We start from the raw sequence: 72089 nt of genomic DNA, 5'->3' as shown, positions 1-72089 counted from the left end.
GTGATAAGCCAGCCTAGACAAGCCAACCAAAAGCACATGAACTGTACTTTTCAAAACTGGTCTTGATTTGTCAAATTGGTCAGCCAGGAAGGCAATTTGTTGTTTCATGCAAGTCAGCGGAGCACCAATTCCATCAGGAAAGCTGTGGATGGCAGAAAGTGTTTAGCATATCGGTTGATCTCCTCATTCCATTCCTTCCTTTGGTAGAAACGGTTGAAATTTGCTTTTCCTCACAATTGCTGTTCTATGAACCAAGAACCACCACTAAAATGGCATAGACACAATGGAGAAATACAACATGCAAACAGCCTAGGTGGTGATATATGGTGACTTGACAAGCAAAATAACCAAAACTGGTATACGATTACACTCACTCAGATGACAGACATACAGATAATATAGAATACCAACTGCTGGAAAATTCCTGTTCCTGGGATTTAAACTGTCTTTTATATATATCTGAGTTAAAATAACATGCATTTGCTTGCCTAAGGCCATGTCTACACTACCATGTATATGGGCAAAACCTATGTCGCTCACCGGTGTGAAAAACCCACATCCCTGAGCGACATAAATTTCACTGGCATAAGTGGTAGTGTGCACACTGCTATGTTGGCAGGAGAGCTTCTCCCACCAACATAGCTACCGCTGCTCATTGGAGGTGATTTAATTATGTCGATGGGAGCACTCTCTCCATTTGGCATAGAGCAGCTACAGGAGAAATTTTACAGTGGTGCACCTGCATCAGTACAGCTGTGCCGCTGTAAGGTCTCTAGTGTAGACATAGCCTGAAATAAAATCAAATGGATATTACAAAGATTGTAACTGAAACGACTGCTAGAGAAGGAGAACGGTGGAAAGGGATCTGGTTGTTACAGTGGATCACAAACTAAATGAGTCAACAGCATAACATTGTTGCGCAAAAACCAAACAAAACACACACTGAACATAATTCTGGGATGTATTAGCAGGAGTGTGGTAAGCAAGACAGGTGAAGTGATTCTTCCACTCTACTCCATGCTGATAAGGAGTGAGCTGGAGCATTGTGTTCAGTTCTGCATTCCACATTTCAGGAAAACTGTGGACAAATTGGAGAAAGTCCGGGGCAGAGCAACAAAAATGATTAAAGGTTGTTACAAGGAGGAGGGTGAAAAATTGTTCTCCTTCACCTCTGAGAATAGGAGCAATGGGCTTAAATTGCCGCAAGGGAGGTTTAGGCTGGACATTAGGAAAAACTTCCTAACTGTCAGTGTGGTTAAGCATTGGAACAAATTGCCTACAGAGATTGTGAAATCTCCATCATTGGAGGTTTTAAGAACAGGTTAGAGAAATACCTGTGAGGAATGGTCTAATTATTACTTAGTCCTGCCGTGAGCACAGGGGACTGGAACAGATGACCTATTGAGGTCCCTTCCAGTCCAACACTTCTATGATTAGGTCCCTACCAAATTCATGGTTGATTTTGGTCATTTTCACTGTCACAGGATTTTTAAAATGTAAGTTTCATGATTTCAGATACAACACAGTGAAATTTCAGACTTAAGTAACTGCGGGGGGTCCCAACCCAAAAGGGGTCGCAGGGGGTCATGGTATTGCCACCCTTACTTCTGCGCTGTTGCTGGCAGCAACGCTGCCTTCAGAGCTGGGCAGCTGTAGAGAAGTGTCTTCTGGCGAGGCACCCAGCTCTGAGGGCAGCACCATCACCACCAGCAGCACAGATCATTATTAATGATCTGGACGATGGTGTGGACTGCACTCTCAGCAAGTTTGCAGATGACACTAAACTGGGAGGCGTGGTAGATACACTGGAGAGTAGGATCGTATACAGAGGGACCTAGACAAATTAGAGGATTGGGCCAAAAAAAACCTGATGAGGTTCAACAAGGACAAGTGCAGAGTCCTGCACTTACACGGAAGAATCCTATGCACTGCTACAGACTAGGAACCGAATGGCTAGGTAGCAGTTCTGCAGAAAAGGACCTAGGGGTCACAGTGGACGAGAAGCTGGATATGAGTCAATAGTGTGCTCTTGTTGCCAAGAAGGCTAACGGCATTTTGGGCTGTATAAGTAGGGGCATTGCCAGCAGATCGAGGAACATGATCGTTCCCCTTTATTCGACATTGGTGAGGCCTCATCTGGAGTACTGTGCCAGTTTTGGGCCCCACACTACAAGAAGGATGTGGAAAAATTGGAAAGAGTCCAGCGCAGGGCAACAAAAATGATTAGGGGTCTGGAGCACATGACTTATGAGGAGAGGCTGAGGGAACTGGGATTGTTTAGTCTCCAGAAGAGAAGAATGAAGGGGGATTTGATAGCTGCTTTCAACTACCTGAAGGGGGGTTCCAAAGAGAATGGAGCTCGGCTGTTCTCAGGGGTGGCAGATGACAGAACAAGGAGCAATGGTCTCAAGTTGCAGTGGGGGAGGTCTAGGTTGGGTATTAGGAAACACTATTTCACTAGGAGGGTGGTGAAGCACTAGAATGCGTTACCTAGGCAGGTGGTGGAATCTCCTTCCTTGGAGGTTTTTAAGGCCCGGCTTGACAAAGCCCTGGCTGGGATGATTTAGTTGGTGTTGGTCCTGCTTTGAGCAGGGGGTTGGACTAGATGACCTCCTGAGGTCCCTTCCAACCCTGATATTCTATGATTCTATGAGAAGTGAGGGTGTCATGGTATGGGAAGGTCCTCACTATTGGAGGGGGACAGGGCCAGCCTTATGGGTGGGCAATGTGCACAACTACCCAGAGCGCCGTGATTAGTTTTTTTTCTCCCCGTGGTCACCCCCTCCCCAGCCATCGCAAGACCTCTTTAACCCCTGAGCACTGGGGTGCTGGGCCCAGAGCTGGAGAGAGGCAGGGCTGATGGCGGCCTGGCTGAGGGCTCCTACTGTACACTGGGCTCCAGCTGCTGGTCCTGGTTGGGCTGGTGAGGAACGGGACTTCCTCTTCCCCATCAGGGGCTGCTCCTGGGGCCAGGTCAGACCCACCTCTAGGAACCTCCCCCAGCTGCAAGAGATTCTGCAGCTGTTGGCTGGGAGCCCAGCTCTGAGGGCAGCACCACTGCCAGCAGCAGTAGAGAAATAAGGGTGTCATGGCATGGTATTGCCACCTTTACTTCTGCACTGCTGCTGGCTGTGGCGCTGGCTTCAGAGCTGGGTGGTTGGCCAGCATCTGCTGCTCTCCAGCTACCAGCTCTGAAGGCAGCACAGAAGTAAAGGTGGCAATACCAGAACCCCTCTCCCCCCTTGCCACCTCCCTCCACAGCCCTCTTTTGGGTTGGGACCCCCAATTTGAGAAAGACTGGTTTCCCCCATGAAATCTGTATAGTATAGGGTAAAAGTACACAAAAGTCCAGATTTCATGGACCATGATACATTTTTCATGGCTGTGAATTTGGTAGGGCCTGATTTATGATTCTATGAAACATATACACTTTGCTGGTCTAAGCAGCTAGCTTATCGCAGTGCTTACCAATTTTAATAGCTAAAATGTTTTCAGTATACTCCTGTGACCTTTGAAGAATGTCATTTGCAGTGTTATTTGTTTATAGTTTACTGCTTCTCACCTACTTGAAAAAATATGTATATACACACAGTGTTTTATTGTAGGGAAGAAATTACAGTACATTTAAAGTAAGAAATACAGCCTGAATGAATTGCTACATTACTGCACTGTCTACTTTGCCAATGAGTGGAAGTGTGAGAGTCTGTTATTGGTTTAGTATGAATGTGTGTAGTGTAGACACAGGGCCTTGTCCTGCAGTTCTTACTTAGGTAAAAGTCCCATAGAAGCTCAGGAGAGCTTTGCTGGAGGAGAAATTGCAGGATGTGTAAGTACAGCGGTACCTTTTCAAGTATCACTAGTGTTCCATTTTAGAATGAAAAATGACCATGAGCAATTTCTCATGGCAAGTGACTTTTCTAAATGACAGACAATAGCTTTCCACTTAGATCCTAGAGAGAATGTGGTGTTACTTTCATTTGATCCCACAAAGTGGTATGACAGCCTGACTAGGTATTGCTTGCCAAAAAAAGCTTGGCCTAGTTTTTTCATAGCAAGGTTTACACAGAAGGGGGCTTATCCATTTCAACTCAAAGATCGAACAGGTAGGAGAAACCAAGTACAGTTTAGCTTATTAGAGGCTTGTCATTTTGAGAAGATATACATTAGAACTGTTAAGATGGAAGGCATAAGTCATGAAAAGAAGGGGTGGCAAGTGAGCAACAGTTTTTAGGAGCATTGACCACTTATTGGGTATCAGAACAAACCTTTTTGACCATTGTCTGAACCAATCAGTCTATGGAACACAAACGTAACCCACAAAATGGCACATTCTTGTAGAATTTCTTCATGCTACTTATTATGGTATGCAACATTAACTCTGCCTATTGCTGGTTCCAGGGAGCAGAGTTAAGGTTGCTTTGTGAGAGTGGCCATGGATTTCCTGGTTGGCAGAGGTCCAAGTGTAGCTGAAATTCACATTTTGAAAGGGCACGGAGGCAACCTTAACACCACATTAATGAAGTTTTGGGGTATTTAATAGAGAAGGTAACAAGCTCAAAGACAAGAGTTATCATAACTGGAACTGAGAAAGAAATGAACTACAAGGGAATTAGGTAAAATAACTTTACAACACAGACAACAAACTCACCAAAAGTAGTAATAGAAATTGATGTTGTGCATGCACACACACTACACGTTGCCTTCTTTTTTGTTACCGATTATACTATTGTTTTATACTGTACAATGGAAACCTGTTTTTACCCAAAAAATCAGTTACTCCAAATAAGATGCTTTCCTAAAGGGGTGAGTGAAATGATTCCTATATATAGTTTGTAGCTCTGTCTATACAAGTTTTTATTCAATTCTTCATCTTTCAGAAGCGGATGTACTGAGTACTGTATGGTATTCAGTTTACATTGTATTCTTTCCACAAGACCTTCAGTTCTGTCTGCTCTGAGTGAACATTCAGATTCAGCACAAACCTCCATTTTTGTGGCTAAAAACCTACAACAAAAAGGTGGGGCGGGGGGGAGAGAAAAGAAAAGAGCAGCTAAGTCAAGACCATTTTAAAAATCAGGTCTTAATATAGCACCTTTCATGTAGTTGACATTTCCCTTCTAAGGGTCAAAACCTCCTTCCACAGAGGCATGAGGTTTTCATTCAATTCAATGCCCATCCAAGGTCACAATTTATTTTAATGCTATTGGCTCCAGCTGTTCCTTATCCTGCTGTCCCTTATCCTTTCCTTTTTCTTGGACCATAGTATAAGCTGCCAGAGTTCTGACATTTTTACTCTATATTTGATTCCCTCTCCTCTGAATACTAAGCTATATGAGGCATTTCACTCACCTCTTTAAGAAAGCAGCCTGTTTAGAGTAAATTATTTTTGAATAAAAGAGGTCTCCTTTACACAGTCTAAAATGGTACTGCAGGGGTCGGCAACCTCTGGCAATTTCTCTCTCTACAGCCCCCTTCCACTCTCAGCTACTGGGCTTTACACAGGCCCCTTGTATTCCTGTTCAGCTGAGCATCATCTCTAATTAGTCCTTGCTTCCTGGCTCCTCCTCCAGGCACAGCCTAGTCAGTTAATTGGCCCACCTGGCCACCTTAACCCCTTCAGGCTTTGTGTGGGGTGGACATTTCATCACACTAAATCTCTCTTGTGCAATTTAAGCCCATTACTTCCTGTCCTGTTCTCAGTGAATAAGAACAATTGATCATCCTCCTCTTTATAACAACCTTTTACATACTTGAAGACCGTTATCGTGACCCTCCTCAGTCTTCTCCAGACTAAACAAGCCAGTTTTTCTCCATCTTTCCACAGAGGTTGTGTTTTCTAGACCTTTAGTCATTTTTGTTGCTCTCCTTTGGACTTTCTCCAATTTGTCCACATCTTTTCTGAAGTGTGGTGCCCAGAACTGGACACAGTACCCCAGCTGAGGCCTTATCAGTACTGAGCAGACTAGAAGAATTACTTCTTGTGTCTTGCTTACAACACTCCTTCTAATACATCCTAAAATGATGTTCACTTTTTTTGCAACAGTATGACATTGTTGATCCATATTTACTTTGTGATCCACTATAACCTCCAGATCCTTTTCCACAGAACACCTTCCTAGGCAGTCATTTCCCATTTTGCTTTTGTGCAATTGATTGTTCTTCCGAAGTGGAGTACTTTGCATGTGTCCTTCCTGAATTTCACCCTATTTATGTCAGACCATTTCTCCAGTTTGTTAAGATTATTTTGAATTCTAATTCTGCCCTCCAAAGTGCTTACAACTCTTCCCAGCTTGGCATCATCTGCAAACTTTATGCCATTATCAAAATCCTTTATGAAGATATTGAATAGAATCGGACCCAGGACAGACCCCCTGTTCGATATGCCCTTCCAGCTTGACTGTGAACTATTGATAAATATTCTCTGAGTATGTTTTTCCAACAAGTTGTGTACCCATCCTACAGTAGGTAGGACTCCAGTTGTTCCTTATCCTGCTGTCCCTTAACCTTGTCCTCACTTCTAGGCTCTGCACAATAACTACACCTCTGCTTCTCCCCCCCACAACTCCTGCTGCCCATTCTCATTCCAAGCCTTCCACTTGGCTGCCTCTTTTGTCTCCCCCTCATTCCCATCTATGTGCATTCTCACCCTCTGTTTGGCATTTCTAGTTTATATCGGTTCTGTAATACTCACTGATAGAATCACAAGGGTTTACTGGAACACTGCAAGTTATAACTCCAGCACACCCTGGAAGAACTGAATTTCCTGCTACTGTCCTACCCCCAGATCAGATAGAACAACATAAGAGCATACAAGACAACAATTTAACACTAATATATAGTAGCATCCTTTGGCGGAGGTGCGGTCTGACTGAACATTATGCTCCTTATACCAGCCAAAGCACTGTTGTATCTGAAATCCCTCTCCTCCTTTGTTTGACAAATGACTGCTCTCTCTCATCTCACTTGAGTCCCTCCTCCAAACACACTTCTATCACACCTCAGCCTGTAAAACCAAAGGTAGGAAAGAAAACCTGGAAGTCAAAATAAAACTACATGCCTGAAGATCTGAGCCTTAACCAGTGTATCCTGGATGTTAAAGTGACTGTATGCATCCATTTTTATTCAGCATTATATGGAGCTTCTTCCCTCATGAAATCTGCATTCTTCCTTTTCCCAGCTTAATTTCAAGAGTTTATTTGTCCTTAGAGAGGCATCACCTAAGCACATATCTCTGATCTGAATTTTCTCTGGGCTCTGAATGAAGTTTTGTTGCATCTCTCTCAAACCTGCTAAAACTAAGATTCTGTCCATCACCACCTTTCCTGGCTGAAATTCTTTTGAATGCTAATTAATCTTCTATTGATTAGGCTAAAGGTATTGCTTGAAGTACTTTCTTATTCTTTCTGGGCCACCAATCTAAATACTTTAATTCTTCTTCCTCTTGCATTATTTCTAATTATAAAAAAAATTTCAAGTGGTATACAAAACAATTCCTGGCCAGATGGTATCCAAGGTATCACTAAGTCTTCCACTAGAAGCAAGGAGGCGGAGCTGGGGAGCTATTGGGAAAAATAGAAGGAGCTGACAGAGTGAAGAAGGAGGTCAGTAGTTCTCTTTTATAGTGGGTGTATAAATGGGAAGATAGGAGTCTATCAGAGTACAAGGATACTAGCTAGGGGAGATGAAATGGAGACCATAGTAATAATAATTTAAGAGTACTCTCTGTTTACTTGATAATGACCAAGAAGCTACAGGAGGGAAAAAACATTATCTGGAATAGCAAAGGATACAAGAGTTATTCCCTGATCTTTTTGAAAAGTGCCATGGAATCTTTCATTTCTACCTGCACAGGCAACATGGAGACAAAACGTAATTGAAAGAAGGACAGCACTTTCTTGTAACATTAACTTTGGATATCAGCTTCTGCTTAGAAGTTAGAGATGATGCTAAGAGTATGATACTAAAAGAATACTGTCAAAATAAAAGTTCCTTAGGGAAAAATTGCACTGCTTTAAATCTAAAGGATCTCAAAAGGGCGTAAGAATGGATACTCATATTTGGTACATATTAATCATTGATATCATGCAGAGAGACAGCAGAACTGCATGAGAAAGAGAGCAAATCAAAGAGAAGAAATTAAAATACCAGTGGGCTTACTGTGTCACAAAAAGAATAGGCCTTTGCGTATAACAGAATGGAGTCCGATGGGTAGAATGGAAAGCAAGAGATACCAACAGTTGGCTTTGTGTGATCTATATTGTCACATTTTGACTATGTCAGGGATGTTGATTACACTGTGGTCCAACAGTCTTTGTGTAGTGGACTGAATAAGACCGAAGAGAAGGATTTGTCATTCCAGTGTTGTGTTTTTTACCTTCCTCCCTTTATCTTTCTGTTTGGTTCTAATCCTAAACCCATGGTTGGTGTTTACCAGATTCTCCCCTGCATTTAAATCTTTAATGCTGTCCCTTTTGTTAGTTACAGTCAGGCTCTTTGGCTGCTGCACATGATGGATTAGAATTCAATCCCATCCCATTTATACCAATAGTCGACATTGTCACCTCTACTTGAAATAATCCATCCTGCGTCCAAATAATTAGTTAACTATAATTAGTATTTTGGCCTTCCTAGACTATGTGTCTTTTACATCTGTACAGTGATTTATAATCCTGTTGTCTTTCTCTTCTCAGAAAATCTATAATATTGTCCTTCTTCCTCAACCCATAATAATTTCCCACCAATCCAGTTTCTGCTAAATGTCCTCTTTAAAGATATTCAATAGTCTATCACAAATAATGTCACACTCTCATATGAACCAGCTCTCTACCATGGAATAATTTGACTCAGTAGGGTTTCTTTGCATATACAAAACCATGTAGTATGCATTTATTGTGGTTGAAAGACAACAAGAATAGAAGTTTTAATGGAATACACCTTTATGGTTTAAGTGCAGCTAGTTGCTTTAAGTTGCTTTCTTGTTTCATGCAATGTGAAATCTGCTTTCTGTACTCTGCTCACCATCAAAGTTGCTAGTCAGACTCTGGAGTAGATTGTTTAGTTCACTTCACTGGTCTGGAGTCAATTAAAAGTAGAAAGATGTTTTACTCTTTTGTTATAGTTGTGTGGATAATCTATTTTCTAACCAAATTTCACTTGTACCCAGATGTACTTTCCTGCATATGCGAATGTTTCCAGCTTCCATATTTTCCTTGCTTTGCATATTACATTTGTATATAAGGTCAAGGACCTTTAGTAATCTTTGGATATGACAAGTTTCCCACTAAATTTGTGTATGTAGCTGATTTATACAGCATTCCATGTCCAGTTCGCTTCTCCCAATATTCTCTAACAATTTGATTAGGCAAATGCGAACTAGGAACGCCTGACCTCTAATCCTAACTCTGATCAGTGGTGCTGGAACTAAGGGTGCTGCCACACGGCCTGGCTTGAAGTAATAATAACAAACACTAAATACATGGTTTCCATAGTTTCCATCAGCAGCACTGCCACTGTAAAAACTGTTCCAGCACCTCTGACTCTGATACTCACTCATAGTGCAGCCTGGGGAAGTCACTAACCTCTCTCTTTCTCTGTTTCTCCATCTGTAAAATGAGGGTAACAATATTTACTTATTAATATCAAACAACTGGTGTGAGGATTAGCTAGTTAATGTCTGAAGGTGTAAAGTATTCTACAAAAAGAAGAACAGGAGGACTTGTGGCACCTTAGAGACTAACAAATTTATTAGAGCATAAGCTTTTGTGGACTACAGCATCCGAAGAAGTGGGCTGTAGTCCACGAAAGCTTATGCTCTAATAAATTTGTTAGTCTCTAAGGTGCCACAAGTACGCCTGTTCTTCTTTTTGCGGATACAGACTAACACGGCTGCTACTCTGAAACTTTTAAAGTATTCTAGGCAGCATTGCCAGCTGGTGCAATTTTTATCATAAGTCTCACAACATAGCAGGTTTTGGTTTTTTTTAAAAATGTCCAGCTTCTTGAGTAATAATACTGCATGATAATCACAGCTTCTTTTATATATAATTTTCTAGCCAACATGGTTGCAGAGAATGACTTGAAAACATGACTGCAAATGGCTCAAAATCCAGAAGGCAAACAAAAAGAACCTCAATTTTATGATTTTTTAAAAAATATCACCTGATTTCTAAGGCAGTCTCAAGGATTTTGAAGGACCTGACTCATGATTTTTGAATGCTTGGGGGGTAGCAATGCTTTATAAGGGACCTTTGATTGGCTAGACAAACACATAATGGAGCCCGGCAGAAAGGGGTTAATGGGTTGTCCTGAAGACAGGGAACGAAGCTGGCCTTTCCCTGTAACATCGGACAGCAATATCAAGCCTGGAATGAGGCCTCTCTTCTGCAGGATGAAATAAAAAGTGAGAGCTGGGCTGCCCTGACAGTCTTTGTTTTGAGGCAGAGATAATGTCTGAGCAGCACTCAACTAGTATATGCAGGAGTTGCCAAGCCTGGGGACACGATGTAGACAGGACTCTGTAAACTCAAACCCCAAGAAAGAGATGAATTTTGACCTTACGCAGATTAGGTGGAGCATGTGTTTGGAAAGGTGGGAAAGTCACCAGCTCACAGGAAAATTAGGTCACAGAAGGTAGTGATGCCCCATTTTGAAGATCTCCAAATTGTATGTCACTCACTACTATCAGCAGGGCTCGACCACTGCAGAGCCCATTCATGTTGTGGAGCTGTCTTACCTTGCATTGATGCATTACATTCTCCAATATATGCTTCAAGGATTATAACTGATTAGAAACATGGAGTGGGGAGGAAACCTACTATTGCTACTGTAGTCTACATATAGGTGTGATGCCAGCACTTGATGAAAGATTGTCATCCAGAGAAGGCAAGTGAGGTTTGTGGCACTCTAAAGGCCTAGTAGCATGCAATCTGATCTGGCAATATCATCCTCTTTTAGGACTAATGTTTGTTCTCAAATTACATTCCGTTTGATCTGCTATAACTTCAAATGACATTTTCCACAAATTGACTCCTGGCCAGTGCAGACGTCTCTCATTCTTTTCAAATGGGAAAGCGGACAAATAGTTCATATGAAATGACCGTTTTATAGAGACATTTATGCATATTTAGTAACCCATCATATGAAGTGAGAAGAATTCATAATGAATAAAATCAAAGGATCAGAAAATAAGTATTACCTGAGAGCAGACAGCAGGGAAACTGTGGCTCTGACAGCAGCACGGGACACCTTGCTACAGCCAAGGCTATGGCTTCTTCTGTTTGGGCTAGTGGACTTAGCTGGCTTTGGATGGAGACCCTGTTACAGAGAGTAGTTGAGGCATTCTGCCCAAGTCTCTCCTTCATAGACACCATTGTCCTGAGAATGCTCCTCCACATGTATCCTCTTCCCGATGCAGGGCTTTACAGCTCCAAAAGAGCCCTAACTAATTGATCAGTCAAGCCCACATTCTGCCTGGTTGCTTCACAAGGGCTAGGAACCTCCCCACCTCTTACATGTCTGCACAGCAACCAGGTGCAAATGCAATCTCTGTGCTCCCGGAATTGGCTAGACACATGGAGAGAAGTATGATGCGCTCCACACATTATCTCTACAGGCTGGTGAAATCTTGAACGAATTTTGCCTTCCTGACACAGTTTCCCCAAAAATTGTAAGAGGAAATTAGCAGCAATGGATAATTAACACCCGGTCAGTGTTTAAAAAAGCAACATGTGACTGGCCATACAGAAATTTAAAAATTGTGGTAAGCTCAGTGTATTGCTTTTCTGGTCAGCAACATGAGACTGATCTTATTTGGATGAAGGTTAAAGAGGCAGGCAGACAGCAACAATGCCTTAGTGGCCTAATGATTACGTAGGCCAAAAGATGAGGAGGGCCGAGTTTTTGTTTCAAAGACAAAAGCATCAGCTAGTCTTAGCCTCCAGATTTAAACCCCAAAATCGGGACTGTCCCTATAAAATCGGGACATCTGGTCACCCTAGTTTCACATGATGCAGACACTCAGGGTCTGCGTGCTCAGGGTCTGAAGCAGCCATCTTTTTAGGTGTTAGGTATCTGATAAAGAGAATTGTGGTTTAAACTGTATATCCCAGGTGTCACTCTGGTTCCTGGGGTGCTGAGGCTGCACACACTCACAAGACAAGGACGACAATCTTAGCTGTCCGATGGTGTTAGAAAACAGCACAGTTTCAACTATTTATTCAGCAGAGAATGTGGCCCATTATATTAGGCTTTTGCCATATTAGTTTACAATCTTTTAAATAAAAATATATTTTTAAAAAATGTTTAAAATGTTTTAACATTTCCATGAGCTCAAACAAGCCACTTAAGAAGGGACTTTATATCAATAACCTATACAGCACCTAGCAGATGGTTGGCGCTTAACAAGAAATAATAGTTTAAAAAATTGCACTTGGGAACATAACTGAGGGAACAGAACTGAGTAGGAGCTCACTCTATACAAAATACACTGGGGGGAAATGGCATCTGTACAAACAGAAGTTGAGCACAAAGTGCTGGGATCCCGGTCTCTAAGGAGTGGTTCTACTGCACCAAATGGACAGGATTTGGGGAGCTAGCACCAGGGCTGCAAAAAGCCCATGCGTTAGAGCCAGTTGAAAAATTTGAAATGAAAAGTTAATTCTGTTCTTTGACCAGCTCTCCCTTGAATGTCACAGCACCCCCAAAGAAGGTCCTTTTTCCAAGTCCAGCTAGTCAGGCTTGGTGGAGTGAACAACTTTTAAAAATCGTAAGATTCATATTCGGCTGTTTTTACTCTTTCCTCAACCCCCTGTTAATAGCAATGAGTGCTTAGATACCAAAATGCTAGACACCTTAAAAATACAGTACTGTAAAAAGATTAGCTAAATAGCAGGAAGTGTTGAATAGGGCCTTTAAAGTGATCAGAGGCAAAAGTATTTTGGCAGGGATCTCTGGGAAAAGCCAGCCAGAGGTTTTCAGTTTCTGGAATTTGTAGTACCGCAAAGCTCAAAAGTGCAACATCCTTCTTTTGATTTATTAAGACTGTGCTGGCTGTACAGAATAGTACTATTGACTATGCCAGACATCTCCATCACATGTTTGTTAATGCTTTTGTGGTTGGCTACAGAGTGCTGTTTTAGCTTTGCCCATTAAAGCCTTTCCAGTATGAAACTAAAGACTTCTGAACTGTCAGCCAGCTACCTCATTTGTTCACATAAATACTGGTCAAGCAGATGAGCCGTTTTTTGAAAATACTCCACATTTTTCTCTAGAACCTTATACCCAAGGATATCAAAGCACTTTATAAACATTAGTGAATTAAGCCTGTGAAACATTCTTATAACGGGCAAAGTACAGCATAGTGAGCTGAAATCATTTACCAAGGTCACACAGGAAAACTTTGACTTAGCTAGGAATAGAAGACAGCTCTCCTGATGCTTAGTCCTGTGCTTGAACCACAAGACCATACAAAGGAATGCAGGCAGCAGTCGGACCTGAAAATAGAAGATTTCCAGTTAAGATTATTAATAAGGATTTTAATTAGTTGAGTAACCCAATGGCAGTGCAATATATGAACCAAACTCCATGACCCTGCAACCTAATTCTTTGCAAAGGAAGCTGTACTATGTACATGCTGGCAGTAGAACTGTCTGAACTAGATTTGGGTTTTTGAGTTTTGTTTTTGGGGGTTTTATTTGTTTCTTACAATTCTTGTTCCATTATTTTTAAGTATTTTTGGCACACAGTAATTTACAGTGGACACAAATCCTTTCTGAATGCCCTCACCTGGAATAACACGATCTCCAAGTTGTACCCAAGAATGGAATGTCAACATATTGTTCACTCCTGGGAATTTGTTATCCCTATGCCTGCGTGTGTTTGGTTTTGAACTTTTTCCAGCCAGCTCTCTGCCAACAGTTGCCTTTCATCTTTTCCCAGTAGTTAACCTATCATCTATTACAATGGGAACTTTCAGCACTTTTGCCAATGTTTATGGGAGAAATTTCACCAGAGCTACTGAGGGTTACTGATTCCCGTACTTAGGCTGCTACTTTGATAACAACAGCTAAAATAACCTTTTCAGCAGACCTCATGCTCCAGTATCTTATTTTTATTATTTTAGTACTATGTCCATTGTGAGATGTTTGACATTGGCTATAGTATTACTATGCTAAGTTTATCTAGCCATAACATACTGTGTATCACAGCAGGGTCTCTTTGTTCTTTTAAATGACATAATCACAAAAAGAAACAGTTATTCTGTTGCAGCTCAGCTGTGGTCATTGGTTAGTTCCAGCGTAAGCAGTCGTAGCTATGGTAATGATCAGAAATGTTTTCTAATAGAAAATTAATTAATATGCAAAATAAAAGAAATAATACATTTAAAAAGAGTATATTGTAGCTCATACACATTAGCAGAAGTAGTATTATAGTTGTGACTAGAGACCCTAACCAAAGGAGAAAGCACCTGGGCCACATAAAGTATCAGCGAATACAGTGAAATTATTGGGAAGGGAAGGCATCCAGTATCTTACAGATTTGTTCCATGATATTCAAAAGCAAGAGAAAATGCCGGATGAATGGCATAAAAAATTTGTGGTGCCTGTTTTTAAACATAAAGGAGCTATTACAATGTGTGCTAATTATTGCTCAATTAAGTGATGTCACAGTCTAAGACCATATGGGAGAAGAAAAGTATCTGCATGGAATGATTGAAATTTTGAAGTGTCAGTATGGATTCATGCCGGAAAGGAGTACAATTAATGTCATATTTGTGCCCCAAATCCTCATGGAAAAGTAGTTCAGAGAAAATAGATGGCAACTGGGGATGGCTTTATGGATCTGGAGAAGGCATACAATCGTGCACCAAGAGAACAAGTTTGACGGAGTTTTCAATGGAGTTGTGTGCCAGAAATATCCAGGAAATGTATGATGAAATGACTGCTGTAGTCAAAACTAAATGGGGCCACTATAGTGAATTTCCAATAAACATTAGCCTGGATCAGGGGTCAGTGTTGTGCCCCTTTTTGTTTACAGGTGTCGTGGACGTGATAAGTGAGAGCATACAAAGAGCACCTCCTTGGTGCTGATGACTTAATGATATATGTGGAAGATTTGGAGACCCTGCAAGCCAATTCTGAAAAGTGGCAATATAGTTTTGAGGGAGTTGGACTTAGAGTGAAGGGTGGTAAGACTGAGGCTATGATAACTAAGGGAGGAGGACTCACCATCAAGAATATCACAGGCAGAGAGCTTAGAAGAGTGAAAGAATTTAAATATGTAGGATCAGTTGTTGCTGACAAGGGGGCCTGCAATCATGCTAAAGCTGGATGCAAATGTTGGGAGCTGATCCTAGTTATCTGTGACAAAAATATGCCTATAAAGTTAAAAGTTAGAGTGTATAAAACTGTAATTTGACTCATCTTAATGTACAGAAGAGAACCTTGGCCAGACACAAGAAAGGAAATTGTGTTATGCTCTCCATAATAGACATGAAGATGCTGAGATGGTCAAATGGTTAGACAATCTCTAACCAATGGTTAGATAGGACACAAAATAAGGTTGTAAGGGACCTAATGCAAGTTGCTTCAATTGAAGACAAGTTGAGATAGGCTAAGCTACGTTGGTATGGACATATCCAGCGGAGACCTAAGAGTTATATTGTTAGGATGCCTCTCACATTGATAGTGGATGGAAGACCAAAGTCTTGGTAGACGGACCAGATATCAGTGGACCTCAGAGAGACCAATCTGTATGACAACCTCGATATGATCACAAGTTTTGGAAAAAGGCTATAAAAGTCACCTATCCTGAATAGGGAAGTGGCAAGAAAGAAGAAGAGATCAAATAAAGGAAGAATTAACCATCAAAACTTGAACTGAGGCTTTTTTTGAGGTTACAAAAAGTTGGCTAACTTTATTTTATCATGTTTTCAGCCTTTTACACTAGTATGATTTGCATACTGAAGCCAGAAGCAGATGTGTTGACATTTTTTTGGCTGCTGTTATGGTGTCTGGAGCCCAGTTTTGAAATCTTGGGATTATATGAGAATTTCAGTTTTCATTAAAAAAAAAAAGTTTCTATCCCTTTTCTTTTGCCGAGGAAAGCTTGAAAATGTGACCCAAATGTGACCTAAAGACCTAGAAACCAAAAGACAAATAAAATGAACTCAAACATTGTTTTCTAAAAATGTTCTGATTTTTAAGTCAGTCTTATATTTTTCTGATGCCAGACCCATGATAATTAATGCTTGGGGTTGGCAGAATGTCTTTGATGCAGCTGAATATAAGTTAGAGCAGCCTGAGGATTTCTCTAAATTACAGCAGGAGTTGGGCAGGCCCTCTAATAAAATGATACCTTAAATTACCTTAAAATTCCTGCTGGTGTTGGAGACTGAAATCAGCTTTCTGTCTAGTGGGAACATCAGAGGCAATGGCAGCACAGATTTCATTGTATCTCTCCTCCAACCTGCCTGAGCCCTCCTATGAAGGAATCACTTCTAGGAGGTAGTTCAATCTCCAAGAGTGTTTTGATCCCTAGCCTCTCTCAAGTGCCACTTAGTGCCTGTGATATCTGCCCTCCAGGAATTGTGCTGGTGCCACCCACCCACTTGTATGATATGGACAACTTTGGACAGTTTACTACACTTCACACAATGCCTCATAAACATTAAGACCAACAGCACAAGCCAGCCTTCACTATGGCAAATGGGGCTGTATTTGCCTGCAGATCTCTCCATTAAGGAATGCTAAAGGATGGAAGGGAATGTACGATACAGTGTATTGGTGCTTTAGTTAGTACATATTCCTTCAGTGCAAAATGAAAGAGTGCTTGGCTCCCTCTTGTGGTAGATTGATTACACTATGATTCAGGACATTATCATATGAACTGCTTTCAGTTTACATATTGCACCATTAACAGTAGTTATCCTTCTTTATTAGGCGTCTATATAGTATATATGTAATAAACGTGTCAATAAATAAATAATCTGAACATAAGTTTGAAGAGCATAGTATTTTAACAGTTAATTATTTAGTTTTTCCAGTGGCTGAAAAAGTAACAGTAGCCCTCTCTCTCTCTCTCTCTCTCTTGTGTGTTTTGTGGGAGGGAGGCATTTGTTTTTAATCCATCAGTAGAAATGGGCTGAAGCAGACATTCAGATCCAAATACCATTGGGATTTGGGGAAGTTTGGCTCTAGAACTGATCCTTAAGTGCTGGTGCCCCTTTTCTAGTAAGTAATTTTCATACCTTACAAATATTGAGATGCTGTGTACTTATTCTGCACAAAATCTACATACACTGCAATGTACTCTCGATCAACTGGCTTAAAGACAGAAAGGACCAAACTTTCAAAAGGGCGCATGCCAAATTACACATGCATTACAAGCAGCCAAGAACTCATGCACCTTTTTGAATCATTCTAGAGAACTCAATAGGGATAAGGCCAATAGGTTTTTATAGAAGTTACTCTAAAACATTTGGAACTAAACAAAAATTGATAACTTTTCTGTAAAATTATTCAGCCACACTGTGGAATGTAATAAAAATTATATCCTTACTATAGACTTGTATAGGCAGGTTTAGAATGGGCTATTATTATTATTAGTTGTATCACAGTAGAATCTAGAGGCCAGGGCACCAGTGTGTTAGGGGGTGTACAAATCTAGCTAATGTACTTAAATGGCTTCCATTACAGAAGTATCTGAGCTCTTCACAAAATCTTTATTGCATTTATCTTCACAACTCCCCATGACATATGGAAGTGCCTCTATGTCCATTTTACAGATTAGGGAAATGGAGGCACAGAAAGATTTGATGACTTGCCCAAGGTTACACAGTGGTGGAGCAAGGTACTGAACCTAGCACTCGCAAGTCCCAGCTAGGTTAGCACCTAGCCACTGAACCATCCTTCTACTCTAGAACAAGCATAACAAAAGAATGACCTATGCCCTGAAGAAGTAAAGTTTAAGACTAGACACCAGGTGGATACAGACAGACTTGTGGTGGAGGTAAAGGGGGCAGGAGAGAGGGAGAATGGACAAGAAAACAATGACATTTTCCCTGTAGCAGTCTGTCTTTAAGAGTACTATTAGTGACCCACATCGGAAAGTACAACTGGCTGGATCCAATCAGTGTGCATACAGAGGAATCTCCAGGTAAGATGCAATTAAGGTCTTTGTTGGAACCTCCTTGATAGTGTCTCTCCATTAGCTGCCCATCGGGTCCCAATACCAAAACCAGGGACATTATATTCTCTTTCTCTGTTAAATCAAATGTGACCTAATGTGTGTATTTCTGGGCAAGGCATTTCCTGCTGGCCCAAATATAATAATGTTTTACTTTCCCTGCTCTAGCCTGGCAATCAGTGCAACATACTGCTGTTCAGACATCTGAGTTTAGGTGTTGAGCTCTCAGGTCAGCCATGGCTGTACATGAAGCAGAGATGGTATGATCAAACCCTATTAGTGAAAAAGTGGCATACTTTGTATTGTTCTTGTGATGCAGGGGTATCCCTTGAAATAATTTAAGTCCTCTTGAGCGCTCACTGTGTTAGATATTTGAGAAGCTGCTAGAACCTAGTCAAATCAGCAGTATGTACAGCTAGACTTTTCATGTTTGTATACAGCCAGTAAACAGGGTTATTTTGGATCCAGCTGTGCCCCTCTGGTTTCCTGATGGTGTTACTATTATATAAAGAGCAAAAGACAACAAGACAAAAGACCACAATACAAGTAATTCCCTCTTAACAACAAAAGCAACAGAGGGTCCTGTGGCACCTTTGAGACTAACAGAAGTATTGGGAGCATAAGCTTTCGTGGGTAAGAACCTCACTTCTTACCCACGAAAGCTTATGCTCCCAATACTTCTGTTAGGCTCAAAGGTGCCACAGGACCCTCTGTTGCTTTTTACAGATTCAGACTAACACGGCTACCCCTCTGATACTCTTATCAATAGTTAAGATTAGGGCTGATGGGCTTCACAGGGTGATATATTCAGTCCATCTTCACTGGATCAGGCATATTACAAGGTGTGGCCTGGAGGAGAGTAGAAAGAAGAAAAGGGAGCCTTGAAGATCACCTTAAAAAAATCTCCACTAAATAAACTCAGTCTGCTTCTTTGAATGGTGTCTCGTTTCAGAAAACAGCAGAACTTGTCATTGCTGGCAAGTCATAATCCAGGGCACAGTCGTCACAGCCTGGTACAGATTAGAAGATCACTGCCTCTTTAAAAAAAGAACACGTCCTGTGAGAGTGCAGTAGCTCAGCTTGTAGTTCTTGTTCCACCATTGTGCCCTAGAAAGTAAGAATAGAGTGAGCAGAGGCTAAAAAGAGGACAAATACTTAACCAGGACAAATACATAAAGAAGAGCATGACCAGATTCTCAGATGCCGTAAATCTCAGTGGCTTTATTGACTATGATGGAGCTATACACATTTACACCAGCTGAGGAGCTGGAGACTGCATCTCGTAGAGTTGGTACATGAGGAGCAGCAGCTACATTACTAAAAGTAATCTGCAGAGCCAACAAAGTGTTACTTTTGAGGGTACATAGTTCCAATAAACTCAGGAGCGTTGTTAGCAGCTTGCATACCAGAATTTAAGATGCTCTGGAAATATGGAAGAGGAATCCAGCTGCTGGGTGGCGGCTCTCTCAAAGCATTCTTAGTTCCTTGCAATGACCTGTTGAACAGAATACTTCACAGTCTTTGACAATTAAATGTCTTGAGTCCAACAAAATGAAAAGAACTAGCTGAAGTGTCTAATAAAAGTAATGGGAACAACTTCTTCCTCAAATGAAACAGCTTAAAAAAAAAGAAGAAATTGGAAAAAGCTGAGTCAGGCACATACAAGCAGGGAGTTTTGAGAAAATTGCACAAGGGGTGTGTTACCATTACACCAAGTCATGTCTGAACTTTGGTCAAGATCCTTCTAATGCTTTTGGGAGTAATTTCTATTCTCATGAGAAGTGATCCCATTCCCTCCAGTGGGACTTGGGTATAGGCTATGCACATGGGTCCTTTAGATCCCTTGTTTATAAAGTTACAAGTGATTGAAAAATGCATACAGTTACAAGGGTGAGGCACTGTTCATGGCCATTACCTCCCTTCCCCTTGTTTTTTAAGATGGTCTTGTAGAGTTATCATTTGGGTGGGAGTTAATAAGAGTTAGCTAAAGGGAAGACAGTGTGATCCATGGTTGCTCTGCTTTCTTCCAGGAGTTCCCTAGCAGCTCTGTTTGAAAAGGGCCTAGCATAATGGTGCCTCAGCCTTGGCTGTAGCCTCTAGACATTACAGTGTATAAAGATACTATTATTAGGTTGTCAAGGATCCCTTTGGGGTGTTTTCTGGGGAGTTGGAGAGGGGAAAACTAGCCGGGTAAAGTAAGTGAACTTGCTCTTCTAGTTCTGTAGTGCAACTTCGCTGAGTCAGCAAGTGAAGTACTGAATTCAGCACCCTTGGAAGGTGAAAAGCTGCTATCCTTCATTCAGTTACTGGCCTACAGTACTAAAGGCCACATATGAACACTGTTTGGAAATTGAACACTATTTTTGGATTTTTCATTAAGTATACTTACGGTGTGAAACTGTCACCCAAGAGAGCCCATTGTACCAGGAATCATGTCGCCTCCAAGCAAAACCAGTCTTGGGCAGAATATGGAATATTTAATTCTTCACACAACCTTCCTAACAATTTAGGAGAGAAAGTGAAATGCTTTGGTTGTTGAAACTGCAGGGGGATACAGTAGGCAGAATACAGTTGCTTGTGTTACCTTCCTCCAAATCCAAGTTATTGGCCTGGTGGCAAGGTCCCCTCAAAGTAATAAGACTGGTTAGAACTGTAGATTATGACAGCGGTTCTCAAACTTTAGCAACCCAAGGACCCCTATTTTGATTTTAAAATGTTCAGGTATTTCCCCCCGCCCAGTCTTTGCCCTTTCCCGTTCCCTGAAGCCACACCCCTTCCCTACCCCTTTTCTGAGGCCCCGCCCCTGCTCACTCCATCCCCCCCTCCATCGCTCACTCTCCCCCACCCTCACTCACTTTCACCAGGCTGGGGCAGGGGGCTGGGGTGCAGGACGGGGTGCGGGCTTTGAGAGGGAGTTTGGATGCAGGAGGGAGTGAGGGGTACAGGCTCTGGAAAGGAGTTTGGGTGCGGAGTGTGGGCTCTGGGCTGGGGGTTGCGGTGCAGGAGGGGGTGAGGGGTGAGCTCTGGCTGGGCGGCATTTACCTCGAGTGGCTCCCAAAAGCGACTGGCACATCCCTCTGGCAGTGGCTCTGAGGCAGGGAAGGGCCAGGGAGTTCCATGTGGTGGCCCTGCCTGCAGGCACCGCCCCCGCAGCTCCCATTGGTCACAGTTTCTGGTCAATGGGAGCTGTGGACTTGGCCCTCAGCGCAGGGGCAGTGTGGAGACCCGCTGACCACCCCAGGTGCCGCAGGGACATGCTGGACGCTTCTGGGAGCGGTGCGGAGCCAGGGGAGGTAGGAAGCCTGCCTTAGCCCTTCTGCACCAGTGGACTTTTAGTGTTCAGGAGGTGCTGGGAGGGAGGGGGAGGAGTTGAGGAAGGGTGTGGGAGGAGTTGATTAGCAGGGCCCACGGACCCCAGTTTCAGAAACACTAGATTACAAAATTGCCAGCCAGGGAAGAGAAAGACTACTTAGATATATCATGTTAATCTGCTGACAGTGTGGAAAGAACAGGCGGGATTCCTTGTCACTCCTCACTCTGTTCCCCCTGAGCCTGAGCTCAGCACAGCCTGGCCAAGGCTATGTTGGTTCCAATCCAGAGACGTTGCCAATCAAAGAAGGGATACAACCAGAACAAACTGGCAGTTTCATAAACTCATCAGCTCCTTCCTGTCCATATTTTTGGCTGGATTTATCTGGTGTTCCACCATATAGAAACTGACCTTGGATGAAAAATGTGAGAGAATGGGCGACCACTACCAGGAAAATGTGGGAGACCATGCAGCCTGAACTGCAGAATATGTTGAACCTGGGTGTCATTGAGGCATCACACAGCAAGTGGCGAAGTCCAATTGTTCTCGTGCCCAAATCAGAAGGTTCAACAAGGTTGTGCATTGACTTTTGAAAAGTGAATGCAGTATCCAAGTTCGACACTTATCTCATTCTCTGAGTGAATGAATTGCTGGAGAGGTTGGGGGTGCCGGGTATTTATTCACCCTTGATCTGACCAACAGATTACTGGCAGATCCCCCTCACTCCCAAATCCCAGGAGAAGATTGCCTTCTGTATACTCATAGGCGTATTCATTTAAAACCATGCCCTTTGGTGGCATGGGACCACTGCCACATTCCAGATGTTAATGGACAAAGTGTTACCACCACACAGGCATCTGTGGCCATTTATATTAATTACGTTGTCATTTACAGTGAGACCTGAGCTGACCACATAAAACACCTCACAGTGGTCCTTCAGGCACTCCAGGAAGCTGGACTGATGGCCAACCTCACTAAATGTCGTTTGGCCAACCATGAAGTGAACTAGCTGGGATACACTGTGGGCAGGGAGACTGTTATGCCCATTGGTGAAGGCCAAAGATGAAGATGAAGGCCTGATCAGAATGCCTGATTCCCTCGACAAAAGAACAGGTACACCACTTCTTGGGGCTTGCAGGATATTACAGATATTTCATCCCTGACTTTACCACAATTGCTGCCCCTTTAACAGCTCTGGTGAAAGATGCCTCACCAAGAGGATCCACTGAACTGAAGCCCATGCCAAAACCTTCTAGGTATTAAAGCCTTCTAGGTGACTGATTCAGGAACCTGTTTTGTTTCGCCCTGACTTCCTGAGGCCTTGTATTTTGCATCTGATCCTGGCCTTGGAACCACACTGTCACAAGAAGTGCAGGGAGAGAAATATCTTGTCCTTTATCTTAGCAGGCAGTTGTTCCCCCAGGAATCAGCCTATTTGGTGATCAAGAAGGAGGCCCAAGCAGTAAAATGGACTGTAGATGCCCTATGCTACTACCTATGGGGTCACCTGGTCTGGTTGGTGACTGACCAAACACCCCTACTATGGCTGCATTCCATGAAAAACCACAACTACTGAACCTACACTGAGCTGGCAGAGATCATAAAAATGACTGGGGGTGGGGTCTGTTAACACAAGTCCACTTGGCGACTCTGGAGCTCAAGGGGAGGATGTGTGATGGGATTTTCAGACCCAACACTAAACCAGAGCAAGGCATGGAACAGTACAGGGCCAGGGGAGCCCTGCCCCATAACAGGTGCAGGGCATGCTCCACAGGGAGGGACAATGGTAGCCCAGTCAGAAGGGGGAAGGAGTTACAGGCTGCACCAAAGAGTGAGGCTGATGCCTGAAACTGTGGGCAGAGCAACTGCAACTGTGGTAAAGCCACCCCAAGAGCAGTGATTAATATTTTCCACACACGCCTAGCCCCACTTTGGAGCTGAGAACCCACAAGAGTCCCCAAAGAAGGGGACATTGTGCCTTGGAAGACATAGCAGATACTAATAAGACTGTGACCATGTTCCAAATGGAGGAGCCAGAGCCTGGTAGGAAGTGACCCGTGAGAGAGTGTAACTTGGGGTGGAACACTGTGTTGTCCACACACTGCAACTCCCTTTAGGGCCCTGGTTGGAACCTGATGGAGGAGGAGGGCCTGGGTCCCCCTCTCCTGCTCCACTCTGTCATGACAGAATCCTGAAGCGGTGAACAGGGGACACAAAGGGGAGACTGAGGCCTGACATATACAACCTGACAGGATGCGCAGATTAAAAAGAATGGTGAAGCCAGGTTCACCCACTGGCCCTGTTCATACAAGACTCAATCCAACAGTTTCTGCTGTCATCCTGGGCAGAAAATTAAATAGCCCTTTCCCCACCAGGGTCTGCCCACTTCTCCTCTCTGTTGCTGCATGGGCTGAAGGGGCTGCTTCCTCCTTCTCTCTTCAGAAGCTCCAGTCAGAGATTCTAAACAAGAACCACTACCAACACTGGGCCTCCAGCCCATAGTATTGTACTGCCCCAAGCCTTTTCCTCCCGTCCTGCCTCTTGACAGACCTTTTCATAGCACCCCAGGCTCAATGCTTTCCAGGTTCACTTGACAGAGAGCGATCACAACAGATCTAAGCTTTCTGAAGAGCTTCCCCTAAGAAGTAGCTGCTACTGCCAGAACATCTTACAGAATGATGAAAGACTGCGTTATATGCTATTTCATCTTCCATCACGCATTGCAGCCTTGCCTACAATTCCCAGAAGCTGCAAGTCCCAGAATCCTTGGCCTTAAAGGGCCTTGAAAAAGGAATGGTTTAGGCCCAGCCATGCCCTGAAGGGGGCAGACTTGCGTTACATGAAGAAGTTGTGAAAACTGAAGACTTTCACTGTAGTCAGTGATATCTCTTGAAATACTAGAGGACAATAAGAGCTGAAGTTAAGTTGTGCATCCCTAGAATTGTCATTTACTACACCTTTGAGCAATGCTATACATGTGTCAATCTCTCTCACTGTTCAGCCACTGATGTGGCATGTGGGACTGGGTATCAAGTATCCTACTTCACATTTTTGTGTGAAAAAGCAAATGGTGCTTGTTGTCTTCTGCCCCAGGACTTTTTCTGAAAAATTGAATGTGTTTGGGAACCTAAGTACAATAGGGAAATGTGATTTTATGTAGCATGAGGAAGTATTCAGAAAGTGGAATGCTCATTACTGAATTGAGAAAGGGATTTAATCTGAAGCAGGTAACAATCTTTTATCCCATAAATTCTCATTTCGTCAAGCTGTAAAAAACAGACGTGTCAGGGTAGTTTAAAAATGCAAATTTGGCTTGCAATGCTCTGACTCTATTCTGTTCTAGATAGGTTCTTGTACTGTGCTCATCGCCACAGTATCCAAGCACCTATCAGTACATAAGCAAAATGACTAATATATTTCATGTGTTGTTTGTTCTCTCCTGGGGGAGATTTGTGTGCAGTGGAATGTTTTGTTTTTATATTTTTTTAAAAAATAAATAAACATGCTGCAATGTATTCATGTTAGAGAAGGAAGGGTCAAAAAAGAGCACCTTACACTTGGAGTGGAAGGTGGTGCAGTTTGTTATCTGTCATGCATATAGATTAAATATACACATAACTCTCTTGCACTTTCCAAAGATCAAATATTATTTATTTAGACAATTATGCTTAGCTCTAGGTTCTTTACAATAAGTAAAATATACAAATGTCAAGGAATAATATCCACAAAGTACATATTAACAAAATAAAGTCAACTGTCCATAGACCTCAGTAATATTGCCTGTCCTCATAACTTCATATCTGATCACTTACATCCCTCAACCCAGCTCCTGCCAAAAATCCTGAAAGAAAAGATAAGCCTCTTTGCAGAATGTCCAGAAGTTTAACAAATTCAGGCTCTTACCAGACAATGGGAGGGAAGCAAGTTTTGTAGTTAAGGATCCTTTGCAGGAATCATCCTGCCAAGATGACTTTAGCTTTGCCATTTCCATTGCTGAGGTGGTATCTCAGGTATCCAAGTCTCAAACCATGTAGTGCTTCCTTGTGTTTGTATTCCCATAGGGAAACCGTTTATAGGAATCTGCCAGGTAACCACCTCAGACTGCAGATCACTGGCATAATGTGTTCTGCAGGACATACAGCTTAACATCAAACATGACATAGCACTCTGTGTAGGCAGGGCCTGTCATAATTAAAATTGTACCTATTGGTTGTGACTAAGCCTAGGGTCCAGCTTGAAATGTCTGAGGACTTGGGCTCTCTGTAGGTTACAGATGACCTGTTATAGATGAAGTTAGAGGCACAAACACCATCCTGATGTGTGATAGCAGAGCAGACCTTTGAGGACACATATTCTAGACTTTGTGTCACCTTCTACATATCTGGAGATGTTGGGTCACTCTGGGCTGGCTGGACCAAATGATCGAAAAAGGTGTTTACTTCTATTATTATATTTAAGTGAATTTAGTAATGTGCAGACTTTAATGCTGCATCTGCTAGGCAGATCAGTATCCACTTCTAACATGTTCTTATTTACCTAAATGTAGTGTATTTTTATTGCCACACCTCTGTGCCCACAGCGAATCAGAGGGGAAAGGAGACTCAGTCACAGATGAGGGCAGGCAGCAATATCGCTGTTGCTCTCCCCTGGAGTTTCTGCTGGGCAAGTGCAGCATTAGCCTCTGCCCTAGGCTCATAGGAGCCCTGTCAACAAAGGTTGCCAGGGAGTTGCACTAATCAGAATCTATCCGTGGCCTCGGCATAGTGGGGGAGGGCGGCGGTTGAGTGGAAAAAGCCACCAGTCACTCCCTTTACCCCCTGTGACGGGGTGTTCACTGCACACCAGCCTTGAAAGGGTTAATGAAGCTGAGAAGGGGGCCAATTAACTTGATAGGCCACACCTGAGGGGAATTATGCTGGATAAATGGACACAAGTCAGATATCAGGAATGGCAATATACAAAAACCTGTAGGAGAACACTTCAACCTCCCTGGCCACACAATAGCAGATGTAAAGGTAGCCATCTTACAGCAAAAAAACTTCAGGACCAGACTCCAAAGAGAAACTGCTGAGCTCCAGTTCATTTGCAAATTTGACACCATCAGATCAGGATTAAACAAAGACTGTGAATGGCTATCCAACTACAGAAACAGTTTCTCCTCCCTTGGTGTTCACACCTCAACTGCTAGCAGAGCACCTCACCCTCCCTGATTGAACTAACCTCGTTATCTCCACACTGATTTATACCTGCCTCTGGAGATTTCCATTACTTGCATCTGAAGAAGTGAGGTTCTTACCCACGAAAGCTTATGCTCCCAGTACTTCTGTTAGTCTCAAAGGTGCCACAGGACCCTCTGTTGCTTTATGCTGGATAAGCAACCTCTGATTAGGAATAGAGCCCAGCTGAGAAGGAACAGGCAGTGCTATGATAAAGCCAGGAAGTTGACAGCAGAGGGGGCATGGGATGGCTGGAGGATTTTCTGGTCCCCAGTGAAATCACTCTGGAAACTGAAGAAGAGCCTGTTAGAGAGGGAGAATGGATACAAAGTAGAGGGAAAAAAGAGCAGAGGCAGATAATGATGATGATGATTTCAGCAAAAAAGCAAAGCCAAGGAAGGAAATAAACCAAAATGTTATAATTGTAAGATTCTCTAGCCCAAGAAATAAGAGTAGGCGATGTTAACCCTATGAAAATAGCTCACTGGATTAAAAAAAACCACAATAGGGGTTATTGTAAGAGTTAGGAGACTGTAAGATGGTGGTCTTTAAATTCACTACAAAAACAAGCTGATAAACTGCTAAAAACTGAAATGCTAGGGAAAGTTAAAATAGATTGCCAGCTACCCAAGTATTTGACTGAAATAAAGGGGGTAATATGTGCGGTGCCATTGGAGCTGCCCAATGGTGAGATAACCAATAGCATAGAAGAAGATAAAGTGTTAGTAAGTAAGCCACTTATTAAATAGTAAATTTAATTAGTAAATGAGGAGGAGAAAACAAGCCATTAACAGCTGTACTGATTACATTTAAGGGACGGACTCTACCTGAGAAACTAATACTAGGGTCCCAGATATTCAGAACCAAGTCATATAACTCGCTCTTCCCTCAGGTGCAGTGAGTGTGGTGGTAATCACAGTCTGGCATATAGAGGGTGTACTGTGGCTAGGCAAGCTAAAGAGATACAAAAAGACAAAAATTGTTAAAAACATATCTTATGTGTAAACTGTAAGGAGACTCTCAAAACATCAGGTGGAGAAGGAAGAGACAATCAGCACAGGAAAAGGGGAACTGCAGGTAGTCTCATTCTATAAATAATATGATAAACATTGTGGAAGGAATAGCCAATGATATACTAGTAATAAAAAAAGAAAGGCTTGTTTCATTTATGATAATGATAAATTTTACACCACAAACTGGGAAAAAATCAGAAACAATGAAAATTATAACAAGGGCAGTGGAAAAATACCTTTATATCAGCAACTTGGCAATGGACCATATTCATGCAATTTTGAATGAAATTAATGGTGAAATATGACTAGTATGGGGATCTCAATCTTTTGTTGGAATGCATACAGTCTGATAGCACATAGTCAAGAACTAAAAGAAAATAGTCTGAAAATGTCATATGTATCCAGGACACATGGTTGGTTGAAAAGCTTACTTTTAAAATTCCAGGGTATATTGCCTCTAGGCAAAACTGAAAACTAGGAAGGAGAGGAGACATTTATAATTTCATAAGGAAAAAAATTAAACTACATAGCAGTAGAGAATGAAGCAATGAATGAAGAAGTAAGCCTAGAATATAATGCTGATGAGATCCCAATGCAGAATAGTAATACTTCTTTAAGGATTTATGATAGCTATAACCCATGTGGGAAACTTGAAAGTCCAGAGTGACAAGAAATAGTGAAGAATGCTAAAATACCATATATCATATGTGATGACCTAATTAGTCATAATAAATTATGGGGAAGTAAGACAGCTGATAATAAATGGTGCATGTTTAGAAAAGTTCACTGAGGAAAATAATCTAGTGGTTTTAAACAATGGCACCCCAACTGAATTAAATGCAGCAGATGGTAGTTTTTCCTGCTTAGAGCTGGGAATTATAATATATATAGCAGCTATTGTAAAGAAATGCAACTGGGAAATATATAAGGAAGAAGGAATGGGCATTAATCATTTCCCTATACTTATTACTAAGGCTCTATCTCATTCGTGATATTGCGAAATTGCGGATCCCACAGTATTAGGCTTCCACAGCAATTTTGATTTAAATTGGCTTACTTTGCACAGTCCATAATTTTGCATACATTTTGAGTATGCAATTAGTACTGCACTAACATTGCAAGATGTAAAAGGCTAAAGTGACTGGACTCGATTTCTACAGTAGATGTGTTAAGACTTTTAGTCTTCTGAATTTTATATTGTACCACTCACTTTTTTTGTTTTAGTGAATAGTTGCAGCAAAAATGTCTGGTTATATATTAAAAAAAATAGCAAGCATAACATAATACTTGAGTGTTTATATCATTCCAGCAAATTTTTCTTAAACAAATAGCTCTACTTTGGCTTTTCCAAATTACCGCTATTAATAAAGTCCATTATTACTTTTCCCTGATTTTCCATGTCTTGTCTGCAACTCAGCCCAATTATTTGAAGATCATCCTGCAATTCAAGTAGGGCCTTACTTATTACTTTTCAAGAACAAGATAAGGTTGAAGGTAATGGAAAATTACCTCCTGGAATTTTAAGAAAGCTAACTGGGAACTGTTTACATGTAAATGTACTTAATTTGTGAGTGATGAGATAGACAATTTCAATGGTAATATAATAAAGGGATTAATAGCTACTGCTACTGTAGCCATATCTAGGATATTGAAGTATCCAAAAACTAAAAACTCATTTCCAGGTGGAATGAGGAGTGCAAAATGGCATTTAAAGGAAGGAACAAAGCCTATTAAAAAAAAAAACCCAACAAAAATACAATGAATAGTGAAGATCTAATGAAGTATAAAAGAAGTAAGGCAATAGTACAAATAATTATATATATATATATATATAAAAAGAGAGTGCTGAAGGAAGTACTGTGGGTAGATAAACAAAGATACCAAGACATCAGAAGTATACAGGCAAATTACAATGAATGGAATTCAGACTGAGAGTAGTCACATCCCAGGTCTTATGGGAAGTGACAACATAGTTAGAAGTTCTGATAATGAGAAAACAGACATTCTAGCAGAAACTTTCTAAGAGGTGAGTAATGATGAAAACCAAAGTGAAATTTTCCTCCAGATTAAAAGACAATTCACTAAAGAGAGTCATGATCTATTATGTATGATAATATTCACATATCTCTCTGAAATCACTTTGAGTGCTATCTTGGAACCAATTATCTGGGGAAAAGGAGTGATACTGGGAGGGTGGAAACATGCAGTAGTAATTCCAATATGAAAACTGGGCAAACTGTCCACAAAAGAAAGAGTGCTGAAGGAAGTACTGTGGGTAGATAAACAAAGATACCAAGACATCAGAAGTAGGAGCAGCCCAGGGAAACAGTCGCAGGGTTTGGAACTGTGACTAGATAGCAAGTGTGAAAAATTGGGACAAGGGGTTGGGGGGTACTAGGCACCCATATAAGAAAAAGCCCCAAATATTGGCACTGTCCCTGTAAAACCAGGACATGTGATCACCCTACTAGTGACTGGTAGGGGAACCTGGGCCCTCACACTATTCTGGTTTCCTGCCCAACAATCAGCAGCCAAGGTCTTGGCTTTTCTTATATAGGTACCTATTACCCGCCACCCCCATCCTGATTTTTCACACTTGTTATCTGGCCACCCTAGCCACTGGGGAAGTGGCCCAACCCAGGCACTGGAGCAGAAGGATGCATAGAACTGTCATCCAATGGGTCTTTCATCCCTGGAAGGGTGAAAGGACTATAGTGACATGGCTGGAGGGCCAAGTCAGGAAGACATAGCACCCTGAATTGCAGGGAGAGAGAGGTGGCAGGGTATGTAAATGATGACAGAAGAGGATGCCAGATGGGGTGAGAGCTGATCCCCCAGGGCAGCCACAAAGAGGTGGCGACTGCTGTGACTAACCCCACCCCATTATAATCCTATTTCCTCCTCTGTCAAGGTTCCTTTCCCACTCTGAACTTTAGGGTATAGATGTGGGGACCTGCATGAGAAGCTCTAAGCTTAACTACCAGCTTAGATCTGGTTTTGCTGCCACCACTCCCAAGTGCTAACTCCCTTCCCTGGGTAGCCTTGAGAGACTTCTCCACCAATTTCCTGGTGAACACTGGTCCAAACCCTTGGATCTTAAAACAAGGAGAAATTAAACATTCCCCCTTCTTTCCCCCCACCAATCCTGGTGAGTCCAGATCCAACCCCCTTGGATCTTAAAACAAGGAAAAATCAATCAGGTTCTTAAAAAGAAGGCTTTTAATTAAAGAAAGAAAGGTTAAAATCATCTCTGTAAAATCAGGATGGAAAATAACTTTACAGGGTAATCAGATTCAAAGAGCCCAGGGGAACCCCCCTAGCCTTAAGTTCAAAGTTACAGCAAACAGAGATAAACACTCTAGCAAAAGGTACATTGACAAGCTGAGAAAACAAAGATAAACCTAACACGCCTTGCCTGGCTGTTACTTACAAATTTGAAATATGAGAGACTTGTTCAGAAGATTTGAAGAGCATGGATTGATGTCTGGTCCCTCTTAGTCCCAAGAGCAAACAACCCCCAAAACAAAGAGCACAAACAAAAGCCTTTCCCCCACCAAGATTTGAAAGTATCTTGTCCCCTTATTGGTCCTTTGGGTCAGGTGTCAGCCAGGTTACCTGAGCTTCTTAACCCTTTACAGGTAAAAGGATTTTGGAGTCTCTGGCCCGGAGGGATTTTATAGTATTATACACAGGAGGGCTGTTACCCTTTCCTTTATAGTTATGACACGCCCCCCAAATCACAGATAGTGTTGGACAGCCGGTTCCACACTGGCTGTGATTTCTTCCTGGAGCTCTAGGAGAAAACAGAGTTAATAAGACACATGCACCTTTAGACATACTACTGATTATATAAAAACTAACAATATGTCCCACATTCCAAGAACAATTTTTAACCAGTTGATTCTGGGAAACTTTCACGGGAGAGTGCATCAGCCATTTTGTTAGAAGCTCCTGAAATGTGTTGTATTTCAAAATCAAAATCTTGGAGAGCTAAACTCCACTGAAGAAGTTTTTTGTTATTCCCCTTGGCGGTATTAGGCCACTGTAGCGCAGCATGGTCGGTTTGTAGTTGGAAACGCCGTCCCCAAATGTATGGGCGTAGCTTTTCTAGCGCGTACACAATGGCGTAGCATTCCCTTTCGCTGATTGACCAGTGGCTTTCCCTCTCAGACAGTTTCTTGCTGAGAAACACGACAGGATGGAATTCTTGATCCGGTCCTTCCTGCATTAAAACTGCTCCCACACCATGCTCGGATGCATGTGTGGTTACTAGGAATGGTTTGTCAAAGTCTGGGGCCCTTAGCACAGGGTCAGACATGAGTGTCGCCTTAAGCTGGTTAAAGGCCTTCTGACACTCATCAGTCCACGGAACTGCATTTGACTGTTTCTTTTTGGTTAGGTCTGTCAGTGGGGCGGCGATTTGGCTGTAGTGTGGTACAAATCGCCTATAATATCCGGCCAAGCCTAAGAAGAATTGGATCTGTTTCTTTGACTTTGGGACAGGTCACTTTTGCATAGCATCCACTTTGGCCTGTAGGGGGTTGATAGTTCCTTTACCCACCTGATGTCCAAGGTAAATCACTCTGTTTAGGCCTATTTGACACTCTTTAGCCTTAACAGTTAGTCCTGCCTGCCTGATGCGCTCGAAGACTTTTTCCAGGTGCTCCAGCTGTTTTGCTCATGAATCAGAAAAAATGGCCACATCATCGAGGTAGGCAACTGCAGATTCTCCCAATCCTGCTAGGAGACCATCTACAAGTCTTTGGAAGGTGGCGGGTGTATTTCGCAGCCTGAAAGGGAGCACATTAAATTCATACACCGCTGCCTGGGTGACGAAGGCTGACCTTTCCTTGGCGGGTTCATATAGTGGTACTTGCCAGTAACCCTTGGTTAAGTCTAAGGTAGAGATGAATTGGGCATGTCCCAATTTCTCCAATAGCTCATCTGGGCATGGCATTGGATAGTTGTCGGGACGAGTTACAGCATTTAGCTTACGGTAGTCCAAGCAAAAGCGTATTTCCCCATCTGGTTTGGGAACTAGAACCACTGGAGATGCCCATGCACTCTTAGAGGGGCAGATTATACCCATCTGTAGCATGTCCTGGATCTCCCATTTTATAGCCGTTTGGGCATGAGGTGACTCCCGGTAGGGTGGGGTTCTAATTGGATGAGCATTACCTGTGTCAATGGAGTGGTATGCCCGTTCGGTCCGTCCTGGGGTGGCTGAGAACATGGGCACAAAGCTAGTGCACAGCTCCTTGATCTGCTGTCGCTGCAGACATCCAAGGGTCACGGAGAGGTTCACCTCTTCCACGCCACCCGTCACTTTTTCCTTCGTAGTAGACACCTTCAGGCCACTCCACGTCATCTGTTCCCTGGGCTGTAAACTGGGAAACCTTTAATTCTCTGGAATAAAAGGGCTTAAGAGAATTAACATGGTATACCTTAAGCTTTATGTTGGAGGTGGAGGATGCTATGAGATAGTTAACAGCTCTTAGGTGCTCCTGGACCGTGAATGGTCCTTCCCACGACGCTTCCATTTTATGGGCCTGGAGCGCCTTTAAGATCATGACTTGGTCTCCTACTTTGAAGGACCATTCTCTGGAATGTTTATCATACCAGGCCTTTTGCTCTTCCTGAGCATCCTTTAGGTTTTCTTGAGCAAGGGCTAAAGAGTGTTGGAGGGTGCTTTGTAGGTTGCTTACAAAGTCTAGAATCTTAGTTCCTGGAGAAGGTGTAAACCCCTCCCATTGCTGCTTCACCAACTGTAATGGCCCCTTAACCTTGCAGCCATACACAAGTTCAAATGGTGAAAACCCTAAACTGGGATGTGGTACAGCCCTGTAGGCAAAAAGCCACTGTAGCAACACTAGGTCCCAATCATTGGAGTGTTCATTTACAAATTTACATATCATGGCCCCCAAAGTTCCATTAAACCTCTCCACCAGGCCATTGGTTTGATGGTGGTAAGGGGTGGCAACCAAGTGATTCACCCTAGGAGCTTCCCACAGGCTTTTCATGGTCCCTGCCAGGAAATTAGTTCCCGAATCTGTAAGGATGTCGGAGGGCCAACCTACCCTGGCAAAAATGTCTGATAATGCCTGGCACACACTTTTAGCCCTGGTGTTGCTTAGAGCTACTGCTTCCAGCCATCGGGTAGCAAAATCCATGAAAGTCAGTATGTACTGCTTTCCTCTGGGTGTCTTCTTTGGGAAAGGACCCAGAATATCCCCAGCTACTCGCTGAAATGGGACCTCAATTATGGGGAGTGGCTGGAGAGGGGCTTTGACCTGGTCTTGGGGCTTTCCCACTCGTTGGCACACCTCACAAGACCGGACATAATTAGCAATGTCCTTGCCCTTTCCCTCCCAGTGGAAGAACTTCCCCAACGGGTCTTTGGTTCTGTTCACCCCGGAATGGCCACTGGGATGATCATGGGCTAAGCTCAAGAGCTTTACCCGGTACTTAGTTGGAACTACCAACTGTCTTTGAGGATGCCAGTCTTCCTGGTGTCCACCAGAAAGAGTCTCCTTGTATAAAAGTCTTTGTTCTACAACAAACTGGGATCAGTTAGAAGAGCTGAGAGGTGGTGGGGTGCTCCGTGCCGCCACCCAAGCTTTCTGAAGGCTGTCATCTGCTTCCTGCTCGGCCTGGAACTGTTTCCTTGATGCTGGAGACATCAGTTCCTCCTTGGACTGCGGACTTGGGCTTGGTCCCTCTGGAAGCGGTGCAGGTGGTGGGGTTGTTTCCATTGACTGTGAACCGCTCTCCGCTGGTGCACTATGTGGTATTTCAGGCTCTGGCTGAGCCTCTTGGGTAGGGTTCAGCCAGTTCAGGCTCGCTGGTGCCCTCTGGTGTTGGAGTTGTAGACGGGTTTGCAAGCACTGGACTCAGTGGTGGCAATGGTTCTGGTGCTGGTTGCGTTGCCAGTTCCAGTTCTGGGACTGGCTTTGGCTGGGTCTCTGGGATTGGATCCACTATGGCTGTTGGAGTCGTTGGCAGGGGATCTAGTTCCATCACTTCTGTCTGGGTCTCTGGTAACACAGACGGGGCCTGGTGGACAGCTCAGGAACAGGGATGGATGTGAAAGCTTGCTTAGCCTGGCTGCGGGTGACCATTCCCACCCTCTTGGCCCCATCAGTAGCATGGGGATGGGATAATTGTCATAGACTGCAAAAGTCCACATTCCTGACCAGCACTTGTACAGGACAGGCAACTTGGCTGTAGGCAAGGTTAAAGAGTGTGACATGAAGAGTTGAATTGTCACCGGAGCCTCTGGGTTGATGAGTTTGGGGTCCACTAGGGATTGGTGGATAGTTGACACTAGGGCCCCAGTGTCCCTCCACGCAATAACCTTCTTTCTGCCCACTCTCAAGGTTTCCCTTCACTCCGAGGGTATTTGAGAGGCATCTGGGCCTGGGGATCTTTGGTGTGATTGTGGTGTAATGAACTGTAATCGGTTGGGGTTCTTGGGGCAGCAGGCCTTTATATGTCCCAGTTCATTACATTTAAAACATCACCCTGCTAAGGTTCACTGGGGCGAGGTTGGTTGGGGCAGACTGGTGTGGTGGGGTGAGAAGGCGTCTGGGGTTTTCCTTGGGATGTAGATGGGGCCTGGGTTGCCCCTGGTGATAGGGTTTTGTTTCAGGTTGCCCCTTCTGATATTCGCTCCAACTGCTACTAGTTTTTTTCTTTTCTGCCACCTCCACCCATTTGGCTCCAATCTCCCCTGCCTCGGTTACAGTTTTGGGCTTCCCATCTAGGATGTACCTTTCTATTTCCTCAGGAACACCCTCTAAAAACTGCTCCATTTGCATTAGGAAGGGCAACTCTTCTGTAAATTTAACACTTGCTCCTGCTATCCAGGCATCCCAATTTTTCCCAATGTGGTAGGCATGTCGGGTAAATGACACATCTGGTTACCACCTTAGGGCTCTGAACCGCTGACGGGCATGCTCGGGTGTTAGCCCCATTCTGATTCTGGCCTTGTTTTTAAAAAGTTCATAACTGTTCATGTGTTCCTTAGGCATTTCAGCTGCCACCTCTGCTAAGGGTCCACTGAGCTGCTGCCTCAGCTCTACCATGTACTGGTCTGTAGAGATGCTGTACCCAAGGCAGGCCCTTTCAAAATTTTCTAAGAAGGCCTCAGTATCATCGACTGCCTTGTAGATGGGGAATTTTCTGGGATGGGAAGCGGTACCTGGAGAGGGGTTGTTAGGGTTGGCTGGTATATCCTGCCTAACCCTTACCAATTCCAGTTCATGCTTCCTCTCTCTTTCCTTCTCCTCCATCTCTTTTTCTTTCTGCTCCATAGCTCTTTTGTGGGCATCCTCTTTGGCTTTCTCTTCTCTTTCAGTAGCTGCTTTCTCGAGTTCTTTTATTTCGAGCAGTCTCTTATGATTCTTTTCACTTTCTTCTGCTGCCAGTCTGGCCAGCTCTAGTTTAGTAGCAGTGTCATTGGTACTCATTTTCCTACTTTGTTAGGCTGGGATACACCCCCTCTGCAGTTCACTGAAACTGGGATGCACTCAGCTCAGGGCTGCTTAGTTAACAGAGACTTTCTAACTAGCTATATCCGAGAGGTAGAAAGAAAAAAAAAAAACAATTCAGCTTGTAAATTCCTTTTGCTGGCTGCTTGCTCACAGCATGAAACCTTCTCTTAACAAAGACCCTTGTTAAAAAAACTTAACATCTCTGCCTTCAGGCTAAGAAATAAGATATGTATCTACCTTCCCAGTTCTGCTTTCTAAGCAGCTACACAGGAGAAAAAAAAATCTTACTGGCTTTTGGTTTTAAAAGATCCCACCGCTCTGCCACCATGTCAAGGTTCCTTCCCCACTCTGAACTTCAGGGTATAGATGTGGGGACCTGCATGAGAAGCTCTAAGCTTAACTACCAGCTTAGATCTGGTTTTGCTGCCACCACTCCCAAGTGCTAACTCCCTTCCCTGGGTAGCCTTGAGAGACTTCTCCACCAATTTCCTGGTGAACACTGATCCAAACCCTTGGATCTTAAAACAAGGAGAAATTAACCATTCCCTCTCCTTTCCCCCCACCAATCCTGGTGATCCAACCCCCTCGGATCTTAAAACAAGGAAAAATCAATCAGGTTCTTAAAAAGAAGGCTTTTAATTAAAGAAAAAAAGATAAAAATCATCTCTGTAAAATCAGGATGGAAAATAACTTTACAGGGTAATCAGATTCAAAGAGCCCAGAGGAACCCCCCTAGCCTTAAGTTCAAAGTTATAGCAAACAGAGATAAACACTCTAGCAAAAGGTACATTGACAAGCTGAGAAAACAAAGATAAACCTAACACGCCTTGCCTGGCTGTTACTTACAAGTTTGAAATATGAGAGACTTGTTCAGAAGATTTGGAGAGCATGGATTGATGTCTGGTCCCTCTTAGTCCCAAGAGCGAACAACCGCCAAAACAAAGAGCACAAACAAAAGCCTTTCCCCCACCAAGATTTGAAAGTATCTTGTCCCCTTATTGGTCCTTTGGGTCAGGTGTCAGCCAGGTTACCTGAGCTTCTTAACCCTTTACGGGTAAAAGGATTTTGGAGTCTCTGGCCAGAAGGGATTTTATAGTATTGTACACAGGAGGGCTGTTACCCTTCCCTTTATAGTTATGACAACCTCCCTCCCCACAGCTCTCTCCAAGTAGGCAATAATGAAGGATAATGTTGTACCCCCCCCCAAGCTAAAAGCTAGAGATCAGTTTAGGATCAGAGCTATGGAAAGGAACACTGATGAAGCTACAGACAGAATATTATATATATTCCAATAGCATTATGGAAAGTAAGTGTAACACATCCTACAGGATGACAAAGTATAGTGTATATCAAGAAAGGCTAGAGGAATTGCCTCTGGGGCCTAAGTCCCAGATAGTTCTTTCAGGATGTTTATTTTGTCTTCTACGTTTTCAGGAGATGGATGCTTCATTCCTTCTTAAATGAAAATCAACCAGCATATCTACTATGGTTTATGAGGCCACAATTTTTGATGTTTGTAGGTGAACACAGGCACACTATAGAAAGGTGATGTGCTTACCCCTGAATGTACATATACTGAAGTAGAACTTGCAGTCTTTTTATCCTATTCCATGACTAGCTGATCTGCAAGAGATCTGGCACACCTGTGACAACAACTATGTGAACTAATTTGTCATCTGAAATGCCTCTACTGCAAAAAGATGACAATTATTGTATGTCCTCACATAAGGTTTAGCACAGAGCTTTTATTTTTCAGATAGTCCACTTCCCTTGTATTCTTCTTGTAACTGAATTAAATGTGTCTGCTGGGATCTACTTAGGGGAACATGGATTAGATTTTTTTTGTTCTAGTGATGCATTTATACCTTGAAAATGCTTGCCTGCCTACTTAAACTTTTTTGCTGAGAAACAAATTTACTAATTGCAATACAAATCTTAAATTTATATTGTGACTTTCTTCTCCTGCCTTATCTTTAGAAATGTAAATCTAGTAAGTTTCTGATTTGCATTGTATTCTTTCATTTGTCTTTTTATTTCTCAAGATTCTGCTTTGCACTGGATAGATTTATTCCTTTGCACTGGATAGATTTATTCCAAAAGGCTTGCAAAAACTAACACTTATGTAACATGAAGAGCTTATTCATACAGTGCTTTATATTTTCAAAGCACTTCACAATCACCAGGTAATCAATCAGCATTAATAAACAAAATTAGAAAAAAATCCTGTAGAACAGGGATTGGTAAATACCCTTGGCAGTGAAGGGGCTAATAAAATAAGCACAAAAATAATTAACATCAAACTGATGCACAGTGTAATTGTTGGTACTTTCGTGCAACCAACCCTACACAAAGAATTTCAGACACTAAAAATGCTTCAAGTATGTAAATGTCCAGACAACCCTATTTGGCTTTAGCTTCTGTCTGATCCACTTCAGTGTCCAAGTCTGTCAGACAACAGTAGAACAACATCTGAACATATTTTGTTGTTGTGGCTGCAAAATAAAAAAAACAACACATAGATGAGACAAACTTACAATAGAACTTTGGTCTTTTATATACTTTGTGTCCAAGGATCTCAAAGCACTTTGCAAACATTAATTAAGCTTTGCAACATTTCAGTGAGGGGGATTAAATCCATGTTTCCAATGGGTAAATCATTCACACATCAAAGCCCCACTTTGAAATTCTTAATTTTTAATCAGCCCTTCACTGAATTTAATGGAAATTTGTAAGAGCTGGGATCAAACTGAACAAGGAGCTCAGGATTGAGCCTTTCAAAACTAGTCTGTGAGTCAGTAGCAGATATATGCATAATCCTCTGCAGCTACTAGTTTCTGAACCTGAGTCCACTAAATTAATGATTTAATAATTTAGGAAACTTTCTGCTGATGTTTACATCAGCTCACATCAGTTTATTTATACAAGTTATGGCATCTGTCCCATCCCCCCCACCCCCACAACCACTTTTTCAATTGTTCCTGGAAGAGAGCACCCAGAAATAAGTATGTGTACAGCCCTACAGGACCACCAATTTTTTCCCCAATGCAAATGTTAGCCCCTTACCAATCTCAAATATCCATCATTATAGCAGTATTCACATTTTAACTGGGTACCAAAATAGGTGGTCTCCTCTAACTCAGATACTACACTAATTGGTCAGTCAGCGAAACAATACAGTGATATGGTACTTTCAGTCCTCCAGACCAAAAATGAGTGTGTTTAGTCTTTAGAGAAACAAGTTGGGTGAGGTAATATCTTGTTGGACCAACTTCTGTTGGTGAGAGACACAAGCTTTTGAGCTTACATAGAGCTCTTCTTCAGTCTTCAACACTAGGAGGACTTTTGACCGAGCCAATGTAAATTATTCCTCCATAATGACTTATCATTAATGTACCGTAGGGTGACCAGACTGCAAGTGTGAAAAATCGGGACGGGGGTGAGGGGTAATAGGAGCCCATATAAAAAAAGGCTCCAAATATCGGAACTGTCCCTATAAAATCGGGACATCTGGTCACCCTAATCTATCTGTTATATTTTTACTGTAATATTTTTATTGAATCTACATGCAGGAAAATTCTGTAAAGTTGCATAGTTCAGGTTATTTTTCCCTCTAAAACATATAACAAACACAGCAAAACTTCCTAGACATGTAATGCATTATATATTAAAAATTTCTGAGGGAACAAATTTTACAAAAAATCCAGAAAAATAGCTAAGATTTTTTTTGTTTTCTGACAAGTTCTCACAATTTGTATTTACAGGTGCCTGCATGTAGAGATGTACATAATCACATACTAATGTAAAACTACATTGCTTACCAGAGAGCCACTGAAGACATTTAGGTTTCTTTTCAGATGGTAAATAAACTCCCAGATAATATGCAGGAATTCCAGAGAGGGCTATGCCAATTCCAATGAGGGTATTGATTGTATCGCTGTAGAGAGGAACCAGGACCAGGAAAATGGAACATAAACAGTATACTACAGGAAAGAAGAGGCTGAGCTGCAGATACAAAAAGATCAACATGAATTAAAAGAAACAACAAAACATACTGTTGAAAAATGTGAGGCCTTACAAACTGAAGCACTAATGAGGCCTGCCTGTAAGGCTTGCTCTGCCTGGAAGAGGGAGAAGAGCTAAAAAAGGGAAAGCTTCTACAGAAAGGAGTGGTGAAGAAAAGGAGGGTTGCTTCACCTCAGAGACTGCTGACAACAGAGACACATCAGCCAAGAGGGAAACACTGTCGCTAACGCTGTATCGACCAGCTGTGAAGCAAGATGCCCCAAGATGAGGGGCTGGAGTTAGATCCTAATAAAAGACAATAGGCCCATTAATAGGCCAAGTCCAAAGAGCTGAATCTAGAAAGATGGCCTGAGAGACAGGCCACCTTTCCCTTCACTTGAAAGGACCTTTCTTTTGTCTCTTTTTTGGTTTAACTTGAGGACCCTTCATATACTACAAAGTGGGGGGAAGGACATTATAAATGACCTGAAGAGTCTGGAGGAGAATTGGGGGATCCCCTCTGCCCCCCAGGTGTAAATACATGTGTGTGTCTGTATCTGTCCATCCTGTTTCCAGGACTGCACAAACTCAGCTCCAATTGACATTTATGAGAGATCCACAAATGCAGTAAGAGCAGAGCACTGAAGCCGAGTGCTACCATGCAAGGAATTTTTTCTCTAAGCTTCTACTGTAGAATTTTTATCATTTGTATGTCAGAAATTGAATGAACTCAGCTTGACTCTCAAGAATCTAGTTAAGTTTGCAGAGGTGGTAGTTAGAAACACATCATTTTGCTTGTAAAATCAGCAAATCTGATATGGAAATAATTGGAAAACAAGTAGGGAAGCCCACAATAAACTTTTTTACAGATTCATTTCTTAAAGTAGAACTACACTTTGATACCTAGCCACTGTTCTCAAGAATGGCCTTTCAAAATGTCATGACATTTTAAGAGCTAGCTATAACTTCTAACACAGAGAGAGTTTTTGTATAAATATTATTTTTATGTAAGTAAGATATACATTGAGGAAAACAATCCACTGTGCGTGCACAAAATTCCATGCAAAAATGTGAGGTCAGCTAAGCAGGCAAAGAATAATAGAAATTAATAATTTGGCACCCACAGTCGGCTTAGATAAACTCTCTGGGTGCAATCTTGGGTGTACTGAAGTCTATGGCAAAATTCCCATTGATTTTAATAAGGCCAGGATTTCACCCTCTCTCCTCTTTTCTGCCTATTATCTGGAGAGTTTGTAAATTAAGTGTGAAGACAGTACGTTTTATCAAGGCTATTTGTTGTCAAGCAGGGCTGCATATGGCAAAGCGTGGAATACAATAGTTCATTTTTACAACTTCAAGATTTGTGGGCTGCAGCAGACCCATGAACAGTTTGTGTTTCATCGGTCTGATGTCCAACAGAAAGCAGAACTGGCTGGTCAAAAAACAGGAAAAAGATTGAGCAAAATTTCCCTTGTTGGTTGTTGTGAGGTGGTTTTTTTGTTGTCTTTTTACATTCAAAATGTGAATGAAAGATCTTGTCAAACTTGAAATTTCAAAAAAATTGACTAGCTTTGGAGAATTAGAAAGTTTACTAGCTTTAGAGAATGAACTTTAATGCTGATTGTACACAGGAGTTCTATTTTTGTTGTAGATGCTGGATAGGAATCAAAACATTTTGCCCTTTAATAACACACGAACAAAAACTGATGCTGGTAAAGATGGTACAGGAGACTGTGACAAGACAGAGTCAAAAATAAAAACGTCTTTGGAAAAGCTCATGAAGGGGTATTAATTTGTATTCTAAATTCACTTGTCTGACTGAATGTAACACTCCTCTATACTTGAAGAGTGTATAGGGTACCATTTCTTGGAGGACCCAAGTAGCATTAATACACCTCACTCTCCTACTACCATGTGTGTCTTGGATGGCAAAATATATATGGATGAAGGGAAGAGGAAGTAAAGTACTAGTCCTACAAACGAAGGAGAGGTGGAACTATTGTCTGGCAGCTCAGAATTTCCCAAACTATAAGAGGTGTAATCAAACCTGAATACCCAACTGTGCCAGAGCCCTAGGCACCCTGTAACTATGGCAATGTAAAGATCCATTATGAGAAAAAATGACTACACAAAAATAAGGGCCTATCCAGCTACACACTATGGACTAAGGAGCCTAGACAATTTCATTTTAAAAACGAAGAGGGTTTTAAGTTGAACAGAAGCAAAAACGAGTCACAAAATCAATAAATGTCAATTTTTATACTATATATAGCAAAAATGCCGTAATAGATATCCTTCTGAAAGCTGGGATACATTTTGCTCCTTAACTTGTGACAGTGTATGTTAAAAGGACTTTTGTGGCTAAAAGAGTAGCATATAAGGGAAGTTCTGACACATCCTTAGTACCAATACTCAGGGTCAGCTCCAGGCACCAGAGAAGGAAGCAGGTGCCTGGGGCAGCCAATAGAAAGGGGCGGCACTCCGTACGTTACTGGGGCGGCACCTCCTGGTCTGCAGCGGCAATTCGGCGGTGGGTCCTTCGGGTCCCTCTCTTCTTCTTCGGCGGCACCTCAATCGCTCCACTTGTAGTCGATCGGCTTTTTATTTGTTTATTTATTTATTTATTTATTTATTCCGCCACTTGGGGCGGCAAAAAAGCTGGAGCCGGCCCTGCCAATACTGTAATGTATATACAAACAGATGCATTGACTGTATATTAGGTTTTATTTTCTTCTGTAATGTACTTACTTTAATAGGCCGTGGCCTATCAGGCTGCGTATGTCTCAGGTATATTAATCCTGCAATAGACAGCCCAACATACAGCCAGTAGTTGAAGCTGTAGTAATTAATGAGGAGAAAGACATCTTCCACAAGGAGGTAGAGCAAAGTCATTAAACCCTACAGACATAAAAGGTGGGGGGGGGAAAGCTTTTTTAAGTAACAAAATAGTTTTCTTATGAAACAAAAACATACTATATATTAAGTACTATATATCAAAGGCCTGATTTTAGTGGTGCTGAGCTCCTAAGTTCCAACTGAAATCACTGAGAGCTGTGTTCTCAGAACCGCTAAGAAATCTGTAAGTGCACTGGTGGACAGTGCTCAGGGAATGGCCAGCTGGTCTACATTTTGTTTTCTCCCCACTGCTCAACGTGTGGCCCCATGCCTTTTTTACCTCACACCAGTCAAATCCTGCTCTGAAGACAGAACCATTGATTTCCTCATGAGCTTGTCTATGGTGCTCATTAGCATAGTATCTGATTGCTTCACAAATGTTAGTTTATCATCACAACACCCCTGGGAGGTGAGGGGGTCATATCCCCAGTTTACATATGGGAAACTGAGGCACAGAGGGAATAAGGTCCAAAAATTTCCACCTATGTGGTGTCTAACTTGAGACACCTAGAACCTGTGTTGTCAGAGTTCTGAACATTATATAGTGCTCTATATAAAGCACAGCTCTCATTGACTTCAGTTGCAGCAGTGAGTGCTCAACACTCCTGCAAATCAGATCCAGGGTCTCAAATCAGGAACACAGAAAAAGAAGAACAGATAATTAGTGACCACCTGTGAAAAGTGTGGTCTAGGGACTTGCCTAGCATCACAGTGAAAACTCTGGCACAGGCAGGGATAGAATCCAGTTCTCCAGGGTGACATTCAGCTGCCTTAACCATGAGGCCATCCTTTCTCTTCCTGAAATCCCCTGGCTTATTCATGACTCCCCTTTCAACTTCTAAATTAGGCAAGGGCCCAACAAACAACAACCTCGTTCAGAACACAGCCCTGATCTATCCCCAGAGCAGATCCATTGTGAGCACTGAATGAGGTAGGTGTCCAGTAGTTAAAAATAGCAGGTGATCATGCAATTAAAGACTGCATCATAATGCGTACAAAGGGGCACAGGCAGTTTTTCTGGCTTGTCCTAGCTTTTGAATGCTTGATTATGCAACCTTAATAAATGTTCTTTTGATGTACTTTGTGTGTAATTTCCTCATTTTTTGAAGAAGCAAATTGAAAAAAGAATTCCATCATGTCGCATTATACTGACACCCACATGGTTCATCAGCCACATTGGAACCTTTGGACCCACTTCACAGACCTCTGCCACTTGAACTAGCAGAGTAACTGGTAGCAATAGTAGTTTGTCATCTGCTCTGTAGACCAGCACTAGAGGGGGATGAGACATCCACTTTGCCAGTGGGTTTTACAGATATGCTGACAGCAAAGGAATGGCGAGACTCAGGAATCTTGGGTTCCATTCTAGATGATGGAAGGGAGTGTTCTCTAGTGGTCACAGCGCCTTCTGCCTGCCCTCCCCCACACAGCCAAGCATGACTCCTGTTTCCCCAGTCCCTCCAATCTGTACCTATTCCAGTCCTTGTCTCTGGCTCCTTCTCTTTGCCTACCCAGTCCCAGTCTCCACTCCTCAGGCTTCTCGTCCCAGTCTCTCCTTGGCTCCAAATCATTCCCAGCCTCCCCACCCCACTGGCTCACAGTCCAAGTATCCTGGCCTAGCTAATCCTATTTTCTCTTCCCTCTCCCCTCCTCCATTCTCCAGTCCCAGTCTCATCAGACTCCTTATCCAATCTATTCTTTCCTCCATCTGCCCTGCTCACAGGCCCACCTCTTGTCCTCTCGGCATTTGTGTCCGGAAGCTTACACCTCCATTCTGCATGGGTGCCAGCAGTTTGAGCGGGGTGGGGAGGTGAGGTGTCTTTGAGGGTATGTCTACACTGGGATAAAAGATGCTTGGCCTCGGGCTGCAAGAGTGGAGTGTCCTGGACTCGGGCTCCAGCGTGACCCTGAATGTATACACAGCAATTTTGTTTTTTAGCCCCACAGCCTGAGTCCCACAAGCCCAAGTCAGCTGACCTAGACAGCCACAGTCATGCCGTGGGTCTTTTATCCCTGTGTACATGTACCCTATGAGCATAGGAAAGAGACACTCCCTGCTCTCTGTTCTAGTGCCCAGTCCAGCCACAGCCCAAAACAGCTGGGAGCAGCCACTACAGGGAAAGTTCTGCTTCATCCTTGTTGCTTTGGGCTGGTGGAAGCATGGTCAATTGCTCTATGGGGACGGTCAATCTGATCAACAGTAGGAGCTAAGCATGTGTTAATGGAGACTCTGAAAAGGCTTATCTCTTGGCCAAATTTGGGCAGATTTTCATAGGGTCAGCAAAAGGCACATCTCTGACACAAAGGCCACTCCTCCGCCAAATTTCAGTTAATTGCTCCAACGCATGCGGGCACTAGAGCTGTTCAAAATAAAATTTTTAAAAAGTCACCAGGATTTTTTAAATTGGGCAAAACATTATCATTCCTTAGCCTCATTCTCAGAAATTGCTGGACTGTTTTGATGCAAATTTTCCAAAATATTGATGCCTGAGGCAGGCATCTGGCATGTAAAATTTCAACCCAAATGGTTTAAATTTTGGCACAGTTATAAGCAACACTAAACAGAGCCTCATAATGGGGAGCATTAGGCAACCTCACTAACAGTCGGTGCTACTGGCCCTGGATATATTTTAAGAGCATATTAAAATAGGGTACTCAGGCCTATACAACTTCCTACAGTATCTCTCTGTCATGCCCCTTGCTCCCCTTAATGAATGCTTCTCCAAGGAATAGTCTGGGCTTGAAGTGTACTCTAAAGGTCACCAAATCCAGATTCTGGTGAACCAAGAGAGTATGCAGTTCTACAGACAATATATATATTTGACTAAAACATGAAGTAATTTACCTTTCATTTGTTTTCAAATCTATTAATATTTAAAGAGAAGTTCTCTCCCTTGCATCCTATTTTTCTTCTCCTCCTCCTGCAATGATGTCATAATGATGAATTTGTAACATCACAATCATTTTCATGGTAACTGGCTGATGTCACAAATCCAAGACTATGACAACTTCACTGCAGGACCAAGAAGAAAACACAACATGGAGTTATGAAGCGAAAAAACTAACTCTTATTAAGACATAACTATCAGAGAAGGTTACTGGCATAGTAACATGCTTCTTCTATACAGTGAAATCTGTGTTAGTGACCACACTTAACAAGGAAACATCCAACTAAGGGACTACCTTAAAGTATCCCCCAAACTTTCAAATGCAAACTTACCTTTACCAGGTGAGCAACTCACTAACATTACCAGGGACTGCCTATGTTTAGTCCTAGTCACAGCCAAATCCTCTTCTACAGCTGCTACTGCATTGTCCCTAAAGCTCTGTGTGGGGCTAATAAAGACACCTCACATGCTCATGAGATTAGAGTTTGTCAAAAAGGGATATTTCCCCCCATCTCCTTTTTAATTTTGAAAAATTTCAACCAGCTAGATATTCCCCATTTGTTTTGAATTTGGAAATTTGATCTGTGGCAAACAGTATCCCTGAACGACAAGTCGCACAAGCTGAACCATCCCATACTAGCCTATTCAGCATTTAAGAGTCCCAGGAGCTTTGTCATGGAATTGTTCAAGTAAACTGTAAGGCAACCTTTATGAAAAATTGTAGTCAGTCCTCTGGGTGATTACTTACCCCACGGTTCAATGTCATCACTCATTCTTTCTTTTTTCTATGGACTGCAGGATTTGTTACATTTTCAAACTGTACTCATTTTATCTAATGCACTTTACTGATGTAGGGCTTGATCCTGTCCCACTGAAGGCAATGGGAGTTACGACATGAACTTCTAGGGATACAGGCCCTTAAATTTAATAGTAACAATAACAACACAAATATTTATATAATTATTTTGTATTCAAAGCACTTTATAAATATTAATCAGTCTTCACATCTCTCTGGTAAGGTAGGCAAATATTTATTGTTTTCCTCCTTTATAGAGGAGGAAACTGAGGCAGAGATATTCAAGTGACTTGCCCAAAGCTAGACGAAGAGTCAATATCAGATCCATAATTAGAACTGAGGTGCTCCTAGCTCACAATCCACTGGACAAGATTTTAACTTTTAAATATCTGCCTTCAAACAAACACTGTACAGGACATTGTATTTCTGTGCACTGAGAACAATTAAGCAAAGATTTCTCCCTCTAGAAGGGTAGTAGAATGTTCCTCTTTTTGAGCTTTCTACAAACAATTGGACTTCAATGAGAGTTACGGTATTTGGCCCCAAAGACTGCAGAACTGAGTCCAGAGGTGAATGAGCCCTAAAATCTCTGAATCTTAAACCACTGATTTATTAAAGAGCACAACTGAAAGAGTGCATTCTTCCCTCAATAAACACAGAAAACTTCTATTCTTATAAATGGGAATTATGTTCACATGTTAAGAGAACAAACCCTTCCCACTGATACAAGTGTAATTCCCACTAGTGGAAATATTCAGACTCAAATGACTCATTCCTAGATTCCTATATTAAGGCAAAAAGGCACTTTGATCATCTGCATAAGACAGGCTATAGAATTTCACCAAGTGAAATGAATAGTTTAATAAGCAGCAATAAATGCTTTATGATGGATTTCCCCCCCTCACTTTAATCTATTTGATTTCTGGATTAATACTTGCAATCATTTGTACTAATTTTGTATCTTACAGCTCCCTGTCCCTGTGTCCCACAATCTCATTTACAATGAAATGTTGCTATTGCGCCATAATATCTCATTTTAATTTGTAAATAAGATTTTAAAATACCTATAAGTGCCCATCACAAAGAAGATTCCTTTGTGCAATTAGAGAAGAATAAAGTAAATATGGATGTAAAAGTCTAGCTTTAGGAACCCAATTTTAAATACTTTGATCCAAGTATTTTAAGTGCTGTGACAAATGTGTGTATATATTGTTTTAAAATTCTTATATACTTTAGCACATGACTACATAAAGCATTCTTCATTGGGAAGCTGGTAGTATTTCATTGTGAGTCAATCTTCCTCTTTCCCAAAGCCAACTAAACTAATTCTCTTTTTAGAGTGTGGTATTCACCTGAGAATTTCAGTATGTGGCTTTGTGAATATGCAAACCCACACAAAGACTTAGGCTATGTATGCACTACAGCTTACGTCGGTATCAGTTTAGTCAGGGGTGTGAATAAGCCACCTCGCTGAGTGGTGCAAGTTACACTGACCTAAGTGTGGACAGTGCTATGTCAGCGGGAGAGTTTCTCTTGCCAACATAGCTACCATCGCTTGTGGGGACTGGAGTAATTAAGTCAATGGGAGAGCTCTCTCCTGTCAGCATAGAGCGTCTGCACTAGCCGCTGCATCGGTACAGCTGTGCGGCTGTAAACTCTGTGGTTATGCATTTTAAACCTTCCCTTTTTTCTAACCTAGATCAGAACACAGAGACTAATTAATGTTAAATCTTGGATAAACTGAGAATTTTTGTTGCAATATCCCAACTATTTTTAAAACTGATTCAGATAAACCCCTACAGGTGATTTTAACACTAGTTTCGGCTGATTAACCCTACCCTCTGGGCCTACTTCTCATTCACACTAAGATCACTTTACCTGGGTGCCCTTAGTGTAAATGAGAATCAGGCCGTGTGGCTCCAACTGTTTTAAAAAACAATTTAGTTCAACTAGCTATTTTGGGGAAACTTCCCCAGTGTAGACAGGCCTGGAGAAATGGAGTGTAAAAGGGATTCATAATACTTTACCATTTGCAGAAAATTCCCAAAATAGTGAGGAAAGAAGTGGAGAAGTACTGTTACTTACATTAAAGAAAAGAGCAGGGATTGGTGTGAAACACTTTATATGAATCAAACTCAAACTATCAGGAAGGTGTCCTTCTCTGGCTCCAACATAAAAAAGCCTAACACAAAAGGAAAGAAAAAAAGTCTAATTAGCCAAGCAGAGTCCTTCTGTTTTTCCACAAAGGCAGAACCAATTATATTTTTTGTTGCTGTTGTAAACATTTATGGAGAAAAATGCTTTTTTGTTGTAAGTACCATTCTTTTGTCCACCTTTGCCTTTCACTGGATAATAGACAGTGCTAGTGTACATGCCAGGGCACAAAAAAATCTCCATCATTAAGGAATTATTTGACTTAATGTGACAAATGTAGATCAGACTGCTACTAGGTAATCAGAAGACTGCACCTGCCCCATTTTAAGTAGTCCTTCGTTTGAGAGTTCCAATAATAAAATCTGTGCTACTGAAAATAGTACTTCACTGCAAGCATATGTTTATTGTAGAAACATTGCACATTGCATTAAATATTCTTGAAAGAACTTCCTGTAGCCTGAAATATTCTGAATGCTATTGCTCCTATAATGTCAAAAGACCCTACCAGGACTATCAAAAGCCACCACAATGCTTAGAGAGGGGCAATTTGACAGCAAAAAAATATATAGTCCAGTCCAATCCTCTGTGCTGAGCATGCTTTCTTTTTTTGGGGGGGGGGAGGGAGGGGGGAGCCATATCTGCACCTTTGCATAGGTGGAGAAGCTCCATGCAGTCCTTTAGGTTGTAAGCTCTTTGGGACAGGGATAGTCATTTACTACTATATGTTGGCACAGCCCTAGCACAAAGGAACTTTGACCTGGTTTGCCTCTAGTCACTAGCACTAACTAACTAACTAACTAACTAACTAATGCCCTGTGAATAGCAGTGGGAGGGAGAATGTAAGTTTCAAACAAACAGCATTGGAATGTGCTGGACTTGTCTCTTGAATTTGGTTCTTTCATACTTATAGCTGTAGACACAGAAGATGAGACCTACAGTATTATAGCTGCATCTTGGTTTTAAGTGTTTTGGTTTTCTTCAAGTGTTTCAAGTATATACCTATCCACAGACAATATGCAATTAGCTATAAAGCATGAACTATTAGCGTTGAAATAAATATTTATTAACCCAAATATTAAAAACTTAATTTAGATTCAGATTAACTTGCAGCTATATACAGACAATTCACCACATTTGTTAGGCCAAGGGCAGTGTTGCTCCCCACAAATGAATAATAACTCCACACTAAACTTGCATATTCTGAATTATTTGCTTTGGCGTTACAGAAAGATGACCATGGAACTACATGATATTATTGGACAAAGATGGTGCTAAATGATGTCCTTATATCCTTGGATTGTGGCATTTCTTCAGGTTTGGTACTTCTAATGTATTCATGCACATGGCAACATTAGCAGACTTTCAATTCTGTTGAATAGGATCCGTGTCAAATTTATGAGATTGATGGCATGTAAAGGTCAATTCTGGCTTGACTGAAAGAAATTTTTTTTTCCTTAGGTGGTCCTTGTTTTTCTGTTTAAAGCAGTTCCAATACTGTTTATTATTTATGAATTATCAACAGGAACTATTATAGGATCAGTTTCAAATATCACAGTATAGCAATATCCAGCATGACAAATGTCTTTGACAGATGAAAAAGGAAGAATACAAATATTCTTCAGTGTAATACAAATAAAGTTGGACTATTAATTGACTCTAAAATAACACCGCTACTCAGTCATGGTATTTCTCACTGGAATCTGGAGGTGTGCTCAGAGATCTTTGTTTTATTTATTCAGATTTTACCCTACAAGCTCTCTGAGCCACAGAGATTTGTGCTGGGCTTTACATACAAATAAAAGAAGAGAGGTGCATGCCCTCAGCGGCCTACAATCATAGGGCCACACTATGGCAGCTAATTACTGCTTGGCAAAGGAGGCTGTGCTGAGTTGTACTGCTGCAGCCAGAGCACCTGGAAACATTATGCCAAGACATGAGTGTACCTCATACAATGCCTCCCAAAGCACCCCACCATGAAGGGGTAGTGAATCTGCTGTGTCACTAACTAGAAGGGGCAGTATACACAGAGGGACAATGTTACAAGGCCTTTTCCCAACCATGTCTCATTTCTTTTGGGATGGTTCACTCCCCAGGTGGCACTAATAGGAAACATTCTTTGTGCACCAGGAATGCAACTGGTGTCAGCCATGCATGGGAGTCTTACACCCTCCCTCCCTATACCTGCCCCATCTTTACCCTAAATTTCTTGTAGCAAGTCAGCCAGTCAAGTTAGAACAAAGTGATAGAAAGAAACTCAACGGTCACTCCTGTTAACATTCTACTGCTACCTTTAGACTGCATTCTTAACGTAGAGTGCATTACTTTTATCCTACAATACTAAACGCCTGAAATGGAGATAGTCACAGATTCTTAACTTCAGCAGGTCCCACTGCAATATATTATTAAATGATGCCACTTACTACAAAGTGCTATTGATTGCCCTTTGAGTACTGCCTGCCTTTTACATGTTTGATGTTTCATACCTGGAAGCTGCAATAGTTGATGAGTTTAATCCACCATAACAGGACATGGCCACTGCAATAGGAATTATCCACTTAGCATAACTAAGGGTTTCATTACCAAATGTCTGCAATAGAAAAGAGAGCGCATGAGGCTAATTACATTAAATATGCAATGACAGCCTTGCAAAACTGTCAGGAAAATTTATCAGTCCAAGCACAGAGTCTCCTAGCCCATTCTTTACCATGATGATAATGAAAACTACTCCTGCTGAGTGGGTGATTGGAATTTTGAAAGGCTGATCAATGCTAAGATAAATCCTACATTAGCATTAAAACAAAATTGGATTTTTGTTAATTTCTGTAAATTGGGTTTGAAATAGTGGTTTTCATGCAGATTAGGATGTATAAATCAATTGTTGAATTGTGTGTTAATAACTATAGACTTTCCATATTGTATAATATGTTGACTATATTTGTTTGTATTTTGGGGGTGTGAAATGCTAATAAAAGTTTGAGCAGCGCTTAGCAACAATTTGTCTCAAAACTATTTCTGCCAGTGTAGAGTGTTCAGTGACAATACTGAACATCATGAAGTAGAACTATAGCAAAATTGGTTTATTTAAAACAACCGCTACATCTAGGTCATTGTTAGGATCAGGATTTACAGAGATTATACAATGGTTTAACAAGCATCAGTTCACAAAGAGATATGCATTATGTCTGAGTCATCACAGTGTACTGGTGTTATTACACAGAAACAAGTAGTTACAGCTATTAAACACACACACACACACACACACACAAAACACCTTAATTGGCAGGGTAAGAAATCTGCTGTATAGGGGACCAAATGAGAATCTTCCACAGCATTATACATATTATAAACATTTGCCTTAATAAACTTCACACAACTTACCACTGCCACTGCGTCGCTTGTTAGAAGAGCTGGCATGTCTAACACTACATAGTATGCTACGTTAGTCATCAAGTAAATAATGGTCACAATAGGCATTGAAATTGCAATTGAGAGGGGTAGATTCCTACAAAGAGAGAGATAAAATGGTATTGCATCGTATTAAAATGAGAAATGCTCCTCCCAAATACAAGTGGGTGAGGAATATTTTTATTGGCCCAGCTTCTGTTGGTGATGGGGACAAGCTTTTGTGCTTACACAGAACTTTTCTGCAGGTATGGGAAACTTATTCAGGCTTGCTCCACGGTCAATATAAGCTGCCAATCTAGCTGCGGAAGTGTCTTCACTTAAATTTGGCTCCTGTCAATGTATGTGCCTCTCCATGCTGATTCAGGCTTTGTCTACACTTTCCAAAGTAATCTAGTATTGAATATTACCCCTAAGAATGTGAACCTTTTAACCTTTAGGTGTAGACCAGGCCTTGGAAATGAATGTTTCCAGAACACTAGTATAACTCTTTTGTCTCTCCCCTTTACCCCAGTTTATTATTACAATTGATTTTGGCTCATTTCCTCGAAAGTAAAATACAGCACTGGCTGACCAAAAAAAAAAAAAAAAAAAAAAAAAAAATGGGAATTTCAAAGAGCCTGTGGAAGTTAGGCACCCAGATCCTATTCATTTTCAGTGGAAGTTGGGTGCCCTAATTCCTTAGGTGCCTTTGAAAATCCCATCCTAAAAAGTAAAGAAAATAATGTCACATATGGAGCTATTGACTTTTTGATATAATACATCTGAAGAGATAAAGGGAAATCACATAGTGGTATGGTGCTTAGTAGGTCTTTTCAAAAGCTAAGAAGTTTTTTATGGATAGTAGTTTGATTAATTTCAAAATTAGGACCCCCCGCCCCCTGAAATACACACTGAACTCATCCATTGGGTTATTGAACAATCTATCTTGTCATGTTTTCATAATCTTTGTAACACTCTTTGGGGGATTTGAGAGTATGCACAAACCTTTCAGGATTCCTCATCTCCTCAGTGACATAATTCAGGGTATCCCATCCAGAGTAGGAAAAGAGGGCTGAATACAGAGCAAGTGCTATACATCCTACATCAGTTGTTGAACCTTCAAATGGAGCTTTAAGATTTTCTGTTTCTCCTATGTAAATATTATAAAGCAGTAATAGGTTATGTTTAAATGTTTTTCTATGTTATCTACGTTAGGTATATACACTTCAGCTAAACAAAATAAAACAAAAGCTACTATTCTCAGACCATAAAACCTTTTAAAAATATATAGATATTTTCATAGCATCGGAGATATAAAAAAGCTTAGTCAGTTAGAGACGTCAGAACATCTCACAAAGAGTGATATGGAACTACACATGTAAGTAATGTTTTTCCATATTTGTCGTCTGACTATTATGGGACTAGTTCCGACTTGATTAATAAGGGACTGCCATTGACTTCAGTGGGACCATTCACACCCTCTGTTAAAAGCCCAGGAGAGTGTGACCAGTGGATAGGATGGGAATCAGGAGGCTACAGTTCTATTCCTGGCCCCTTCTCTGACTTGATGTACGACTCACGTCATGTCACATCTGTGCCTCAATTTCCCCATCTATAAAATGGGGATAATTATAGTTACTTTCTTTTTAAAGCACTTTGAATTCTATGGATAAAATTGCTATATAAAAGCATAATATTGTCATTTTTAGAAGTTAATTTCTGTAATGCATTTATTAATGTGAAATCTGATATGATGCAATTCTAATTATCTACAGATATCTTTGTAGATTTATTTAAGCATCCAGCAGGGGAAAAACTCTTGGGGTCCAGGTTTTCATTAGCATGCTAAAGAAACTGGTTTGAATAAAAATGTTTACCTCAAATACCCAGGGAAAGTGGAAGTGGAGGAAAGACTTTTAAAATTACCAAATATGCAGAAGGAAATTGAAAAATCACTTATGAATAGAAATGGAATTATGTATTATGGGTGAGACGACCATTCAGACATTTTACTCAGTTAGGAGCAAAGGGAAGCCTTCTTTATAAAGTCACCCTGAACACTAAGAAGGTAATTAAATATGTGGAATTCATGGGTTACACACAAGCAGTAAGCTATGGAGACTGACAGATAAAGTTTGCAGCTACTAGTGTTTCACCTTTGTAACAAAATCTCATACACAGTTACTGTTAGAATTGGGATAGGTGGGGTTAAATCATAGGATCCATCTACACTCCATGGAGAGGGACTACAGATGGGAGTCTGTGCTCACAAAGAGAGACACCTCTGACTTTAATGGTATCAAAACAGAGTGACAGGGCCGACAAACTCACCTTCTAAAAACAGCATGGTTTCAAAATCACAAACATTTATAATGTCCAAACATAAACACATTTGACTATATCAGGAATACGGAAGCTAGGGGAAAACATAACTGTTCTCAGTAAAATAACTGCTGAGCGAAAAAATATTGACCCGATCACAAATTTCTGAGTTTCCTTCATCCCTCTCCCCAACTTCCTATTGCTTCACCATTTTAATACCCTGAATCTATTTAAATATAATATAGATTAGATTACGCTCATCCCCTACTAGTTTAGGGCTTGTCTATACTTACAATGCTGCAGAAGCTGTAGCAATTAGTGAAGATGGAGAGTGTCTCCTGTTGGTGTAGGTACTCCATCTCCATGAGAGGCGGTAGCTATGTAGCTATGTCGACAGGAGAAGCCCTCCCATCGACACAGCGCTGTCTACACTGGAGTTCAGTCACTATAAAGCATCACTCAGGTGTGTAGATTTTCCATACCCCTGAGCAACGTAGTTATACAGACATAAGTTCATAGCGTAGGATTGGCAACCTTTGGCATGTGGCCCATCAGGGAAATCCACTGGCAGGCCGGGACGGTTTGTTTACATGCAGCATTTGCAGGTTTGGTCGATCACAGCTCCCACAAACCACAGTTTGCCGTTCCAGGCCAATGGGGGCTGTGGGAAGCAGCGTGGGCCAAGGGATGTGCTGACCGCTGTTTCCCGCAGCCCCCATTGGCCTGGAATGGCGAACCGCAGCCAGTGGGAGCTGCGATCGGCCGAACCTGCGGATGCTGCAGGTAAACCGTCCTGGCCCACCAGCTGATTTCCACTGATGGGCCGCCAAAGGTTGTTGATCCCTGGCTTATCAGATGACTTGACTCCCACTGAAAGCTCTTAGCATTCTTCATTCACAACAATAACATTTGCTACCTCTCCATCTCCATTTCCTAGCCAGATTAGAAAATATAGTAGAGAATGACTATCAGCAATGTTCTCCTCCCCCATTCTCACTCCTTGTCCTTAGAGCTATGTTCAGCAGTTTGCTTCTGATCAGAGCTGACAGATCAGAGACAACTCGCATATTCTGACCTACTAAGGCCTGTTTACACACAAAAGCTATACTACTTTTCCTATACCGGTATAAATAGTTCAGCTCCCTGAGCATGGAGACAGTAATATCAGTATAAAAGTGTTTGTGCCAGTGTAGCTTATTTCTGAACAGGAACAACAAATTACTTATTTGTTGCTCATCTATTTCTATTAGTCTGTCTTGTCTTTTAGAGTGCTAGCTCTTCAAGAGAGAGACTGTTTTTTACTATGAGGTAATACAGTGACTAGCACAATGGAGTTTATAATCCTGGTTGGACCCTGGTTCTCCCAGAATACACACAATAAAATATCATCCTAAACCCTGTCTTTATTATAGGCCTCGGTCCAATAACATTTTCTCTTCTATTAAACTGAAACTCCTCAGTCCTATCTACATTATGGTCAAAAAAGTGACCACATAAAATGGTCCCTACATATGCCATAGGACTGCTCCCTGTACATATTGACTAGAGCTGTCGATTAATCGCAGTTAACTCACGCGATTAAGTCAAAAAATTAATCGCAATTAATCGCCGTTTTAATTGCATTGTTAAACAATAGAATACCAATTGAAATTTATTAAATATTTTGGATGTTTTTCTACATTTTCATATATATTGTATTCTGTGTTGTAATTGAAATCAAAGTGTATATTATTTTTATTACAAATATTTGCATTGTAAAAATGATAAACAAAAGAAATAGTATTTTTCAATTCACCTCATACAAGTACTGTAGTTCACTCTCTTTGTCGTGAAAGTGCAACTTACAAACGTAGATTTTTTGTTACATAACTGCATTCAAAAACAAAACAATGTAAAACTTCAGAGCCTACAAGTCCACTCAGTCCTACTTCTTGTTCAGCCAATCGCTAAGACAAACAAGTGTGTTTACATTTACAGGAGATAATGTTGCCTGCTTTTTATTTACAATGTCACGTGAAAGTGAGAACAGACGTTCACATGGCACTTTTGTAACCAGCATTGCAAGGTTTTCTAAAGATAACTACAGCACTTGATCCAACGTTTAAGAATGTGAAGTGCCTTCCAAAATCTGAGAGGTATGAGGTGTGGAGCATGCTTTCAGAAGTCTTAGAAGAGAAACATTCAGATGCGGAAACTACAGAATCCGAACCACCAAAAAAAGAAAATCAACCTTCTGCTGGTGGCATCTGACTCGGATCATGAAAGTGAACATCCATCAGTCTGCACTGCTTTGGATTGTTATTGAGCAGAACCCATTATCAGCATGGACGCATGTCCCCTGGAATGGTGGTGGAAGCATGAAGGGACATATGAATCTTTAGAGCATCTGGCATGTAAATACCTTGTGACGCCGGCTACAATAGTGCCACGAGAATGCCTGTTCTCACTTTCAGGTGACATTGTAAACAAGAAGCGGACAGCAGTAACTCCTGAAAATAGAAACAAACTTGTTTGTCTGAGCGATTGGCTGAACAAGAAGTAGGACTGAGTGGACTTGCAGGCTCTAAAATTTTACATTGTTTTATTTTTTAATGTATTTTTTTGTACATAATTCTACATTTGTAAGTTCAACTTTCATAATAAAGAGATTGCACTACAGTACTTGTATTAGGTGAATTGAAAAATACTATTTCTTTTGTTCTTTTACAGTGCAAATATTTGTAATAAAAATAAATATAAAGTGAGCACTATACACTTTGTATTCTGTGTTGTAATTGAAATCAATATATTTGAAAAAATGTAGAAAACATCCAAAATATTTAAATAAACGGTATTCTATTATTGTTTAACAGTGTGATTAATCACACGATTAATTGCGATTAATTTTTTTAATCGCTTGACAGCCCAATATTGACACATTTATGGCTGCTTACTTTTCTGACAAAAATAATTTTTTACTATTTTTTTTTTAACATTTGTTAGCATTGCCGAGTTTTCTCTGTGTGAGAGCAAGTCTGCAAAATGAACCTGGAATCCGAAATCTGATTCACACATCATCATTAGCAATAAAGATTCTACAAACGGAATTTGGTTAGCAATTCTGCTGATGATGCACAAACCAGAAAGCACGCAATTTGCATTTCATATCCCAGGTTAAGTTTGCAGAGCTGGCATTTATTTAAAAAAATCTATTAGTTGGAACCTGAGGAAAATTTGATCTGGAACCACTGACAGCCAACAAATATGCTCTAGTAAGCAGAATAACTTATTAGAGTATAACCATGTTGTAATCCCTATTCATCCTCTACAGCTAAAAATGGACCAAGGGTAGACCAAGGCAGTTTAGGCTAAAGTGTGGTTTCAAGGTTGTATGAAGACTAGGGTTCAGAATTGCTGGCACTGAAAACTTGTCCTGTTCTCATGAAAATATTTGGCCCCATATTGCAAACTATTGAGACGCTGGGTCCGAGCCTGGGTTAGCATGATTTGTGTGTAGATGGAAGGGGGCTAGCCTTGAACATGAGTTTGAACCCCGGGTTTACATTTTGGTGGCCCAAATGTCTACACTGAAATTTTATAGCCCTGCAGAACAAGCCCTGTGAGCCCAGGTGTGGCGTGGGTCTTTTATCACAGTGTAAATGGAGCTTAAAGCATCCTACAGAGCAATATAGCTGTCACCTCTTTTTCAGGAAATGAACAGCTATTGCCCAGTGCATAACATTTTATATGAAAGTGTGGATTCTGATACTACTGTATAGATTTTGACTCTCAGATACTGTTCAGTTTTTTAAAAAAATGTCTAAAATGAAATATATTCTTACCTTTACTAATTTTATAAAGACCCACCGAGATGATCATGATAAGGGCCATAACTTTTGCATATGTGAACAGATCTTGTACTCTGGTTCCCCACTTCACATTGACACAGTTAATAAATGTTAAGGTGCCTATTGAGAAAAGGAATACAAATGAGATAGGTGCTTTCTTAAATAATACAGCTTTCAAGAAAATGAAAGTTACAAGTACAGAAAAACTCTTTCAACACTTCAGAATTATCTAGACTTCTACTGAAAGCAATAGAAATTGACTATAATTAATTTTTAAGTCAGTTTTTATTTTTTGTTTTTTAAAAAGAACTAAAACTTACTGCATGGAGGCTGCCATTTCCTGGTAATAGGTTGGAAGAAAGAGAAATTAGGAGAGGAAGGAAGACATTCTGCATTGAAATCAGTGGGAAAGCACTGGGTTTTGAATTCTGATTTTAGGACCAACCACTGTTTACTTTATTTGAATCATCTCATTGATTTCAGTGGAGCTACTCACATGAAGCAGGCAGGATTTTGATTATTATTTATTTGGATTACAGTCGTGCCTAAAATCCATGATGGAGATTAAGGCTCCATTGTGTTAGGCTCTGAGACAGTCCCTGCCTCAAAGACGTTGCAGTCTAAATAGACAAAGAATGCAAGAAAGGAATCTACATTTCACACCAGGAGAACTGAAACTATGTTGCTTTTCCATGGTCACACAGGAAAGTCTGTAGCAGCGTTGGGATTTGAATCCACATTACCTGAGTCCCTTCCTTAATCACAAATCCAATTTTCTTCTCTTGGGCCCTCACTTTATATTTCTTTGTTGCTAGCCAGTAGAGCTGGTTTGAACATTTTCACCCAAATATACTGTTCTGTCAAAACCAAAACATTCCTGGGTCCAGGTTGAGGCTGAGCAAAGAGAGAGACTCTGTAGCCTGTTGGTTAGGGTATTAGCCTTGAAAGATGGGGGTTTAAGTCTTTACCTGTTTGGAGTGATCTGGGATGAAAAACTCTGTTCTAAACAGTGAGTTTGGTCTCCCAGAACAGGGCCTTAACCACCAGCCTACACGTGAACTCCAATGGTTTTTGTGAAAACATTCAGAAGGTTTTGTTTTCATTCCAATGCAAAACAAAAACAGATTTTGAAATCTCAAATGTTGCCTGGAAATGGAACTGTCCTCTTGTCAGCTCTACTAGCAGTGCCTAGGAATTCCAGATGGAGAGCAAATGTGCATACACCTCTTTGGGAAACGTCCCCTTGTCTTGCCTCATTCAGCCCTGACAATCTTTCCTCCATCGCACCAGCTTGTCCTCAACACTATGGCCAACCTACCATCTGGGACAATGATCTAGGAAGGAGGCAGAGATGAGAGACACACTATTTGTCAGGTGAGTGGGTGGATGTGCAGTTACCTATTAGGTCATCCATTTAACTCATCTACTCAGTGCTTATCAATGCAGAATTTCCATTGCAATATGTTCTCCAATTCTTTGCTTGAGACATTTAAAATTAGATGAACAATGGGACTTCGCTCACTTTCTTTGAGAGAGACTTTCATAGTATAACAGATCACACTGTTAGGATGCTTTTCCTAATGCTCACCTTACATTTACAGAGGGAAGGAAAAAAGAAACTACAACATGGAAATGCTTCTCCTTTGGGGTCAGATTCTATACTGACTTGTGCAACCATGTGGACTGCGTGGGGAGTGTCTGAAGTTGCAAGTCAGCAAAGCATTTGGCCCTTAGAACTTCAGACTGGATCTCAGGAAGGAGCAACCAGCTGTAGCAATATCCAAAGATCATTTAGAAGCTATTAGCTGCCACGTCCTATTAGGAACTTAGTAACTTACTCCCTTCTCAAAACAAGGAACAGTGTGTGTGACTCCTTGTGTCACACTTTGTTCCCTGGTCTAGTCCTGTCCCTGACTCAGCTAAAGTCATTTTATTGCTAAACCAGATCTCCACCGAGCCGTGTGCTGATGGAAATAGCCATTCAGTTTAGTCAGAGAAGTTAAAACCTAATGAGGTGACAGAATAGTCTGTTAGTTGCCACATGTCAGCAGCACTAGAAACTCAGGTAGTGGAGGGGCACTCTGCCATCATATCCTACCCCCAGCCCTCACGAGAACCAGGGCTGGCTCCAGGCACCAGCTTAACAAGCAGGTGCTTGGGGCGGCCAAGGGAGAGGGGTGGCACCTGCGGCAATTCGGGGGCGGCAGGTCCCTCACTCCCTCTAGGAGCAAAGGACCTGTCGCTGAACTGCCGCCGCCGATCGCGGCTTTTTTTTTTTTTTTTTTGCTTTGGGGCGGCAGAAATGCAGGAGTCGGCCCTGGAGAGAACACAGAGACGTAGAGGAGGTGACACCGTACAACTCAGCGCTGCAAAATGGAGATGAGTAGGGGATGTGGGCACATAGCATGAATCAGCAAAGTTAGAGACGAGCAGCAGGGCTAACTGACTCTTCCCTCAACGCAACAGCAGCTGGCTATGAGGTGTAGAGTACCCTGGAGCACTGGCTAGGGACAAGGATTCCTTTTTCTGTAGCCTTTAGTAGGCCTTTTTTGATACAAGTTTCTCTCAGAAAATCTCTCTCATTTGGGCTTTGCTCCAGTGTTTTATCCTTTCATCCATACCTCACTTTTCTTTAGTTTTAAATGGGAGGAAAGCGATTACAGCCATTTAAATTATATTGCAACTTAAAAATTATTCTTTACAATGGTGAAAATAGTATCCAGTATATAAGACGCCAATCCTGTAAACACTTACACACATGCTTACCTTTATTACTGTGAGTAGTCCCGTTGATTTCAGTGGGACTACTGTGCCCTTTGAGGTTTGATACACCATGGCATTTCTCTTTTATATACCACTGTGATGCCAATGAAATCAGTGGTGTTACACATTGGCACACAACTGGAGTAATGCAGTGGTAACAGGCTCTTGGTCTAAAAAATATTAGATTTTACAGTGAATTGTTCTAAGACAAACACCTTTTTAATGTCAGAGTAGGGTCCAATTTGAAACATATCTATCTGAGTGATTTCTATAAAGCCCACTCTATTAACAAATGTGGTGTGCACATTAAAATAGGATTCCATTCTCTATAATCTAAAACCACCATCTAGGCACTGGTAACTTACAGTATTCCTTATTCCTAGAAGGGAACATTTGCTTTGACAGAGTTAGTAGCTAAGACCATGACAATGCCAAGCATCAAATTATATATTTTGACTGCCAAACCAAACATCTCTCTCAACTGTCTCATATTTTAGATCCAAATCTAACTCTTTCCCACCTTATGTTCTCCCTCTTTTTATGTCTGTAAAAGAGTGGAATCAGGAACTCTACTTGATCAGGGTATGGAAATTTTCATAGTAAGGAACGGAACCCCCAAAGTTTTGCTATTTTAAAAAATGAATTCCTCATTTTGAACTGATCCAGTGTTGAATGAAGTGAATGGATGAACTCCCATTGACTCCAATGGGCATTGCAATGGGGCCTTAGCATGTGGGACATAATTGAAATTCCAGGGTCCTATATTTGCATATGGACAGATTAAATGCTGTGAAAGCCACCTACTCTAACACATCTTTATTGGGAAAGATCTAGAAAATAATTTTTATTCCTTTACCATCTTCCTTTGTTTCAGCAGAGAAAGCAATTAGAGCAGGGGCGGGCAAACTTTTTGCCCTGAGGGCCACATTGGGTTTCCGAAATTGTATGGAGGGCCCATTAGTGGAGGCTGTCCCTCCCCATACAGCCAGGTGTGGCCCAGACCCCGCCCCCTATCTGACCACCCCCCGCTTCTCACCCTCTGATGCCCCCCCTGGGACTCCTGCCCTATCCGGCCCCCTTGTTCCCTGACCACAACACCCCCCGACCACCACTCTGAACTCCCCTGCCCTCAATGCAACCTCCCTCCCTGCTCCCTGCCCCCTTACTGCGCTGCCTGGAGCACTGGTGGCACTACAGCTGCGCTGCCCAGAGCACCAGGACAGGCAGCCGCACTGCCCGGCTGGAGCCAGCCACACCACCGCGCAACACAGAGCACCAGGTCAGACTGTGGCTCTGCAGCCCTGCTGCCCAGAGCATTGCACCAGCAGCCCGGTGAGCTGCGGCTGCGGGGGAGGAGGGACAGCAGGGGAGGGGCCACAGCGGGGGAGAGGCCAGGGGCTAGCCTCTCGGGCCAGGAGCTCAGGGGCCGGGCAGGAGGGTCCCACGGGCCACAGTTTGCCCACCTCTCATTCTTTTAATATCCTCTAGCACTTAGAGGCAGAGTTGTAGATTTCTATGAATGTAATTGCCCCAAAAGGAGGCTGCTCTAGGTGAAAAATTGTAGCTTTTTAAGTTAGCTCAAGTGAATAAAGAGTCTTTTCGCTCCACTTGAAATTATTTGACCACTGAAAAATATTTGATTTAGGATTGTTGATGTATCCTTTCACTTTCAGGATCTTTATTTTATTTAAAAACTATGCAGATTGTGGGATAGCAGCACATTGTAACTAATGGTGTTACAAAACAGAGCAACTGATCCACATGAGGAATACAGCAAAAATCACTCAGACAGAATCCAAAATGAATGTTTAAAGAAACTGCTGTAATTAAACACCATTCCCCACCTCCCATTTAGTAGTTTATGGAACAATACCAGGTTCCATCTGGGGAGAGAGAAATAGATCCCGTGTGTGCAAGTATGGAGATGATCTAAATCAGTGGTTCTCAAAGCCGGTCCACCGCTTGTTCAGGGAAAGCCCCTGGCTTCTGCAGGTTCGGCCGATTGTGGCTCCCACTGGCCACGGTTCGCCGCTCCAGGCCAATGGGGGCTGCAGGAAGGGCGGCCAGCACATCCCTCGGCCCGTGCTGCTTCCCGCAGCCCCCATTGGCCTGGAGCAGTGAACCGCAGCCAGTGGGAGCCACGATCGGCCGAACCTGTGGACGTGGCAGGTAAACAAACCGGCTCGGCCCGCCAGGGGCTTTCCCTGAACAAGCGGCAGACTGGCTTTGAGAAGCACTGCTCTAAATCACAGTTAGGCTAATAAAATATATTAGAATAGATCTACTTTCTAATAAATTAGATATTTAGAATGCTGAAGAATGAGGAGGACGGCAGTGTAAATCATGGTCTCTGTTTTTCAGAAGTTAACTTCCTGTCTGCCTCAATGGGGAGTGTTAAAAGTATAAACAGGATTAATTGCAGAGAAGACATTTTCTCAGAATTCACAGCATACACTACTCTGTTATACTCATTCCTTAATATACACTAGCTGCGTCAGCTGTCTTTTAGGGAATGCTCTGTCTTGCCTCATGGACAATTGATCATGCGGTTGCATATACCAAGAGCAGCACATAGATTATACACAGTTCTGTGTATGTGGCTCATAAGGTTTTATACTACCATCCACCACTTAGTATCTGAGCACCTGGATAGCAGAGGACGGGACTCAATGCTGGTCTCTTCCAGTCCTATGTACCTACATTTACCTTCCAGGCTTCCACCTAAAATCCATAGCAACAGCAAAGTCCTTAGTGGACTTCATGGAGTGTCTGGAACTTCTACCTTTTGGGGGTCAAAACTCTGCTTGAGGTAGAGCTTTTGGTTTTTATTTTATTTTTTAAGATTTTATTATTTTTTTGGTTGGTTGGGAGGGGTTAAGGAAGAATGTTAGTGTTTCAACAGTTTTCACTCACAAGCAGTTACTGATTTATCTGAGGATATGTGAACATTTAAAAGCCCATTGAAGCCAAAGGGAATTTTCCCATGGACTTCAATGCAGACTTTGGGTCAGGCTCTTGATCCATAGCAAAATGTTTTCTTTTCTATCACCAATCATAGTGTCTCTCATCCAAAATGTTGGAAACCCTCCCTTCCTGCCCCCCCAACTCCCACTACCAACCCCATATCCCACAAAAATTCATTCCACAAGAGAGAGAATACATTCTTATGAATTTGTCCTAGGTAAAAAATGGTTATTTTCACAGAAAATTAAGGGGGAGGGTAATCTGACAAGGCTTTTATGAGTACCTGCATTAAATTAATTCATTTCTACCAATCACAAACTTTACTTACAGATGCAAGCAGCTGCAATCAACCTGACTGCTTCGTATGGTGGCTCACAGGATGGAAAAATTGGTTGAACAATATAATTAGCAAATGTAATTGCTATTACAGCCTGAGTTGTTGGTTCAATAATGAGCAAGGAAGACCACAATCTGATAAAGGCTGTGAATTCACCAAAAGCTTCTAGTATATAAGCATAGCTAGCTCCTGATTTAACAATGGATGTTCCCAGTTCGGCATAACACAAAGCTCCAAACAACGAAAAGATCCCACCAAGGGCCCAAATGAATAGTGAGAGGCCATAGGAGGCACTATACTTCAAAACACCTTTGGGTGACACAAATATCCCAGAACCAATCATGTTCCCTACTATTAAAGAAACACCATTAAGCAAAGTAATTTCTTGTTTCATCTTCATTTTTTCTTGCACATTTTCAGCCGCTTTGTCCTTTTCACGTACTCCATTCTTGGATGAGTTTTTTTTATTACAGCATATGATCCAGGAGCCTGACATTACCTGAAAATGAGTAATGAGAAAGAGACGTTTTTTAATGCATATCACATATGTGATTAACTCTGTGATTAACTGGATTAACAGAATCCACCATCATGATCAGTATTTATAGGTAGGGCCTTATCGGTAGGCTAATTTTGATTAAAAAACAAAATCTACCTTATTGGTAGGACTCCTACAATTACAACACTGTGAAATTTCAGATTCTGTCTCTCTTCCATCAGCAACATGGTGCCACTTCAATGAACTATTTACTATCCCTAAAGTTTGTCCATTTGAGTACTGGAAATAAAAAGGGAAAAGTTAGAGTGAACTGATTTTGTTGGGCCAATCTGTGAACTCTTAATAACCTATTACCAAAAGCAAGTTCCAAACAGGAGTTTTGCACAGCATAATATGTTTAAATGACCAGAGCTTATGATTGCTATCAGAAAATGCAGAGCACCTGGCTTTTTTGAAAGTGCCACCACCAAGATTTAATTACATACATAAGTGTTATGCTGCTCAAGACTGTGTCAATGTCTATTGACTTGTAAGTTGACAAATATAGGTGGAGAGGGTAGCTCTGCCTATATTGAATATGCCTAAACACTTTCTGTTATAAGATCCTATCTTCAGTTGCTTATAATTTTGTCAAACTTCAAGCATTTGGGCTACAATTTTCCATCTCAGGTGCCTGGCTCACTCTGATTTTTTTTTATATAGTTTCAGCTAAAAAGTACAATTGTTTCTCAGAATTAAATTAGGAAAACAAAACAAACCATTGTTAGGCCCGCATTAAAATAAAATCTTACAACCGCTTTGTTGAGATGCTTTAGCACCTCCATGAAGAAGAGTGGGGCTTGAAATTTTGCAGGGGCATTACATGGTATCAAAAAATATGGCTTTTGCCAATCCCATGAAAACATGGTCCAGTCATAACCCTCCAAAAAACTGCACTTTGTAAAGACTTCTTAGCATTTGGTAACAAAACTCTACAAAACTTCATGTGCGCTAAGCTTGCTCCAGCTCCGGAATGAGTAGCTCTGTTTATCCTTGTGAGCTGAATGAAGCAGGGGTCCTGTGAACAAAATAGTCCATGATCATTTAATTAAAGACTATCATAGAATCATAGAACTGGAAGGGACCTCGAGAGGTCATCTAGTCCAGTCCCCTGCACTCAAGGCAGGACTAAATTTTATCTAGACCGTCCCTGACAGGTGTTTGTCCAACCTGCTCTTAAAAATCCCCAATGATGGAGATTCCACAACCTCCATAGGCAATTTATTCCAGTGGTTAACTACCCTAACAGTTAGGAAGTTTTTCCTAATGTCCAACCTCAACCGCCCTTGCTGTAATTTAAGCCCATTACTTCTTGTCCTGTGCTCAGAGGTTAAGAACAATTTTTCTCCCTCTTCCTTGTAACAACCTTTTATGTACTTGAAAACTGTTATCATGTCTCCTCTCAGTCTTCTCTTCTCCAGACTAAACAAACCCCATGTTTTCAATCTTTCCTCATAGGTCATGTTTTCTAGACCTTTAATCATTTTTGTTGCTTTTCTCTGGACTTTCTCCAATTTGTTCACATCTTTCCTGAAATGTGGTGCCCAGAACTGGACACAATGCTCCAGTTGAGGCCTAATCAGCGAAGAGTAGAGCAGAAGAATTACTTCTTGTGTCTTGCTTACAATACTCCTGCTAATACATCCCAGAATGATCACTTTTTTTGCAACAGCATTATACTGTTGACTCATATTTAGCTTGTGATCCACTATGACCCCCAGATCTCTTTCCACAGTACTCCTTCCTAGGTAGTCATTTCCCATTTTGTATGTATGCAACTGATTGTTCCTTCCTAAGTGGAGTACTTTGGCATTAGTCCTTATTGAATTTCATCCTATTTACTTTTAATTTAATTATTTAATTTATGGAGATATCCTATCTCCTAGAACTGGAAGGGATTTTGAAAGGTCATCGAGGCCAGCCCCCTGCCTTCACTAGCAGGACCAAGTACTGATTTTGCTCCAGATCCCTAGGTGGCCCCCTCAAGGATTGAACTCTCAACCCTGGGTTTAGCAGGCCAATGCTCAAACCACTGAGCTATCACTCCCCCCAATACGTCAGACCATTTCTCCAGTTTGTCGAGATCATTTTGAATTTTAATCCGATCCTCCAAAGCACTTGCAACCCCTCCCAGTTTGGTATCATCGCAAACTTTATAAGGGTACTCTCTATGCCATTATCTAAATCATTGATGAAAATATTGAACAGAACCAGAACCAGAAGCGATCCCTGCAGGACCCCACTCGTTATGCCCTTCCAGCATTACTGTGAACCAGTGATGATTATTGTCTGGGAACAATTTTCCAACCAGTTATGCACCCACCTTATAGTACCTCCATCTAGATTGTATTTCGCTAGTTTGTTTATGAGAAGGTAATGCGAGACATTATCAAAAGCCTTACTAAAGTCAAGCTATACCATCATCTACTGCTTCCCCCCATCCATAAGGCTTGTTAACCTGTCAAAAAAAGGTATCAGGTTGGTTTGACACGATTTCTTCTTGACAAATCCATGCTGACTGTTATTTATCACCTTATTATCTTCTAGGTGTTTGCAAATTGATTGCTTAATTATTTGCTCCATTATCTTTCCAGGTACAGAAGTTAAGCTGTCTGGTCTGTAATTCCCCGGGTTATCCTTATTTCCTTTTTTATAGATGGGCACTATATTTGCCCTTTTCCAGTCTTCTGGAATGTCTCCCGTCTTCCATGACTTTTCAAAGATAATTGCTAATGGTTCAGATATCTTCTCAGTCAGCTCCTTGAGTATTCTAGGATGCATTTCATCAGGCCCTGGTGATTTGAAGACATCTAACTTGTCTAAGTAATTTTTGACTTGTTCTTTCCCTATTTTAGACTCTGATCCTACTTCATTTTCACTGGCATTCACTTTGTTAGACGTCCACTCGCCACCAACCTTCTTGGTGAAAACCAAAACAAATAAGTCATTAAGCACCTCTGCCATTTCCACATTTTCTGTTATTGTCTTTCCCCCCATCATTGAGTAACGGGCTTACTCTGTCCTTGGCCTTCCTCTTGCTTCTAATGTATTTGTAGAATGTTTTCTTGTTTCTTTTTATGTCCCTAGCTAGTTTGATCTCATTTTGTGCCTTGGCTTTTCTAATTTTGTCCCTACAGACTTGTGATATTTGTTTATATTCATCCTTTGTAATTTGACTGAGTTTCCACCTTTTGTAGGACTCTTTTTTGAGTTTTAGATCATTGAAGATCTTCTGGCCTCTTGACATACTTCCTATCTTTCCTACACATGGGGACAGTTTGCTCTTGTGCCCTTAATAATGTCCCTTTGAAAAACTGCCAACTGTCTTCGGTTGTTTTTCCCCTTAGACTTACTTCCCATGGGATTTTACCTATCAACTCCCTGAGTTTGCTAAAGTCTGCCTTCTTGAAATTCATTGCCTTTATTGTGCTGTTCTCTCTCCTACCATTCCTTAGAATCATGAACTCTATCCTTTCATGATCACTTTCACCCAAGTTGCCTTCCACTTTCAAATTCTCAACCAGTTCTTCCCTATTTGTCAAAATCAAATCTAGAACAGCTTCTCTCCTACTAGCTTTCTCCACCTTCTGAAATAAAAAATTGTTTCCAATACATTCCAAGAACTTGTTGGATAATCTGTGTCCTGTTGTGTTATTTTCCTAACAGATGTCTGCGTAGTTGAAGTCCCCCATCACCACCAAGTCCCGTGCTTTGGATGATTTTGTTAGTTGTTTAAAAAAAGCCTCATAATATATATGCACAAGAGCACCAAATTGAGGTTGAACATTTGAATGCTTGACTTCGCAAACTTAATGTTCTTTTACCATAGCTTTTATGGATGTACTATTTATATTAGGTGTCAAGGGCTAAATATGAATGCCTTCACTGTCTTTACCCTTCTTGCCGTGCCTGGTCTAATTTGTTCCAGGACATTTTAGTTTGGGGTGGGCCAATTTTCATCTTTGACCAGGTGTGAATGATCCCCCCTCATCTCTAAATGCTGGACACCCCAACGCTAGGGTTATCATCCTATTGACTCTCTCTACAGTGCAATCCAGGAGGTGTAAATCCAGCTCCTGAGAAATACCCATGCTAGCTGTGATTGAGCTAGAGATCTAAAAATAGCTATGTAGCCACAGCTGCACGGGTGGTGGAATGGACTAGCCTGAGTACAATCCCATCTGAAACTCTAGAGATACACTTGGAGCAGTCCCCACAGCTATTTTTAATGCATTAGCTTGATCACAGTTAGTACAGCCATGTGTACTGGAGCTGGAAATTACACCTGCAACTCCAGTGTAGACATACCCATTGTTGTCTGAGCTAGCTCAATCCAAGGTCACACAGGTATGTCTACATGTGATGCAGTCACACCTCTCATTGTAGTGTAGATTTCCCCTATATAACAATAAATTATAACTTGCATCATGGAGACATATTCAACAAGTGCTAAGTGATAAGCAATGCTCAGCCAGGGGTTTAAAAGGTGTGAACTTTTCTACTGAAGAGATAGTCAGTCAGCCTGGAATTTTCAAAGGGCCTTGAAAGTTTGGTTCAATGGGAGTTACTTGCCTAACTCCTTAGGCACCTTTGAAATCCCCAGCCTTTAATGCAGACAACACTAAATAAAGATTAAGGTGCTGAGTACTTCCTATGAGGTGCTGAGAACCCCCAGCTCCTATTGATTTCAGTGGAAATTGAGAGCACTGAGCACCTTGGAAGGTCAGACCTTAATAAAGATGAAATACAGACAAAATGCATCAAATATGCATCGGTCTTATTCTTGTATTTCAGGCCATTTGGGGGGACAATCTCTTAACTGGGATGATCAGCTGCCCACCATCAGAGAGTCCCAGATCAGAGACTTCTGCTACGTCATCATCACTGAATCTAGCGCACATGAACTAGGCTGTAGAATCAAGGTAAACAAAGGCTTTCCAGTTTCACACATAAAGTGAGTGGTGTCAAAGAAGACAAATGCCATTTAAGAATGAAATCTATTTTCACATTTCCACTGTGATTATCAGTAACAAATGCACGTTTAAAAAGATGTTTTAAAGGCTATAATCCATCACATTGTGTCCTTAAAGCAAACAGAACAGTAACACTATATTTACAGTAGAGATAATGATTGAAAAAAATAGCAACGCATCTTTAAGGCACACACATTTATATGAATATGCTTGGTTGGACGTGCAAAGAACAGATGGGCCGAGAGTCACCACTGTACCTTAGGAAATCCTGCTGTGTGGCTCAAACTTCAGAACACTGACACTGAACATGAGCTACAGCAGATTCTAAATAGAGCACTTATGGCCTGATCATGCCACTGAACACATTCCAGTGCAAGAACGGGCCAGGCGAACAAAACAAGATTATGCATTGTGAAGAAGCAACAGCAACAAAAACACTTTGCTGTGAAACAAAACTTCATCTTCTATGATGGGAATACATAATTATTCAATAGGAACTTAACAGCTCCACAGATAGTTGTTCTTACTTTTAGGTTTTTAAAAATATACAGCAAAATAATACCTAGTGTTGTCCTGCTTGGTTACTGTGCTCAAAATGTTTGTGGTTCTTATATTACAGACACACTCAATTCCACAGTTTATCATTACCACCATAAGCATGTCATTATGGATGAAATAAAGGGAAAAGCTACTGTACTCCAAATTTAAGAGTGGTATTAAAAAGAGAAAGTAGAAGCTTACCAGTTGACGCTGCTTCCTTTAGGGGAAAGGCTGCTGTAACTTAAGCAACTGAACAGTGACCCTTTAACTTCCTTCTATGTCTAAATAAGCAAGCAGCTGGTTCACTAGGAGTGGAAAGTGATATGGATATAAGTATGAATAACTCTCTCTCTCTCTCTGCCTCCCAAAGGTTCAATTTAGCTTTGCTGTCAGTTGCTATTTTTAGTAGGAATATTAAAACCAGCAGCAGCTACCAAAAAAGAGGATGTGGGGCTTCTATGAAACAGGGTGTCTCCAAACAACCCAAGTGAACCAGAAGAGACAGTGCAAAAGTCAGAAGCCCTATTACAATATCTTAGAAAGGCATGTTTATCAAGATCAATGGAAGTTTGTTTATTTATTTTAACACATTTATCCACAGTCACTGTTGAACTCAAAGATAGTGTCCCAGGTGACAAGTTAACATTTTCAAAATGAATGTAATCTCTCATTCACTGCAATGATCACAACATGAGCCTTTTGACAATGTGATGGTGGAAGAAGTCTGTTTTCAGGAAAGTGCATGGAAGAGCCGGGCAGAAACCTCTGTTTACTGTGCAGAAGGAGGGAGAGGGGAGGTTGTCTGCTAATTTCCCAAACACTTTGTTAACTAGCACAAGACAGCTGGTTAAATGAAAACAATAGATCTCACTTTACTCCAAGTACATTTTCTGAAAATTATCTCTGTAGTCCATCCAAGAATTTATAACGCAGTTATTCATTACGTGAAAAGCATGCTTACAATCTGCATAAATCTTATTTCAATTGAATGTGCTTTTGTTTCAACCAAGATTTAAAAATAAGTAAAGCAAAGAAGGACTTACCAAGGTGCTTGAATTTGTCTTCTGAAAGTATATAGTACCCTCTTTACAAAGTACTCTTGGAATACAAAGGCCGGGATGAAGCAAGGTACAATATCAAGCCAAAGAGGCCAAACAAGGAAATAATCTCTGGAGAGCAGAATAATAAGTTAATGAATGCAAGAACACTAACTTAGCACCCTTGTTTTCCATGATCTGCTGGTGAACTGAGAGGCCAGTGTGAGTACAAGAGTTTACGCTCTGAAAAATCAAAAGGCATCTGGAAAGAGCTGATCAAGCAGGTCAAGAGTCTTTGGCCACTGGACTGTGTCAAGACATCTGACAATGGGAATTAATAGGAAAGCAACTAGTAAAAAGATAAAAATATGTTTGTTTAATGTGGATGTTTTTCCCATTCCTCCACTGATCCCAGCCCTAAGGAAAGCAAGTTGCAACACAGTATTAAAATGGTT

The 72089-nt window shown here is 41.5% G+C and overlaps 1 protein-coding gene across 6 annotated transcripts; it reads right to left on the bottom strand.

Annotated features, from left to right (window-relative positions):
- Positions 1-38227: 38227 nt before the first annotated feature.
- Positions 38228-71845, bottom strand: LOC101934902 (Y+L amino acid transporter 2-like). 6 transcript variants are annotated; one of them, XM_065585870.1, is made up of 12 exons: positions 71641-71734; positions 70799-70902; positions 65202-65324; positions 61249-61415; positions 58477-58602; positions 53339-53483; positions 52328-52451; positions 51433-51536; positions 48881-48977; positions 42965-43114; positions 40033-40216; positions 38228-38706 (listed from the first exon to the last, which is right to left on the bottom strand). In XM_065585870.1, exons 3-12 carry the CDS (start codon positions 65270-65272, stop codon positions 38615-38617), a joined length of 1260 nt encoding a protein of 419 aa, XP_065441942.1. In that variant the 5' UTR covers positions 65273-65324; positions 70799-70902; positions 71641-71734; the 3' UTR covers positions 38228-38614. The 6 variants fall into 6 exon arrangements, with proteins under 6 accessions (XP_065441942.1, XP_042700416.1, XP_042700420.1 ...); XM_042844482.2 differs by lacking the exon at positions 61249-61415 and adding an exon at positions 64538-65045 and having other exon boundaries at positions 71641-71727; XM_042844486.2 differs by lacking the exons at positions 61249-61415; positions 65202-65324 and adding an exon at positions 64538-65045 and having other exon boundaries at positions 71641-71845.
- Between the last annotated feature and the right edge of the window lie 244 nt (positions 71846-72089).

The sequence above is a fragment of the Chrysemys picta genome, chromosome 2, assembly GCF_011386835.1.
Source record: "Chrysemys picta bellii isolate R12L10 chromosome 2, ASM1138683v2, whole genome shotgun sequence".
NCBI lineage: Eukaryota > Metazoa > Chordata > Testudines > Emydidae > Chrysemys > Chrysemys picta.
Note: the sequence above shows the minus strand (reverse complement) of the source record. Positions and strands in the feature narration are given on the sequence as shown.

What these genes read in the sequence shown, in the direction of transcription:
- LOC101934902 (XM_042844486.2), bottom strand. Translation starts at nt 65,042, where the DNA reads ATGTCAGGCTCCTGGATCATATGCTGTAATAAAAAAAACTCATCCAAG. An exon ending in GATTGCAGCTGCTTGCATCT is followed by an intron (nt 58,603 to 64,537) that starts GTAAGTAAAGTT and finishes TTTTCTCAATAG; the next exon opens with GCACCTTAACATTTATTAAC. An exon ending in ATGTCTTCAGTGGCTCTCTG is followed by an intron (nt 38,707 to 40,032) that starts GTAAGCAATGTA and finishes TTTATTTTGCAG; the next exon opens with CCACAACAACAAAATATGTT.